Raw genomic sequence first — 71,080 nt, forward strand, 5'->3', positions numbered from 1 at the left:
TTATTTAGACTTTGATGCCCCTTCCTTGGAGGTGACTTTTCTGCAATCTCTCTGCAGCGTTTTCCTTCAAAATCCCCCTCCTGACAGCATTCCAGCAACAGGATCATCATTTCTTCACATCCCAATGAAGAACTTGCAGAGGTATGTTTACAAATGCCTTTTGCACACATGAAATGTTGTAACATCGGGGAAGCTCACATAAAAACAAACTACAGCACTCCTCTTCCCTTTGACTGGTCTTTGTCTTCAAACAACTGTAAAAGAGGGCAATCAATATAGCTTGCCAGGGTCCTTTTAATGCTTCCTAAACCATTATGGTCATAATGCTTCTTCAGGCTGCCATGTCAATACATTTGAGACACTGAACATGTCAAAACCACATAAAATCTTTATTAAGGTGAAATTAAATGAGCAAGCCCAAATCAGTAACTTAAATGGATATTATCCTTCAAGGATGCCAGACCTAAAAATAAGACAGAGCTGAAAAATCCAGGGCATTAAAAGTTAGGATTAAATTAATGAGAAACTCAAACTTTTGCCACAGAGCCTGGGCAGGAGGAATTTAGGAGGACGGGAATTGCTGCTATGGTGCTCTGGATACCTGCCCTTTGTTTTTTATTGCAGCATTGGCCTGAGCTAAAAAAGTGCAGTGAATCTGGGGCAGGCACAAGGAAAACAGTTACTGGCAAGAATGTTCAATCTCCCTCCACTCAACAAATTGATTGAACAAAAGAAAAAAATATTGATTTGCATATGGTCCGAGGTGACAGTGCATGGGGCTGCACTGGGTGGCATCAGGATGCATGGCCCCCCGCAGGGAGGGCATATGGGATTCGAAAGGAAGGGAATGGAGACCCTTTTTACCCTGCCCAGTTAAACACAGTCTGGCAGCCTCAATCCCTCCTGCCGTCCAGCCCAGTGCCTGCTGCAGCAGGGCTGTGCACACAAGCACATGGCGCGCTTGAGGAGGAAATCAGAGCAGTGCAGGTTAGGAGGCAAAGCATCCCACTGCTCCACTGCCAGTGGGACAGCATCTCCCTGCACCCTGCCCTGGCTTCCCTGCAGGCTTCTGCCTCCTGCACTGCCCCAGGGTTACTTTAGGAGGTGATGCTCTCAGGTATCCACAAAGCAGCAGCGGGTGTGGGGCTGGGGCTCGCCACAGCCATGCCAGAGCAGCCATGCCCCAGGACTGCAAGGGAGCCTGTGCCTTGGGAAGGACCAGGGTGTGAGCAGTAATTAAACCTCAGGAAAAAGGAGCCGAAGCTGGGCTGGGAGAGCAGCCTGTCCCCAGGCACCCTGCTCTTGGCATGTGGTTTGCAAAGTCTCTCACTGCAGAGAGCCGGCCGGCCTGCAGGGCCATCCTTGTCCTACATTGCCCTAGTGGGTGTCTTTCTTTTCCCGAACCCTCCCAAGCACTGTCAGACCTCACAAAGACACCAGTGCCGTTGCTCATGTGGAGAATCTGGCTGCAGGACTGCAGGGTGCTTTCACCTCGGTGCTGGACGCCAGCTACCCTCCTCTCAGCCTTGCACAGGGCAGCATCAGATATTTTCACCTACCAAAAGGAGACCATCAGAGGACAAGCAAGGTATGTGAGAGCTGCCAGGACCCCAGGAAAGAAAAGCTACAGCTCAAACCCCGCTTGCCTTCCTAGTGCCCTTGGCTGTGGAGCACGCCAGCACACAGGTCAAGGCAGCAGCAAGCTGCTCGTGCTGTTGCATGCTGGATGCGAGCTCCCAGCAGAGTAAAATATTTGGAAATTCAGCCCAAGGCAGCAAGAAGGGTGGAGGTACTGCAGGTATCAAGAAGCTGTTGGGACACAAGAGCTGGGTCCAGGTTCTTCTCACAGTGTCAGGCATGCAGCACCACAAAACCATTGCTGCCTCTTCATCCAAATGTTTGGCAGGGGCACCAGCCTGAAGAAAGGCTCAGAGAGGCTCAGGTTTTGCAACTCCAGAGGGTGCCATTGCTCTGGTGTCCCCTGCAAGCTATGGGGTGAACCTCCTCCAGGGGCTGTCTCCTGGTTTGGAAGGAGGCATTCCCCTCAGCACTGCCCAGCAGGTTGGTAACTGGTGGGACAGTACCAGTTAGGTCCTCAAAGAACCGCTGACCTCCCTCCACCAAGCGCACGGGCTCCCTTGTGCCTGTGGCCTGTTTTCAAATGGCAGGGGATGCTGCCCCTGTGGGTTTTCCTCTGGAGGGCTGGGAATTTGCATCCTTTCGTCTGCATTATTGTTGCGCTGCTTTCACTTCAGCAGGTGGGAGTCTACAGCTTGCCAGGAGGATTGTGCATTTCACAAAGGAGCTCTTTTGCCAACATACCTTCTCAGATGAAAGCTGAAAAATTGCTCAGTTCCAGCCTATTTAGTTTTAATTGTTTCCTTTAGTTCTCATTGCTTGTGGCAAAATATCACCTTCCCCTAACAAACAGGCAGGCTGGGAGCCATTCACCCTGTGCAACCACCTCCCTCCCTGCTGTCCCTCCTGCTGGTCCCACAGCTCCCCAGGGTCTTGTCTCTGCTGGGCAGGGCTGGATTTCAGCAGGGGCTTGATTTGCCCTCAGCAAGCACTGGGCGAGGAACAGTTGCAGTGCTCCTACTGCTGCACTGTCTCCATGTCTCCAAGGTCTTTGATGGTTGCCCTGGCTCTCCCCCCCTGCTCACAGATACCCACCATGACACCTTTCCCACCTACCCCTCCTCTCCCCCTGCTTCTCAGCCTTCTTCCTGCAGCTGCTGTGGAGGGGCTGGCTTGTAATGCTTGCTTCCAAGATGGCTTTGGAAAGAAAGGGTTGTGTTGCTGAGTAAGAAACATGATGCACACAGAGCCCCTGGGGGATACTGAACAGCAGAAGACAAGAAAAGCCTCTCCTTGTTCCCTTCACCAGAGAGTGGGCTTCAAGCACCAGCCAGCTCAGGTGCCTTTATGGGAATGATGCATCCCAGGGGAGCATTGCCTCCAGGACCTCTCCTCCCACCCCTGCTCCTAATGCAGGGGCTCAGGGTAGCCCTTCCCCAAGGACACCCCTCTCCACAAAGATGAGAATTCCATGTCAGCAGTGGAAAGCAGGGTCTTCCAGCCTCGGGAAAAGGTTGTGGGGACTCTAAGCCTGCTTGGAGGTTACAGCACCAGGAGGATAAAGCACTATTTCCAGACATCCCCCCAAGCAACCTTAGCAACAGATCAGGCTCAAGGGAATATTAACTTATTCTAATATCAAGCTGAGACAGAACAAAAATACACACAACAACCTGTCAGAGTTTCCCCTGGGTAATTTATTTTATCCCCCGGATAAAATACTGCTGCAGGTGCAGCCTGATACTGGGCACTGCCCCAGCCGGCATGTCTCAGCCGTGGGCTGCGCAGTGCCAGGCCACAGCCAGCAGCACCATGCTTCCAGCACCTGCAGGTTTTCCTCTGCTTAGTTCTGGGGAAGAGCTATAAAACGAAGTCTCATAAATTAATTACCTAAAAGAGTGGCAGAATGTTATTAGATACTTGGAGTTAATTGTAATGATGTAAATCGCATGTATTTTAATGACACCAGTAGAGATGTAATATGTAATTCCATAGGTATTCCAGAATAATTTAGCAATTTAATTAATTTCTGCTAATACCTTTTAAATCACCTGCCCTCTTCCCTTCATGTTCTCCAAGGGAAAGAGGAAGAAACTTTTCCAGTTGGCTAAATCCATTGCAAATCCACTTTCATTGGCAGCGGATTTATCCCTGGTAGAGAAACCCCCCAAAATCATCCCTGGGTGACAGGGTGGCCAAACAGAGCTGTGAATGCCTGGTCCTAAATTTGGAAGGCTGTATCAGGGCTGGATGAAATGTTTTGGACAGATCATGATGGACTGAAAAGATGGAGACTGAAATGATTTGTGGATTTAGGTCAAACTTGGTGAGCAGAGCCAGGAGAAAATGTGGAAATGTAAACAGCATCAGGCATTTTATTCTGTCTCCTCAAAATGAAATGTTTTGTTTAAAAAAGCAAAAATATCCCAATTTGGTGTGTTTGAGATGCGGCTGTTCTGCTTGTCTCCTCGTGCCTCCCCTGAGGTGCAGGCAGCTGAGAGGTGCCCAGCCTCTGGGGCAGCATTTCAGCTGGAAAAAATTATTTATTTGCTTTCTGTGCCCACCACTCACTGAGTGCAGGGCACAGCACCTTGGGACAGCACTTGGAGGTCCAGGGGAGGTGGATATAGGAGGAAACAAGTGTTTTGGGCCATTGGTGAGCTGCCCCCCTCCCTCCCCACACTGGCAGAAAAGAGACCACCAGAAGCCATTGCTCTCATGGGGCCTTTATTGTCCGGCTGGCCCTCGCCTCCCACCCCACTGCCCGTGGCTAGCTGAGACCCTTGCCGCTGCACACACCGGCAGAGGAGAGCCGTGCCCATCTCCAAGCCCAGCCACCTGCCTGGGGCAGCACATCCTTCCTGGCTCATTTTTGGGTTTGGTTTTTTTTTGAAATATTTTATTTAAAAAATATAGTAGCTGTGGAAAGCAGCCCTCTTTATAAACACTCGATGCTGGAGTGAAGTGCATCGTTGCCATCCTTATTACTATGCCCTCCTGGGTGCCTGAGCCTGCCTGCAGCAGTGCCAGCAGGGCCAGGGCAGCTGCACCGGCTGCTGCAGGCAGGGAGGCTTGCAACAGCAGGGAGAGAGACAGAGAGACCCTTCTAAAAATAGAAATATTGTGCTGAGTTGTTTGGAGTGAATGAAATACATAAAACACCAGCATTAGATCAGCTTTAACTTGTCAAATATTGCTCCCAGCAGAGTCGGCATAGTGCGCTGGTGGAGGTGCAGTTCCCCACATCCCGCGGCTAGGGAGCCATGCTGGCCCTCAGCCCCACGCCCCACCACAGGGCTTGATGCTCTTGCCTACCACCAACTGCAAAGGATACTGGCCCCCAGGGCAGCCTGGGAGCCCCTGGGAGTCATTATAAATAGGAAACTGTAAACACAACCATTGGAGATAAGAGACATCTACGATCACAGGGTTTACTGGTTCAAACGTCCCACCCTCCCCCCCAACCCATACACCTATGCCCCTGTCCTCGCTCCATAAAAAGGACTCTGGTAACAAAATCTTCGTTCCAAGCTTGGAGTAAAGGTGAGGTGCTTGAGAAGTAAAAAGGGACACTGCAACCTTAGTGGTCTTTGCTTGGGAGGGGAGAAGGTAGTGGGAGGGAGGGAGAGGGTTAGCTGGTTCAGGTCATTTGCAAGTTCATTTGGTTTGTCTGGAGGACTCCTAGGGTTATACCTGAGATGAAGACGTCTAGGGGACACTCCATAGCTCAATTAAAACATGGTTGGTGTTTTGTGCCTAGAAGAGCCCTTGCTGCTGGGATTTGTTCGTCGTGCTCACCCCGCGCAACAAGAGAGCAGCATCCCTCCTCTGCTTGGCATGGGGCTATCTGAACCAACACTCATCTGGGGATGATCCCTCATGTGTCGAGGATCTCGCTGGTGGGCGACGGCTCATGGGGGATGCCCTGTGCGCTGTGGATGGTCTGGTTGTGGGAGAGGGAGTTCTGCTGGAGCTCCAGGGCAATGGCGTTCTGGGGGAACTCCTTCACCTGCCGCTTGTACTCAAGGAAGGTGCACGCCTTCGTGGCGATTGCAATGATGTTTTTGCCAATAAAGATGGTGGAGACCCTGCTGTCCTGGAACAAGACCATGTTGATGGCCCGTATGAAAATGGTGACGATGTTAATAGTGACCAGGCTGAGGACGGGGTAGAGCATCATTTTTTGCGGGGCAATGTGCTCCCCTTGCATGCTGATCTCACTGAGGGACACACAAGGCAGGATCAGGAGGAGTATGTAGCAGTAGAAGAACATGAGCCCCTCCGCCCAGATGGGCAGGCCGGTCCTGTGTGGCTCCCACAGGTTGGCCTGGATGTCCAAGATATCCAGCAGGTCGAGGGCCACCCAGAAGAGGCGCCCCCGCAAGTCCTCCTTCTTCCGAAAGGTCCGTATGTACTCCATGCTGTCCAAGGCCACCAGCACCAGGTAGAGCCCTGGCACACAGATGGAGAGGAGCAGGGTCAGGGCTTTCCTGGCCACCGTCTCCAGGTTCTTTTTGTCTGCTTTGTAATTCTGAAAGATGAAGTACAGCTTGATCTCCAGCACAAAGATGTAGAGGAACCACAGGATCATGGCATAACCCCTCTTGGCTGTCTTCACCTCTGCCCCCACCCACACCGCCACGTAGCGCAGCACAATGAGGAAGCAGATGTCCCCCACCAGCACGATGATGCAGACGCCGATCTTTCGGGGCCCCTGGTTCTGCTCAACCAGGTAGGCATCCATGAAGGCCATGCTGGTCATGATGACAATAGTGGTCAGACAGACATGGCGCTTGTCAGGCGGCGGCAGCACCATTGTGAGACGAGTGGCCCTCCCTCTGTGCCGGCACTAGGGGAGCAGTCCTGCTGGTGGGGCACGGGGGTACATCTGTGGTGGCTCTGGGGACCAAGGGTTGCTCTGTCCCCCAACCCCAGGAAGAGGTCCCTGGAGAAGCAGTGGCTCAGCCCTGGGCAGACCCCGGGGCCCTGGGCAGTCTCTGTCCCCAGCTCTTCACCCTTCACTGGCTGTGCCCTGCAAGCACCTGCCTCTGCCACCAGCAGCCAGGGCTCACAGAGGTGCAGGGCCTCCACAAGGGATGTCCCTCCTCTGTGGTGGGTCCCCCATCACTGTCAGGGTCTCCAGTGATCCTATGACAATAATGCACCTCCAGGCTCCAAGCCCCAAATCCTGGTACAGATCTCTGGAAACGCAGTAGGTGACTGGGCAGCAGGGCAGACCTGGCTGGCAGGGAAAGAAGGGGAGCTCTCCTCTTCCCAGTGAGACCCCACACTCTTCTGGTGTCTGGCGGGGTCCCGCTGTGTCCTCACAGGGAACCACCTTCACACTTATCCCCACAGGGCTGTGCCGTGCTCCCGCTGCTCCCAGCTGTACGCGCATCCCTCCATCCCTGGAAAAGTTAGCAGAGAATGAGCGTTAGGGTCCCTCCACATGTTGGCCAAGGGATGGCAAGGATGACAACCTCCCTCAGCTCCCACCACACCACGGCATAGGCCAGGCTTCCACCAGGTACCATCCCACCGCTGGGACACCCACCACTGTGCCTTGTGTGCGGCTTAATGCAGAACAGCTTTTTATAGAGGACAAACACAGCCTAGGGTGTCCTGCATGAAAACATGGCATGCTGCCCTTACACAGGCACCCTCCATCCAAAACTCCTTGGCAAGATCAAATCCTGGGTGCTCCCACAGAGAAAGCAGGAGCAGAACCCAGGTGGAGACAGGCAGATCCATAAGTGCCCTGTAACACTGTGGAGTCCCACTGGGCCCACAGCACCCCCAGCTGCAGGTGACCCACCCTGGCTGTGTCCCAGCTCTGGAGAGGGCTCAGGGGTTTTTTCCTCACGTCTTGAGCCGCTGCCTGACAGGGTGTGAAGAGGTGCGCTATGTGGCAGGCTGCCAGACGCCTGCCCACGGCTGTAGCAGAGGAGTGGGTAAAGCAACTCGCAGAGTGTGAGGCACGTCCCTCCTCAAGTAGGGGTGAGGTTAGGGCTGGCATGCAGGGCTTGGGCTGTCCCTGGCATGGCAGGAGGTAGCAAAGTTGTCCCCAGGCCAGCATGAGGTCCCAGCAGCTTTCTGGACTCGCTCAGCTGCTCCTGGCCACAGCTCCTTCTCACCATACTGTGCTTGCATAATTCATTAATCTTTTCTGAGCAGGGACCACACTCCTGGGATGTGACTAGGTCCCAGTGCACTCAAGAGCACTATCAAACTGCTTACGCAGAGTGGACGAGATGGATAATGATCACAGTCAGATATGCCCATCACAAGCCATGTGGCACCTAGCCCTGCATGCATAGCAGATCCCTGGGAGGAAAGTGCTTGACCCCACAGACTCCCCTATAGATCACCCCATCTCATCCTGTGGAGCCTGGATGCCACAATCACGTCTGCCCACAGATCCTCATCTTTCATGCAACCCATGCTTTGCCAGCCCTTGGCACTGTGGGAATGATGGCCCTGGAGATAACATCTCTGGGGTGACACAGTCAGGCTGCTGGGTCTGTGAGCACTGCTTACCCAGCCCGCTGGGTTTAGGCTGAGCCTAAACTTGGATTTGAAGGCCTGCAAATGTGCTGAGCTGAACCCTGCACATGCATGGAGTCTGGCTGGCCATCCCGTGGGGCATCCCTGCTTTCAGGAGGGGAACCAGGACCTGGGGACAGCCCTGGGAGCTGTTGGAAGGACTCAGTGCCAGAGCTTACCCAGGACTTGGAGGCACTGCTTCTTCTCCCCACCACTTGGCTTAACAAGGACACAAGCAAACCTGGTCTTTCAGCTTCTAGGGAGAGAGGCAGAGGTGAAGGCTGAAGGGAAGAAGCCAAGCCTAAGGAATTGCAAGCCATTAAAAACCTGCCCTACTTTGCCCAGGGAAGTGTATTGCAGCTTCTTATGTTTATAGGGCCTCATTTAAATCAAAGCTGGATTCTCTTCTGCTTCAAGGAGAGAAAAAGAACAAAGAAGAAAAAGTGGGAAGCCAGATGAGTCAGAGTCAGCTCCAATGTGTGGCTGAGTAGGTGGACACCAGGGAGGCAGGTACCTGTGCCCTGATTCCCAAAGGATGTGGCAGACGAGGACGTGGTGCTCAGCGAACGTTTGCAGGGGACTTAAAAACTGGTTCCCCAGCCGGGACCCCCAAGTTGCTCTTCTGAGTCCATTGCTAGACTTGTGCACAGCAGGGAAAACTGGCATGTTAAAATAATTTCTCAAGCAGGAATTGCTCAAAAAGAAACCAAAAAGATGAGGAAGGATTCATAAGTAGCCCTAAATGGTGCTTCCTAGGCAAGGCACTCACCACAGCCCCGCTCTCACCAGAGCAGCACTCTGAGATGTCTTGTAGCTGCCGTTTAGGGCTTCAATTTGTTCTTTCTTGAGGTTTCAGATAAAAATATATAGTCATTGCTGTAACTGCTTTTAAACTCATGCCAAGTTTTACAGGGGATTTATATCCAAGGATGGATAATTCTGGATAAATTAGGTCTTTCAGGAGGGAATGGTGTTTTTCTTTCCCTCTTAAGTACTTATGCCTTCAAAAGACAGCGGTTATTTAAAGGGCAGTGGGTGCCTCGCAGCATGTTAAGGTTAGGAAGCAGCTTGCTTGTAAATCATGCCCCTCTGCCCCTGTGTATTACACGTGTGGTCTGGGAAGCCAGAGGAAGGCACACTCTCCCAGCCCAAGCTATCCTCATGCCTACATGAAAGCACACAGAAAAACTCTACCCTGTCTCTTGGTAAAAATCCAGGGCACCAGATAATATTAATTCACGGTGTTTACAACAGCAACAAACAAGTCTTTCACCACCAGTGCTGAGCAGATCATTTTCAGCAAAAGATATGCTCAAATACTGGATTCTTCCCTGCCGTCTACTCCTGAACAATTCGCAGCAGTTTGGGATGGGTTTGATAAACATGTTCATTTGTTAATGGTGGCCTTTCGGAGTGGAGGAAGGCGACTGCGGGGCTGAGCTGAATCACAGGGCTCAAGCACTGGTTTTGCTTGGGTTAAATCCTGTATTACCCAGGGTGAACACTTCCCTTGCTTTTTGCAAAGTTTCCAAGCATTCACTGTGGTGCAAGCTCTTCTTATTTTCCAGCTGTGTCACAGCTGGTATTTTCCCCACGTCCCAGGGCTATATGGAAATATGGAGGTCTCTGCCTATCTGAGCAGAGCTTGCCTGTATGAGTGAGGTGTGACCATCCTACCAGGGAAGGGACACATAAAACTCTCCTCGGAGGACTATTAAAAAGGCAGGTAGTTTTTAAACATCCATTACTGTAGGAAATTCTGATTCATAATTTTTAAATGACTGTATTTGACACTACATTCAGAAACCGCTTGAGAAACATGCTGGATAAACAAGAAAATGAGCATGTCAGATAGCCACAAGAGCATATCTGAGGCAAATATTTGTTTAGACAAGTATTCACAAAGTTTTTCTTCCTGCAGGAATTCTTGTAAATAAAGGGCAGCTCACCTGAATGTAATGAGCTCGGACTGTTATGGATGCCAGCGAGCCAGGCTGGCAGCTTCCTATGGGAAGGGATCTAGCAGCTTTTGCATCCCACTCAATGCCAGGGCTCCCACAAGCAGGTATTGCAGCAATCCTTTGGTCTTGGCAAATACAGGTCTCCTTGCTGTGACAAAATTCAATCCATTATCGCATATTCTCCTCTACCCCTCTCCTACACAAAGATCTCTGTTGCTTGCATTGGAGTGAGCAAACGAACTCGGTAACACCCACAGTGGCTTGTGATCTGCTGGTGAGACACAGCCCAAGGGCAGTGTCCAGCCACACCAGTGCAGACTGGCTGCACAACACAGGGACAGGCAGCAACAGCGTGTTCCCTCTCCATCTCCAGGGCTTGCTTGGGGACACGACATTTCACAGCCCAGCCTGCCCCTTCCCGGGGTCCCCACAGAGCAGGAGAGGTGTGGTGGGAATAGGGGAGCGGGGCAGGGGGGGGGGCTGTGATTTCCTAGAGAGATTTGGGGGTCCTGCAGGTGAGTCCAAACCCAAGTGAAGTGCAGGGTTTGCACTCTCATCTCTGCCCTGCTTCCCCTGGCACTGAGGGAAAATGAGCAGCAGAGGTGCAACCAGCCCCTGCCCTTATTAGTCTGGTGCCTCTGCTCTGGCTCATGAGTTATTTCTTGGTCTTGTAACTCTTTTTCCCAGTTCTCCTGGCTTTTATAAAGCACCCATGGTTATCCGAGGACATGTGCTCACAGCCTTGCTTCACCATCAGCCCAGGCAGTTTGGAAGAAAATTAAACAGTGCTTTCCACCATGACGCCAGTGGCTCATTGCAGCGTGATTAATTACCACTAGTTCTGCTGTTACCAGTGTCTGCAACCCGCAGTCACCCATCACCAGTGCCTTCCTGCACCTTCTCCCGCCCCTGCTTGCTGCCCATGCCTGGCATCATCTGGCATGGCACCAGGCACTGCATCTGAGAACTGAGCGGGTGTAGGGAGTTGCCAGCATCCCCATGTGCCCAAACAAACCCCATGTCCCAGGTCTGGGGAGCAAGTGGCCACAGACAAGCCTGGAGGACTTGTGCAGTCACTGTCAAAATACAGCCTCATTAATGTCAGCAGGCGCTTCCCGAACCCTGGTTCTACCTGGCAAATTAGTTTAAATTATTTAAGTGATTTGAATTCTGTCTATAAATAAAAGAGTGAACGAGTGAGGCAAAAGCATACACAACGTGCTTCCTAGGTAGTTAGGATGCTGCATTGCTTAAAGCTTCATTTGCACTTTAATTGCTTTGATTTATTCCAGCCTTCCTGAGTGTAAATCTGAAGCTCCCCTTCACTTAGTCCTTCAGCCCTCTGAAGAGCTGCTGCTCCACAAGGCCCTTCCCCCAGCTAGGAGTGCCCACTCTGCCGTGCCCTGGTCCACTGTCGCACACTTGCTGTGACCCACGGAATTATTTGTGAGCTCTGTGCACCATGTAAGGACAGGGTTTACAAGGACAGCAAATTCTCCTCTGACCGAGAAACGATAAATCATGTCATCCCCATGCCATTGCATTTTCCTGCCTCACCCTGCTGAAAATTGGTGCCGGTGGGTGTCTCACTCAGCCTCACTGACCTGCAGGCTGTGATTTCAGCTGCCCCCCAGGGCAGTCCCTGGGGACTGATGGACAGGCATGCTTGTACCCTGGGGAATGGAGAAAGTTGCTTCTGGGCAGTGGCTGCACCCTGCCTTCTCCCAGGCAGTACCGGCATCTCAAGTGCATCCTGTGAAGGAAATGAGATTGAGGAAGATTTTTCCGGACCCTGCCCACTAATTGTGTCTGAAGGAGGAAACAGCCCACTTGCTAATGATTGCAGATAATTTACCATATAGGCACATTGAGAAACAGGGAAAGAGCTGCAAACTGGTCCCAGAACCTGCCTAAAATAACCAATGCAACAAGGCTGTCAGACGCAACCAGCTCCTGCTTATACCAGAGAATGTGTCCACTGAGCTCTTATGCTGCAGACCCCCTCATTTCCCTCGGGGAGTTCATTTCACAGAATCACAGAATCGTCTTGGTTGAAAAAGAAACCCAAGTGGAAAGTTTTAGACCTGCTGCCTGAGTAGGAAAAAAAACCTCAAACGCACCCTCTTGATCACATCATTTTTGTGACAGGGTGGCAAAGTGCTGCTTGCCCAAAGCAGAGCCCTGTGTGGGATGGATGGCCTTTTGTGTTCACAGCCCTGTCCTCTGCAGCTGTCCTGGCCAGGGTTCTCCTGCCAATGCAGGCGGCTGGAGCTGCCAGGAACATCTTCTCATTCACAAACATGCTGAGTTTGATGATATTTGACAGACATGTCAAAAAAAAAAGGCTTTTCAGTTATTTCATGTGTTTAGACATAGTGTTTAGAGAAGGTAAATGATTCATTTTGACTTGTACATAAAATGTTAAGTTATAATACCATGTTTTGACACTACGAAAACATTTTACCATTTTCCTAGCAAAATGTGCTGTTTCTGTAGAGGAATTGCTCGGCATTTCCAAGTCGGGTGGATTTTCAAGACTTTGTTCTTATCTGGACCAAACCCCAGATTTTAAAGTGCCAAAATCCCTCATGGTTTGTTGGTTAGGGCTTGCAAAACAGGGCACGTTTGGCAAACATCTGGTTGCATGTGCTTTTGCCACGGTGGGAGACGCATGTGGAGCTCTGTGCCTGTGGCGTGCAGGTCCTGCTCTCAGAGGTGTCCCCATCCTCTTCTCCCTGCTGCAGTCTCCCTGCACCCGCTGCTCACTCTTGAGCAGATCTTTCCCCACTCGTCCTGGGGCTCCTCCTTCTTCTGCTACCTTGGGGGTCCTCCTGGGCCTGCCCCACCCATAGGGATCTGCTCCTCCTCTGCCAAAGTCCATCAGCATCTTCCCCATGCCTCTGACCTCCAAGGTCCCCTCCTGCTCCAGTGCTCCTGCAAACACTGTGCCCAGCATTGGCCTTCCAAGTGGTGATAAGACTTGCCCCTGCTAGGGGACTTTGACACTACTATACTCTTTTTTTGTTCTCCAGGCTGTTTCTCCACTTTTTCCAGATGCTGGACCTGTCTCCTACTTGGGAACCTATTTTGCTTTCAGCTGAAGGAGCTGTACCATCCTTGTGCTGGAGGCAAAGCACATCACACAGGTGAGAAGGCACTTGGTGCACAGGCACCCTCCTTCCTCAGGCGCAGCAGGGTTGACAGTGCACCTGTAACTTCCATTTGCACAAGTCATCTCACTAAAATACAGCAGTACACCACCAACTTTGACCTCTGCTGGTACCTTCCTGGATAGATAGGCCTAACCCAACCGGTCACCAAGTTTCACCTGCAAGCAAAGCCCAAAGCTTTGATTTTTCTCTGTGCTACAAAGAGGCATAAATGCAAACACCAGGACCAAGCCAGACCAGGAGCATAAAATTTGAATCTGATTTCAGTAGCTTGAGGCTGTACCTTTGTGTGTGAATCACTGCCAGGTCCTCAGATAACCTCACATTGTCAGTATTAGGGGAAAGGAAAAATACGGAACCAGCACACAGTCCTCACACAGATGCTTTCCCCCGCTGCCTGCTGGAAATTCCCACAGATGGAGGATGGAAAAGCTCCCTGCTCTTGATCATCCTTGTCTTTGCTCTCCTGGGTGCTGGCAGGGAGGCACAAATTTTCCCAGAAGTGCTACTCCCAGCACCCCCACCCAACACACCAGAGTGCTCTTAGCACTGCTCTGCCTGAGAGCCAAGCAGCTCTGGCTGCCCCTCACCTCATCTAAGCATGATTGAGAGAGAGTCAGCTAATTAAAAGAAAAAAGAAGCTGCTGTGTGAAGCTATAAATAGGACAGTGCTGGGAGTTTCCTAGTACTAAAAGTGTGCTTGCAGGGGATGGGGCTGTTGGGAGCTCTGGGGCAGAACTCCAGCAATCTCCCAGGGTAGATGCACCTGAGAGCCACAGGCATCTCCTACCTATGTGAGAGTGTTTAGGCAGGGATGACTGCAGTAGATGGCTGAAGGCATGAGGGGCTGGCTTGCAAGCTCTCTTCTAGAGACCTGGGCAGAGAGGCACCCGCTGGTTTCTCTGACCTGGGGCCAGACTGGCTGTCAGACTACAGGCAGTACGTGAGGGACCTATCCTCTTACCTTCTCCCTCACCCCCACAATGCAAGGAAAGGTTGTGGGCAGCAAGTGGCTGATGCACATAAACTAGGGCAAGCTCAAAGGGAAGAGCTGGGAGGACAGGAGGGTCTGACTCTCAAACTGCAATCCCAGAGACCCCTGGTACTTGAGGCTGAAGGTATTGAGCATTTTCTGCACTCAATGTTTTTTGGGAGCTCCTGTGCTAGCTCCCAGAGGAAACTCTGTGCTAGGGTTGAAGGACAGCAAGAATAACCATGTGTTCTGCTGTCACAAGAAATTTTCCCTCCTACTTGTCTCCCCAGGCGATCAGAAGGTGCAGGTGCTTGAGGAGAGCAGTTAGCTTCAGCATCGTGTAGGTGGGGAGGCACTCTAGAGGCTAACCAACTCACCTGCCAGCCCTGAGAGACCTGCTCCTACACAAAGCAAGGGGGCATCTCTGCCATCCCTGGGAACTGCCTCGGGGTTGTCCCTGCAGCTCAACAGCAACTGGAGAGAAACAATTATGCCACTGTTATTCCCTCTCTGCCCTGAGCATGAGGTTAGTAGAGGTGGGATGAGCCAGGTGGAATGTAGAGCTAGAGCTGGGCAGGCTGCTGCTGCTGCCATCAGTCTGGCCTTTGATTAAGAGTGATTGTTCTGCTCTTAATTAACACAAGGCAGCTGCTGGCCACTCTGGAGAAATGGAGAAGCAGAGCCCAGTGACTTATACAAAGAAAGCATGTCTGCTGGCTCCTGCTGAGCCTGGCAAGGCTACCCTCTCCTCAGCCATGCACTCGGGGTGCAATGCCCCCTCCAAACCTCACTGGGGAACCTGAACCCAGAGGGGGGACCTTTCCCCCTCCTGCAATGCTGCTGTATGAACTAACACCATAGATGAGGCGATCCATTACCCTCCAGTAATTTTGCTGCTTGTGTGTTCTCCCAAGCCACCTTGAGATGGTTCTGCTGGCAATGCCTGGCTGGCTCCCACAGGGTTTATTCCCCTATCTACTCCTCAGAGACCTTCTTGAGACAGAGGCTCTCCTGTGACAAGTCTCATCCTCTGGTGACACCTGTCATACTGCTGCTCACCCAAGCCTAAGGCAGCCATCTGCCCTGCCCTGCCCTGCACAGGGCAACAGGCTCTCCCATGAGCAGGCGTGGAGCTGCTCAGCCTGGTGCTTTTGCAGCTGAGCCAGTTCCCCTTCCCCATGAGACAAGAAGGCATCTCAGCTATTTTTGCTTCCCAGTGAAGTGACTTGTGAGCAAGCAGCAGGGCATGGGTGCATCCCTGTAAAAGCTTCACCAAGAACATCATGTCTTTTTTCTGAGTTCAAGTGCTGCAAAGCTCAACACAAACCTCGGTAACACAGGGACAGCAAGCAAGAAAACCGATGGGTGACTTGCAAAAATCAATTTGTCTTGCCATGCCCTTGGTGAATTTATTTTGGTAAGGCTGATGTTAACTACTGATGGCAATAGCTCACTGCCAGTTGTCATGAAATCTTAGCAGGATGAGAACTCCTGGTCCCTCCAGCAGACAACTATTAACTTGTCCGGTTTTAAATCACAGTTGAGTCGGGTAGGGGGTTGGTGGTGCCACAGAGCTGGAGATGGGCCTCAGTGGACTCTGCTCTACATTTATTCTCCATCATTTAACTCCATGCCATGAACAGATCCTTCTGGAACAGGTGCTCTGCAGGATGGTGTGCTGGTGGGTTGCTGTGCTTGTTAGGCTCAGGAGGACAGTAGGTAGATGTGGCTGGCCCTCCACATAGGCACCAAGCTCAGCATCACCCTCCCCATGCTGTGCGGGCCTCAGCTTCTGCGGTGGAGGCAACGCTGGCATCTGCTGCTCTGACATCGCTTGGGAGATAAACATTGCACCCAATTCGATGCAGTTCAGGAAAAACAATACCAGCCCAGAGGTCGCCAGGGAGACATTTCTCTTACTCTGGTTTCCAGCCTTCCTTCTACCGGTCATCTAATAAATCTAATAAAATCTGTCCTTCTGGTGTCTAATTTGATTCCAGCATCCAGAGACCAGGCTTCTTATATCACACACAGACCTAACCAGCTACATCCTTGGTGTACAAGCCAAGCCAAGGGGCTGCTGCAGGCAGCTCCAGGATAGAGCAATTACCTGGGATCAGAACTCACTCTCTGAATCAATTACACGTTTATAGGTTTTCCTTGGGTTGCACCTAATTGAATTATTTAGATGCTTGAGCACCATGGTCAGAAGCAGCTGATGACTTCTAGACTGAAGTCTGGGCACTAAATGAGGTTCCTTGCATTTCATCACGAGGACAACTCTCCACAACACCTTTTGTTTATACCTTCGTGCAGCACTCATCTGCAGTGTGTTCAGCCTACTGCCATCTCCAGCAAGCAGCTGGGCTTTGACTCCTGCTCTGAAGGTGAAGGACGTCCAAGGTCACACAGAGAGCTGTGACCAAACCCAGGTCCCAAAATTTCTCCAGCACCTGGAAGCACAAGGGCAGGGTGGTGGCTCAGCTCCATGGAGCATCTTCTGGTCCCTGGGCCCAGTGGCTGCAGGGTTCCATTTCAGCACAGCCTGGAGACTCACGGAGCCAGGGCTGCAAATGCCTTGATCTGAGCTTCCAGGAGCATCTGATGAAGGCTTGTGGTCTCATCATCTTCACAAGGAGGATCACCCATGCTGTGTCACGTGCTGCTAATGAACTACTGCACAGCTCCCAGTAGAAGGGATTTGTGTTTCCGCAGTGTTGCCCTACCAAAGGTCCTCCACGCACCTCCCAGGCAGCAACACAGCAATGGTCCCATCCACCCAGCAGCCAGACCCGAGAGGTGCTGGGGACTGCCGCAGCCCCTTGCATGGGTGCCAGCCCTAACACAACCAGGAAGGGGTCACAGTGGCTGGGGCAAGCATGTGACAGGGTATTTGAAATAACGACCTGTATATCTCAGCCAGGATCTCTGGTACCCTCTCCTTCACATCCGTCCTGCTGTTTCAGCTGGTCAGGGACACTTCCACATGCCTCAAGCAGCTCACACCACCAGTGGCCCAGCCAAAACACCCACGGGGTGCCCCTGCAGGGGTCTGAGCTATGGGTTAGGCAGCACCTCATCATGCTGGAGGTGTACGCCGCTTGTTTGGCTCTGGGGCCTGTTTCGATTGAGCTGTTAGCTTGCATGAGCTGTTGGTTTTTCAGGTTTTCTTTGCTAATGAAATTCTTTCCCTCCTGCAAAGAAACTCTTCAATAAAAGAAAGAAAAAAAATATCAAAATCATTGATCCTTGTTGAGGATTTGTGCTTGGAAGGAGCCATGTGTCACACCAGCCCGTGGAGTGGTGTGACTTGGGGAGGGCAAGTGAGCAAAGGCAGGAGCCCTGTCCCCGATGGTGGGGAAACTTGGGCTCCTCACTGTCAGATCCCAGGTGAGGAGGGTGCTCGGTGCAGAGGCTGCATGGAAATTGGGAGATGCTACGTCTTCCCCGTCTGACAGCATGAACCGGCATCCTCTCCCTTAGGAGAATGTGACAATTTGCTGTGCTGGAGCTCATTGCTAGGGAGATAAAATATTTATGGCAGCTCTCTCTTGCTTCCCATTTCAAGCCACGGTGACTTATTTGTTACAAATTTACATGCATGTTTAAAGACATTTTTACATCCCTTCTAAGTACAAAAGGTTTATTTCTCCATGTAGCGTTTTGCTAGTCAGAATCAGCCACCCCATCTACTCTGTGCCTGCATTTGTCCCCAGCTTCAGTGCTCATTTTCCGCTTGGTAATGATTATCATTATACTAAGAAAAATGGGTCATTTAGAGTGGTTTCTCCCCAAATGAAAGGCTGTGGGATACAGGATATCATTAAAATTCTAAACCTGACTTCCAACCTCAAAAGCAGACTTTTGCTACTCGGGTATCTGCGAAGGGAAGAAGGGAGAGAGGGCGCATGATCAATGCGCTTTGGCCACAAAATAACTGGCTGAGTCCGCGTGGCCTGTGTCACCAACATCTGCCCTGGCATTAAACGTCCCCGAGCTGAGGCCATCACCTGTGCTGCTGACACACGGATTTGTGGTCCCATGTGGTGGAGAGCAGAGGCTGCCTCCCATCCCTCCAAGGCTGCCTCACAGCCAGTGCATCCACAGGGCTCCAGTTGCACTCACTTCCCAGCCATGCTGTGTGTGGGACAGTGCAACTAGAGCAGGTGACAGAACTAATTCCTACCCTGAAAGGAGCAATTTAGTTCCTGCCAGGAGGGATGTGGCCCTAGATCCAGGCTCCCAGCACCAGCATCCCTGCCAGGCTCTGGGCTTACTCCCTTCCTCCTCATTTCTGATGATAGGAAAGGGTGCCCTGCCCAAGTTCAGTGCTAGCTTTGTCCATGACAGCAGATCTCCCACCCGGTGTTTTCTGCTCCCCCGTCTCCAGCATGCTGCTGCCCAGAGACTGGTTTCTCTGCCCTGGTATCCCCAGAAGGGGCTTCATGGGAAATGTTTTGCTTGGAAAGGCTATGCAGCTTCTGTCCAAGCCTGAAATTGTTGTGTACAGATCTGTAAGGCAAACCTAATCCGTTTTGCAGCTTAGCCAGCTGCTGAAAGATGCTATTTAGGAGTGGGGGAACTGCTAGCTGGTTTTCCTCTTGCTGTGGAATGGGAGGGACAAGGATATTCAGAGGATGAGAGATGGAGACTGACTCAAAATGGCTAATTTAGAAACATCTTTTTAAGAAGGGAGACTTGCCCCAAATTGTGAACTTTAGAAGTAATTTATTTCTAACTGTGCTCAGAACGGACTAATTTTTCATTCTCTTTTTTTACATTTTAAATCAAAATGTGTATGGAAAGCTCTTCTGCTGCTGATCACAGCCAAGCAGACACACAGCAGCTAACACCACATCTCACACACAGGACACAGGGACAACCGCATCAGTCCACTGTGGTGACTACATTAAACAGCTCCACATCACAACAGTGACCCGCACAGTCACAGACACGGAGTTATTGGTGTGCATCATTTCCAGGCTTGCTATGCCTGAGCGTGAGGCTCTCCCCATGCTATACAGCTCCCAAGCACCCAAAAGTTGTGGCAGGTGCAGAGCCAGGCACCCCACCAGGTAGGATGGGGGCAGGGGAGCATGGGTGGGATGTGGGGTAACCCCAGGGCAGAGCAGGACAGGGCAGGGAGAGCAGCTCTCCTCCTCGGGGCCACAGCTCCGTTAGGGATGTCTGAATGACAAGTTACTTTTGGCCTAGCAGAAAGACTGAAAATCCAATATAAATTATTTCTGTTTGACTGCCATTTAATTATTTTCACTTGGGTTTTTGAGAAAAATAAAAAACTGCAAAGAATGGTTAGCAGTCAACCTGAGATGCTTTGTTCAGCCCCAGAAAGATGATGTCCTTTATCTCTAGGGTTATTTTAGACTTCTTTCCCTCCTTCCCTCCCCTCTGCTGCTAACTTTGGATTGACTTTAAAGTAGCAAACTGTTTGGACTTTTCAGGAACAATAGATAAACACCACTTTGTGTAGTTTTCTAGAAAACATAGTTCCAGGTGAAGAGGAACTAAGAGAACTTCATTCCCAAGTAATGTCAGACAAAGGGAAGAGCAATAAAACGTCTTTCTATCCACTAGTGGCCACAGAGCCATCACTGGTGCCTCTCTTCCCTGGAAGGAGGAAAACTCATCCCTGGGGAAGTGGAAATAAAGTGTGGAACAGATCAGACATTTCCCAGTTTTTCAGAGAAAACATGTGAAATGTGGTAAATGTCTTTCTGGCAGGTGTTTCTCACTGAATTTTCAACTCTAAGAGGCATGGGAAAATTGCTGTTTGTAGAGCAACAGGCATCCCTCCCGTACAAACCAGGAGATGACAAAACCCTGCTAAGCAAGCAGGGAGACTAAGGGAGACTGGGGAGTTGCTGCAGCCTGGGTCACCACTGAGCCGCAGAGGCACAGTGAGCGCACTTGCAATCAGCTTTTAATTTAATTTGCATTCTGAAATCTGTTTCTGGAGGCTCTCCTGACCTCCCTAAGCACCACATGAGCACTTTGCACTGATTTCTGCACAACCATTTTCCCTCTCCCACCTTTGGTCTGCCTTACCCTTCACCACCCTCCAGCTGAGCACAGCACTACCTTCCCACAAGATCCCCCACAACCACAGTCCCCTCCCGCCTGATTTGTCTCATTAGGCAGCTGTTTCTCATTAGGATTCCTGGCAGCCCACCTCCCAGCATGGGGGGACTCAGAGGACCCTTTGCCACCTCAACTCCAGTGGTGCTTGTCAGCCCTGTGGACCCACGCAACAACATTTTCCTTATTTATATATTTGCATGAAACAAGACATCTTCTGCTCGGGGTAGTTAATTCCTGTGTAATCAGGTAGCTAACATCGGCCACAGCAGCACTGCAAAGCCTGTGCCTTGTATAATAGCTGCCACTGCGTTCAGCTCATGCCCACAGGGGTGTCCCCACATCCTGTGCAGCCACTGCTCCCCGGGCACAAGTAGCCCAGAGGGACTGGGTGTGGGCACAGAGGCCAAATATTGGACAGAAAATCACAAACTTCTGTTGTCTGAGAGATGCAGCAGGAGTGTGCTATTGAGAGGGGAGTCGTCACATCCCCTGGCCCTCACCTGGTGCCTGGCTGGCCCCTCTTGCCCCAGTGGAGCAAGCTTTGAGGCAGGGTGCAAGGGAACAAGGCAACAGGCACCAGGCAAAGACACACCACAAAACCATCTGCCAAGTGTTCCCACCATGAAAAGAAGAGGCACTAAGGACCTGGGTCTGTGCAGCTGGGGAATGGCTTTCAGACATAAAAGCCACCACAGCTGAGCACCTCCAGGGGAAACAGCAGCAGCTCCTCACTCTTCCCAGACACAGAGCATCCCTAGCACCCTGGGGGCTGATTTTGGTACAATTTCTGCTATTTCAGGCTTTGGTGAACCAAGTGAGTGCAAAATGCAAATGCTGCTGCAATCAGCCAGGCCTGAGCTGTGTTTGCTCCTGCTGCACAATGAGAGGGCACGCTGGTCTGGGGGTGACAGTGTTCTCTTTTGTGGTGCTGGGGGAGCCACCTTCCCTGCTGTGGCTGGAGCTTGGGTGCTCTGCTCAGGGCAGCTGTGCTTTTTGGAGGAAGCTGCCCAGCCCCCCAGCCAAGCAGCACCCACTACCAGTGCATTGCTGTTGGACACAGGGATAGTGGGATGCTCCTTTCACCTTGTGCCATGTCCTACAAAGCCCTGACACCCTTCTGATAAAAGCAGGGCTCAAGGCGTTCATCACTTAGCTCAACTTTCTGCTTACTCGACTGTGGGCTCCTGCCAAAGGAGGGACTGGCTTCCTGGGCTGCTCTTGGCTGACACCACAGCACTCGTTCTTCCTTCCCTGGGGACAGCCATTAGCGGCATTAGCTCCATCCTACTCTGCTGCTCTCCCTGATGAGTGCTGGTCCAGGGAGGGGCTCAGAGGAGCTCTTGGCCAGCAGGGATATATCCCTGCTTCTCTGAGATGTTCTTTGGCCTGTTTCCCCCACCTTTTTGCCTCAGCTCAATTTTTGGAGGTTTCTATCCACCTTGGGACTCCCACAGCACTTCCCTGATCTCCCTTCTTTCCAAACCCCTCTTTCCAGCCCCTTTTATGTGTCACAGCTATCATCCTACTATGTGACACACTGGGGCTGGTGGCTGGCCATCTTGCCTGTAGTGACAGTCAGGTGTTTCTAAACATATAGCTAAACCCTGATGTCCTGCTGCAGGAATGGAGTGAGATGTCCTGCTGCAGGCATGGAGTGAGCTGGCTCGGGCAGGACATGCTCCCCACCACCTGTACTTCTTTGCCCCCCTCTGAAATAAGGGTAGCTTCAGCTTGCAGTGGGGGCGGGGTGGGGGTGGGGGGGCAGTGTGTGTGTGTGTGTGTGTGTGTGCGCAATCCCCCCATGGTGCTCAGCCCTGCTTCCTGGCTGAGGTGATGGGTCCTCTGACCCTCCAAACCTCCCCTGGTCCTGGGACAGAGCTGGATGAGAAGCACACCGATTTGAGTGTTCTTACATGAATACTGAACAATCTATGGATGTGGGTGCATCTTTATGTTTCCTTCTTCCATTCAAAAGCCAATTTCTTTGTGCTGTACTCCAAAATAGCTCAAGTGTACTTGCAGGAGAGACTTGTGGACAGCTGGCTTTTCTTTCCTCCAAGCTGAAATACAAGTGTCATGCTACATGATGTTTGTGAGTGATGTCCTACAGGATACCCTAAAAGCCTCTGGCCCCTAGCAATGGCAGGATTGGGACAGCACAGCTAGATTCAGGCTTGCACTAATGTGACCTCAGGTCAACTTTAAACTGATCAGGGCACACCCAGTGCAAATCCTGACATAGTCCAGTTTATAGCTAAATAATAACTATTCACAGCTTTCCACTGAATTAATTACATGTGCATAAATATACCTCTTCTGCAAATTTAAACAAGGTCTTGAAACACAACTAACTGTTCATCACCATACAAATCTGCCACTGTCAGATTGCCGCTAATGCTGGGATCCCCTTCTCTGCAGAGCAAGGAGTCATCCCTCCAGTTCATACAGTTTGGCCTACAGCAGTCGGCTGAGCACCTTCAGTAAGAAAACAATGCAGATAAGGAGGAAGGAAAGAATGAACCTCTTACAACAAACACAGGGCACATCTGTCCCCCTTCTGCTAGCTGATAGACATGCTACACAAAACACCAGCTCCTAGGAAGTCATTACTTATCCCCATGTCTTCCTAGACAGATCCGCTGCAGGCAAGATTATAGATGGACTGTTAGAAGTGATAGTAGATGCTAAGATCCCATTACAGGCGTCATTTCTTCTGTCAACACATGGGGAGTTTATATCTGCAACTTCTGTTCGGTGATGGTGAGCTCTCAGAGACAAGGAGGCTCCTTGGTGTCAAGTGATACACATTTCTGTGGGCTGGGGATAACCCATAGCAGCAGTACATGTTTTGGGACTTTGCAACGAGAAACAGTGTTACTCATTTTGGGCACTGCTAACCAGGGAAAGTCCCCAGGAAAGTCTCCATGTTTTGGTACAAATGCTATATATCAGGAACATGGAGAAGATTCATGAAGTCTAAGCTGAGGAAGGCCACTCCACCTTCCCTTCCCCTACTGCACTGAAAGTAGTAGAAAACAGATTTGTTTTTTTCACTATTCATTTTGAAATTCATCCGGTTTGGAGAAAAAAAAATTAAAAACTGATTAACTAAACAATCCATGCTTGGGTCATGTTCAGATGTGAGCCCTGAACCTGAGCCTCGCACTCCATCCCCATTTTAACCAGAAATCAGCTCACCACCTGAGAGCTCCCAGCAGCCGATGGGGCTTTGCTGGCAGCTGCTGCCTTTGGCTCTTTATACCCCTGCATACTAATATGAAGGAAAATGGGATGGATAATTTAATCCTATCCTGCTAGAAGCAAAGCAACACACCAGCCTGCTCATCCTTTCCTCTAAGTTTAGCCCAACAGCGTACTGAAGAGCTGCTACTGGATTCTCGCCAGCCCCTACTTAGCTAAACTACCTGACTCTGCAAAATAGCAGAAAATTCTCCATTCTGTGTCATTTCTGATCCTTGGGAGAACAACCCACATCCGTCAGGAAACTTGACCCCCCCTAGGCCTGAAGGAAGCCAGGGTAATTTGGGATAATGACTAGAACGATGAAGGCTTTCTTGTGACATTGGGCATGTTTCCCATGGACATGCTGCTACGTGGAGCTGGGCTGCTGGAGTCTCAGCTCAGGGCTCCCTCCGTCCCTCTGTAAGCCTATGAACAGTAATGAATAAATCTGGCCCTGCTTGCTTATAAATAGTTTATAAAAGGTTCATAAATGATTTCTAGATGTTTTAATGAATAGTTAATCAATTGTTGCAGGGCCCAACAGGTCAGCAGATTGCTTATAGCCATCAATTACAATGTCTGCTGATGAGCTTATAAGTGTCAGTAGGACTCCACTGATGTCTGCAATGAGCTTGTGGCATCTATAAAGAGTTAATAAATAATTAATAAATGATGTGAGTGCTTTTAATTAAAAGCTGTAGAAGGCCATCAAAAAATGCATTCTTGGAAAGCTATGGGCAACACAGTAAGCAAGCATCTGTACCTGGGTTTGAATCCCTGCCTCTGAAGAGCAAAGCTGGCAGAGACGTGCCAGCCCTGCCCAGCAGGCGACCCAGCCGCCCAAAGAACAGCTCATTTCCTTTGCTCAATGCAATCTGGCTGATTCAAGAGATCTGGCTGATTCAAGAGAAACTCCGTGCCTGCCATGGCAGATCGCTCCTGATACCTCTTTGAGCCTGGCAGCAGAATGCCGCAGTGCCTGCACCGAGGAGCTCAGCCACCTTGTGCTCTGCAGCTGAAGCATCACCTGTGTGCTGGCTGTTGTGGGGAAGGTGCCAGGAAGCCAGGAAACATGAATGCTAGGGAAACTGGGAAAATTTCCCAATTCTGTGGGGCTCTGGCCTGTGTCTCTGGACACCAAAGTGCACTTCCCTCATGGCCAAATGGTGATTTGGGGTGAGCTGCTGCTACCCTGGCCCCAGCATCACCCTGTGCCGAGGGGGGAGTACAACACACAGAAATACAGTACCAAGGAGTTGTGCACTACAGCACTACGAGGCAATAATGTATATGGTGTTTGGCCTCCTTAGCAGAAGTGCTTTATTATCATTAAACACTGAATATTTCTGGATGATAAAAGCAATTAAGTGTAAAAAAAGGTAATGATCCATTCAATATTGCATCCAAAAGATATGAAAATCCCTCATAAAATTATCACCCCAGCACAGAATTGGACCTAAATATCTTTATAATGCAAGACAGAGAACTTTGCTTACAGTCGGAACATTTATACGGCATTCAATTAGCCACTGGAGGGTTTCTTAGTATTCCCCGATTCTCCACGAGCCCAGAGGCAATTACAGGAGATTCTAACTTTTTAAATTAAAGACAAAAGACAGGAGAATTTGGATAAAACCTGTACCCAGGTTCACCTTAGAACGTACATGTGGAGGAAATTTCATGCAGATCAAGCTTAATTTACTGCACAATTTAGCTCAGAGCCAGAGCAAGACACTTCCTGCACGTTTTCTAGAAGATCCTTCTGCATGGGAAGAGGACAGGTATGTGATGTACTGCTCTGTGAGCGGGTCCTGAGGATGCTCCTGCGAGGGGCTGGGGCAAGGTGCTGTCCCTTGTCCCCTTCCTGCTCTCTCCACAGACCCCTGCACCACCCTTTGGAGGGTTTCCATGTCCCTCACAGAGCGACTCTGGGGGTGTCCATCATGGGGACTCCCATCCCCCTTGCTCCAAGCCCGTTGGTGCTGGCAGTGGCTACACATGCGTGGCAGTGGGTATCCATGCCTGCAGCCTGTGCTGCCCCACTGCCACTCAGCCCCTGCATGCTCCTTCATGCATCATTGCGTGGTGTAGCCATGCCTAGGGACTAATTTAGGTTGGAAATAAGGTGTATATTTGTAACAGGCAGTTAATGGTGAGGGTAATTAATCACAGCAGCAGATTAGCGAGGGACATGATGGATTTCCTGATCCTGACATCTTTAAATCACAATCAGTTTCTCCTTCCAGACCTGCTAGGGCTGAGCCAGAAGTGATGGGCTCACCGATGCATCGCACAGTCAAACCTCCCCACAACCCGGTGCAGCAGTGGGAGCCCCCATCCACACCTACTCTGCTGCAGGGTACCAGGGCTCTCCTACCCAAGGAGAGGGCAGCAGGGGGGAGGAGAACCTCCTCCTGCACTGGGGGCTTTGAACACTTCCTCCTGATTTATATTTTGACATCATTTCAACTGATTAAGATGTCAGATGTGTAGCACTGCCAGGAAACACTGCTTTCTTTTAATAAACAAAGAACAGAAGGTCATTTAATCTCCTGTACATGCTTTGCCCCTCCAGAGGAGAGATGGGACTGCATCTTCCCAGGGCAGCAGCACCAATCTCTTCCTTTCAGGGTGGCTCTGGCAGACCTTTCCCTTCACTGGGAGAGCAGCACCTCCTCACAGCTTCGGGGGATCCGCCACACCCCTACATGTTTCCATGGGCGTTACCTTCTTCAGAGATGCTCCACACTGTGATGTGGCCTCATACAAGCACCAACAGCTGGTCCCAAGCATCTGGGCCTCCCATGACAGATTTTTCATGAGTAGCTTCACAGTCACGGCAATACCTTAAAAAGGAATCCGAAGCCATGTCTTTTGCTTTGCTTGCTGGCTCCTGAGCCTGCAAGACTCACTTGGCTCACGTGTAGAGCCTTGTTCTCCTGCCACCAGTGCTAGACGCTTCACACTGGCTTCCAAGGCAAGCCAAAAAACTCCTGCAGCCTCACGAGAGTTGGCTGCCTTCCCAGCCGTGAGGATTGCAGGGCTCTTAATACAACTGTAGGGGTCCCCAGCCCCACACCCCAGCTTTGCCGCTGGAGGAAGCTGGACATAGGGAAAAGTGTGCAGGGAAGGAAACGCCACTGAAAGGTGAAGTGAAAGTTAATATAGCTGCATAAATTAACTCAGACTCTCAGCACAGGGAGGATGCAGGAAAGCATAATGCTGAAAAGTACTTTTTTTTTTTTTTTTTTTTTTCTGAAAAGCAAAGCTCTCTGATACTTTTTTCAGAACACTTGATAACCTGAGTACATCCTGACTCCCTTGGGGCATTCCCTTGAAATCTCTGGCATTCCCCCGAACCTCTCTGTGGGTATCAGACAAAGGGCATGCAAACTGTTTAATCCCGTGCTACAGCACATTTCGAGGCTGCTGTTTTGCCAGATCTGAGATCACTACAGCTGCGTCAGGCGAGGGAGGCAGGGCTGCAGGCAGCATCTCCTGCCAGCATTCCCAGGGCCTGACGCCCGTCAGTGTTTCATTTTACTCAGGGCAGCGCGCTGATCCCAGCGATGCTGGAAGTCGGTGTTAAAGCCATGCTTTGGCATTTCCCAGCTGCTGCTGCCCAAAGAAATAACACCAACTGCATGTTAAGATGGCAGGGCCGGGTGCCCATGCTGCCTTCCCCATGCCCAGGCGAGGAAGAGAAGGATTGCTAGCATGCAGAATCCCCACTGAGAGAGCAAGTGCTGGCTCTTGGGGCACTAACATTCAGACAAAACAAATGAGGTAAAAAAGAGTGTGTTTACAAATACATATTTTTTTATATATATGTATATATGCTTATCTATATGTATGTCATTATGCTAAGTCATGGTGAGACAAAGTGGATCAGCTACAGTCTTGACATTCTAAAATTAGGTTTTATGTAAAATAAGTATTTGCTTCATGTAGGGCAGTTGGTATTAAGATTTATTTTCATCCTCACTTGTATTACTGCTTGATATGATTGTAAAGCCCAGGGCACATGCATATCGTTACCATTCATAACATACACATGGATTCATGACCTAGCTAGCAAGCTGAATTGCCTTGCAATCTTTTTTCCGCTGCAGAAATCTTAATAAGCATATAAGTCTTAGAGCAAAAAGAGACCCTACGCATTTGCTCTGCATGAAGAGCTCTTGAATGCAGTTGTAGGAGCCAGAGAAAGCATTGCACCAGCTGCCTAGCATTCATCACCCACGTGGACTCATTTCTAAGAGCAGCACCCATTGTGTCCGTGGGACTAACAGTAGGTGACAGGGCAGTAAATGTTACTGAAGCAGTTGTATAAACTTCAGGACAGCCTATGACTTCCCTTTCCCCAGAAAAAATTCCCAGTTTATTTACTGCAGCTCTTTAACCAAATGCCTTTGGCAAAGGCACTTACTGTTATTAAGAAAGCATAAATTGAACACTTACAAACATACACGTGTGAACCCCCATGCTCCTGCAGGAACAGAATTATGGTTAGCATCAACAGGCAGAAATAGTGACTTTAACAATTACTTTTATGTCCCCTGGGGCTTTCCTGACAGTGAGGAATGCAGCTCAGGCGCAGGGCTGGGAGCAGTTACTAGAGCCTGCAGGTGGCTGTTCTGGGGAATGGCATTTATTTCATGGAAACAAAAGGTCCATCACCAGTGGGAGCCAGGGAGCCAAGGCTGCCCATGGAGAGCAAGGAGAGGAGACATAAACACAAGGGGAAGAAGCACCCACTTATCCCCATGTGAGGGGAAAATGAGCACGGTTTGATTTCTGCTGCAGAGAAGCAAGGATGACAGGAAAGGCACTGCATGAACCACAGAAGCTGCTGAGGAACAGCCCTCTTCAAGAGACCCCTGCTAGTCCTTAGAAAAAATCTCCTGACAAAAGATGGAAAAGCCACAGCTAGCTAAGGAGAAGAAAGATTTGGGTTTATAGAGAGAGTTTCTCACAATGAGAGAGATATCCATGAAGGACTGGCTAAGAATTCCTGGGTCTCTAGGGTCAAGGCTGAGCTGTGACACCCCAAGAGAAAGAAACAACCTCATGCAAGCAGGAAGATGGAGATGTATCCATTGAGAGAAAGAGCCTGACCAGGTATATGGAGGAATTAGGATCACTGGTGTCAGCTGAGAGACCAGGTAGTTTTGGAATAAAAGGACCACACTGAGGGTTTGCTATACATCTCCCTGGGAGTAATTCTGGAGCAATGCTGCTGGAGACAGCAATACTGCTGGGACTGATACTGCTTTGCAAGAGGTTGCTTTCCAGGCAGAGACTGAGGCATAGATGCTCAAAACCGTTCTGCTTGGATGTGGCTAGAGCAGGCTTTTTACTTGCCAATTACAGAACTGACATGAGGAGATGCTGCTTTTGTTTGTTTTTTAAGTAGAAAAAACATTATAAAAAAAGCCAGCTGTAGAAAATAAGCTTGGAGTGAGCAACCACCACTGGCTTCAGTATAATTAAACAGAAAGGTATGAAAAAACAGGTTGGTAAATGAGGGTATCATCCTGAAGAGGAGAAACTGGATGAAGGGATCTACAGCCTCCTCCATGTGGGTACTTTTGGGCCCTGTGGCCTCAACTTCAGCAGGGGCTGTTGGCAGCCCCATCCAGCCCAGGAATGCACTTGGCTGGGGTTGCTGAGGCACTGTGTGTGGTTGCTGAGCCACGCTGTGTCATGCCACACTGTGTCATGCCATGCTTCATGGGCTGCACGCCCTGCACAAACGCTGCTCACCAGCCTGGCAAGGCAGGATCAGCACTGCAAAACGCAGCAGGGCCATAAGCCAAAGGACAGTGCTGTCACAAGAACAAATGAGGATAGCTGGCAATGAATAAACTCAGGCTGAAAGAAGGAAGGATGGAGCTTTGGGCCAGCCCCAGCGCAGAGGGCACAGAGAATGGGAGTTGGGTTTTATTCCCAGCTTTTCCAAGGAGATGGCAGGACACAGCACCCAGGGCACCAGGGCTGTGGGTTCTACAACACCAGATGCCCTCAGCCCACAGACCCACTATCACCTGCCATGTCCCCTTCCCCACCCATCCTGCTGTTGTGGGGCTGGGGGCTCTGTGCAGAACATGGCACCCTTGCCTCTCATCTCCACCAGAATGTTTAAGTCCTGCTTTATTTCATACACGTGGCTTTTTTAAAACATATGTGGCATTTCCTTACAACTGTCAGCATCGACCTTCATAGCTGCCATGGTGATGAGCACCACAGAGAAGCCTATAAATAACATGAATGTGCCACATGCTGGCCCTTTTATGGGCCCCACTCTTTTTGATTTACTTATATGCAAGATATTTTACAGGACAACCCAATTAAGCTTGACAGCTGGCTGACAATGAATTCCTGCTCAGCGACGGGTTGCAGACACTTTATATTAAACCAGGTAATGTGATACAGAACACCAGTAGAAGCTACTGGTGGGATTTTGCATTTGTATAGGCTGTTCGGAAATTAATTTCCGTTTTGTAATGTGATTTTCATTGTATATGTTTCAGGAATAGTACCTTCTCGACTGGCGTACTGTTATATATTTTTGAAAAGCTCATGTTATGAACTTTCACACTGTATAATTAAATTATAATATAAACTGTGTTTTTGATAAATTTTGGAGGTTTGAAGTTCAGATGTCAAAACAGCAATTTTGACAGATCTACTTCTACAAGTTCAAACTTGGACGTAATGCAGCGCAAGCTGCTCGAAACATCAATGAGGTATATGGCCAGGGAAGTGTTAATGAACAGACAGTGCGACTTTGGTTCCAAAAATTTCAACATGGCAATTTTGACCTTGAAGATCAAGAAGGTAGCGGACATCCTTCCGCTATTGATGACAATGAACTGAAGGCTCTGGTGGAAGCAGATACAGGCACAACTGTTCGAGAACTTGCAAAAGAATTTGGGATAAGCATATCAACTGTTTCTGAGCATCTGAAGAAGATTGGAAAGTCGAAGAAGCTCAACAAATGGGTGCCACACGAATTGAATGAGAATCACAGAAATCACCATTTTGAAGTGTCGTTGGCGCTTCTTTTTCACAACCAGAACAACCCATTTCTCGACCGTATTGTGACGTGTGACGAGAAATGGATGCTCTATGATAACCGGCGACTATTGGCTCAGTGGTTGGACCGCGATGAAGCTCCGCAGCACTTCCCAAAGCTGAATCTGCACCAAAAGAAGGTCATGCTGACTGTCTGGTGGTCTACTGCTGGTTTAATCCATCACAGCTTCCTGAATCCAGGTGAAACGATCATGGCAGAGAAGTACGTCCAGCAAATCAATGAAATGCACCAGAAACTTCAACAGCTGTGCCCAGCACTGGTCAACAGAAAGGGTCCAATCCTTCTATACGATAACACGCAGCCACACGTTCTTCTGACGCTGCAACGGTTGAACGAGCTGGGCTATGAAACTCTGCCTCATCCACCGTACTCACCGGACCTCTCGCCCACCGACTATCACTTCTTCAAGCATCTCGACAGCTTCCTGTGTGGGAGACGCTTCAGAAACCAAGGGGAAGCTGAAACTGCCTTCAATGACTTCATTGCCTCCAGAAGTCCAGAATTTTATGCAACCGGAATAAATATGCTTGTTTCTCGTTGGCAAAAATGTGTTGATTCTAATGGGTTTTATTTTGATTAATAAATTTTATTCTGATCTGAGATATGCCACTTCAAACACACAGGTTGAAACGGCAATTAATTTCCGAACAGCCCATGCTTGCTGATACAACTGAAGGGTCCCCTATGATCTTTTCAGCAACAGCCACCAAAGGACCCACATGCCACTGGAGACAGGCAGAGCTCGCCCCCTTCAAGCGTTGAGCAGCAGCACAAGACCAGGCTGCAAGTTTTAGGAGGGGTCCTTAACTCCCCACAGTGTGCACATCGGACAAGCATTCATTGACGGGGTCCCACCAAGTTTCCAGGAGGCTACAAGAACATCGCATGCCTGACTGCATACATTTTGGCTACAACTCAATCTGAGCAGGTCACTCTGCTGTGAATGTAATGTAAAAGCGTGGTCAGCCACCCTGCGCTGCACAGCGGCTACAGATTTTGTAGGAGGCCACTGCAGAACCAAAAGCCCTTGCTCAGGGGTGCCTTGGTGGCATCAGCACCTGATCCAAACTCAGTCACTCTGCCTGCAGGCGGGTTGCTCTCCCAGGCTTCTACCGCATCTTCCAAGATGGGTAGTCCTCACACGGCATCCACCATATCACTCAGCAGTTTTCATCTGATACCTCTGTCATTCCAGCAGTAATTTCTGTGTTCCAGAGGGACAAAGCAGAAATAAAACAGCAGACCTGGGACTTGCATGGCGTGTCTCTTTCAGCCCCTGCTAAGTCATAGCTATTCTGGGAAAGCCTCATTCACTCTCTGGACCCACTTCCACTTTTTCTCCCAACCAAAGAAACAGCCGTGATGGACAACCCTCATTGCCGAGCTGCTCAAGCTAGACATCCTTCCCAGCTCAGTGGTGTCTTTCTTACTCTCCCTGCACACTCCTGTCCTGCCATGACAGGGGAGAGCATCCCCAGCAGAGATAGCTGAAAAATGCAGTGATGCACTGTGGAAATAATCAAAGTTGTTTTCTATGTTGCTCTCCAGGCAAGGAAGTGCCTGGATCCTGCCCCACCTCTTTGCGGAGGCAGGGGGAAGAAAGCCCCTGTAGCACATGCAGAAAAATAGACTCCTCACTTACAAATAAATGCAACAGCATTTTTATCAGCTCTTTTTGGCTGGCGCCCAGTACTGGATTTCAGGCCCAAATATCTGTTTTCAGATTTTTGATCTTGAATGATTTAACAGTATTGCAAAAGGCAGGTGCCTCATAAAATCACATTCAGTCACCTGAAAACCCAATTTTCCAGCAATTTTTCAAACAGATGAAGTTTTGATCGGCTGTGGTTTGATGTTGAGCTGACACCTGAACCCGGGTGGCTGGAAGGTTAATGAAGAACAATGAGTCCCAATAATGTAACCTAAAGTACCCAAGCGCTGTGATTATTTGACTTCATGTTTATAAATTCTCCCCAAATTCACATTACGGATGTCAGTTCTCCCCTCTCATTCAGCATTTTCTCCTTTGATGTCTGCTGCATTTTCCTTTAGTCTTTCTTCCCTCTTCCCTGGATGGTTTTATTTTGCTTTTGCAAGGAAATCGAGCACAATGCAACTCTGCAAAGTTCTGCAACTGTAAATTTCCTATACTCCCCCTGCTAGACTTGGGTGTGAAGAGGGAGTTCAAAGCAACTCTCCTCTCTTCCAGTGAATTTGAGGCAAGATCTGCATAGGACTGCGAGGCTTCACTGCCAAAGACGGGTTACACAGGAGGACAGATTTAATTAAGAGGTGATTAAGCCCCACCATGACCTCCATCCTGAGCTAGGGAGGCACAAGGACTGCCTGAAGTCTAAGGGCACATGATGCTATGTGAGGCAAAAAATTGTGCTGGCTGTTAGGTGGGATGAGTTGTGTAACTTCAGAAAACATGGGAATATCACAAAAGCTAAGAAATCAAAGGAGAAACCAAAGAAAACATGAGATTGATTTCTATCAGGGAAATAAGAACTGAACGAACCAGTGATTCTATCACTGTAACTGCCAAAGGGATGGGGAGGAGCGGAACGAAGAGGCTCCCCATGCCGAGGAGCCCTAGGTGGCTTACTGCTGTGTTGCACACTGAAAACCATCAGTCATGCTCAGCAAAATTTAAGATAATCAGGGGAATTCAAACAAGAGCAAATCAAAAGCTGGGTATTTTGCAAAGGGATTAAAAGAAAGCTTTAAAATAGAAGCCAATGGCTCCGCAGGTGAATTAATTATGTGGAAGCTGCCCAGGAAAAGGACATGTAATAGCAGTGAAAGCTTCATTAGCACCAGTGTGTGCAGTACCAGCAGATTGGGAAGAAGTGTAGGCACGCAGTCTGCACGGGGCAAGAGGAGGTGTTGATTGGCAGAACCACAATGCAGCAGGTTCTCCTGGAAATGCAGAAAACCAGGGAAGCTGTTGCCAGCCAGGATCTTGCTCACAGAGGTTAACTGCAGCAGGAGCTTCAAATCCAGCTCTGGAAGAGAATCGCAAGGTTACAGCCCACAGCAGGGAGCAGTTGCTTGGATGCAGAACTTGCCCAGCCTTAGCAGGAGGAAATAGCTTACGTGCTGCCAGCAGACCTACAGGAATTTCTCGTGCTTTTTAAATGCAGGCATACAGGTCCACAGGGGTCAACCCAGACTGTCCTGACTTTGATAAGGCAAGAACTCAGGATCTTTAATAATAAAGTTTCTACCAGACTACCCTTTAACCTTGCAATGTAAATGATGTAGAAAGACAGGGGTGGCTATAGAAAGGCTAACCTAAATCGGCCGGCTCTGCTGCTGTTGCAGAAATGAACCCGCAGGGAATAGAAAAGCTATACCAGGGCAGCGGCAACTGGCAGCCCGAGCTATCTGCTAATTGCTAAGGACAACCAGGGACCTGCAATTTGTTTGCTATCTTGCTCGGTCTCATGTGTGGGAAGGGCAAGGGCATGCTCGCACACTGCGTGGTTTGCAAACAGCACGGGGTGGAAAAGTTCAGCTGAAATGCTTGAGTTGGGAAAAAGCAGCCACACACAAGGATTAATAATAGCAGCTTTCTTCTTAACCAGAGTTACTAGCAAAACCCCAGAGATGCACTTGCCTAAGCAGGTAATTCTAAAAACTATTTAACGGGGCCCACCCAAAAGCAACCCCCCAGAGCTCATAACACGCTGGGTAGTGCAGCAGCTTTCTACTACCCGCCTGAGCAAGGCCACAGTGCCTTCAGGCACACACACAGCCCCTATGCCCAGCTATTTCAATAGACAAGATTTAAACGCTAGAAGTGCAGCACATCCTGCAAATGCACATCTACCTGTGCAACAGCTGTTGCAGTGGTAGGAAATGGAGAGACTTTTCATTTTGGGGGGCACAGGGTTTCTCTGACCCTCCCAGACCTGAGACTGTGGGAGGTTTGGAGAGAGCATGTTTCCAAGGTGCTGGGCTGATTGTTCCCTCCGGTCTCACACCTTGCGGAAGAAACACTTGGCCCCAGGGTAACTGAGGACTTGTCCCCTCCATGGGTGCAGGGACCTGGATCTGCTTCCAGATGCTTCCTCTGGGAGAAGGGAAAGGTGTGAGGGGCTCGTGGGAAGAGATGAAGATTTCCTTATGTATCCTGAGCATCGAACGTGCATTCAAAGCAGGCTCTCTGTGGATGCTCTGCACAGCTGGGCTCTCACACGGTTTATCTGCAGAGCTGTCACAGTCCGAGCCTCTGCTTTGCTGCCAGATTTTTATATTCTGTGCTGATTTCCCAAGGGTCTTCATTTGGGCTCATCATCCCCACAGGGATCAATAGGATTGCAGCTGCCATCCTAGCATCTGCAGCCAGCTTTGCTGAGCAGCAGTGTGGTCTGCTGGATAAAGCAGGGGCTAGGAGCCAGGAACACTGGAAGTCCACCCAGCTCCTGCCAGGAGTCTCCGCCGAGGGCTCAGTCAAGCTCATCAGGGTCTTCAGAGACATCTAAGGCACGTCCCAGCCAGGAATTAACACCAGTGACCTCATGTCCGCCTGATGCTCAGGGAAAGCACTGAGAAGCCCTGTGGCTCCTGGAGGCAGAGGGGACCAGGTGGTGGTCCACTCCCTCTGCATCCCACCCCAGCCCTTCCCTTAGCAGATGGCTCTGACCTGTGAAGCTGAGCGCTGAAAGACCACAGCATCCATGACCGGGATCAAGTGAGAGGAACAAAATTAAAATAGCCAGTGTAGTCCTACATCGTGGTAGTGGGAAGGTGGCTGGAGACATCTCTGCCTCAGCCCTACTCTTTGGGTAACGCCAAGGGAGAAGCCCTTCCGCGGAGAAGCCTGGTGTGTGCAGCTGGCTGCAGAGCCAAACGCTGCTCTCTAACAGAGCCTTTCTAATCTCTCTGAGTGCTTCTGACCCTTGCCAACCTCGTTTTTCTAAAAACCCTGTGAAATGACAGGTCCAACAGCAGGCTGTAACAGACATATCAGAGACCAGTAGCCATCTAAGATGATGTAGAAAATATACCCATAACTGTGGGCTAAAATCCTATATGGGACCAGCTGCATTCTCTTTCGTGGGGATCTATCTTGTTATCTACAACTGATACACACTTTGTGTTTCGACACTGTCTCCCAGATGTCTGTATTAATGGCAGGTATAACCTACCTTCCTTCACTCTTTGCTCCATGGTCACTGTGCTTGGATGTGCAACGCAGGCATTGCCCAGCACAGGGATTCAAGCCTGATTATCAGCAGTAAAAGCTCTGCTAATACAACCATATAGCGATGCCATCGCAGCCCCTCTGATCTGGAGGAGCTAGACCCACAGGGAAACATGCTTGTCCCCCAGGTCACTGCACAGAGCCATGTGCTCAACAGTATCACCTTTGGCTGCTGCCAGAGCCAGGCCTGACCCACCAGCACATCTTCCTGCTACGTGCTCCTTCAGCTGTAATAAAGCTCCAGGGGAAAAATTAAGCCTGCAGTTTGTCAGGTGTCTTTGTATGCAGTGATGGGTTCTGCATCTAGTTATTAACCTCTTGCAAAAGCTCAGTGTTATCTTGTATGGAAGTAATATTAGGTTAAACAGCTGTTGATAACTTATCTCCCATTATCAGTGACTTCATTCAAGGCCAATATTTACTCACATCCAAGGAGTGTTGCTGTATTCCCAATGGTTTTCTTTATGGAGTCAAATGAGAAGAGCAGCTTTTAATAGATCTTAGGTACTTATGAGGCCCATATTGCCCAAGGGCCTCCTAATCTTGAATGCATGGCATAAGAAAACTCCTGGGGGGGGGGGGGACAAAGCCTGGACACAGCACACAATCTAGGCAGGAAACCTAACTTGGGGAGCACCTTCTGCAGACACCAAGGTGCTGACCCAGCTTGCCCACTTGCTGCCTCCTGCACCAACTGCTCACATGGCGGCTCCTCCCCATTCCTCCTCCCTCAGAAGGCAGGTCAGCCATAGGCTAGCAGGTGCCAACAGGTCCCTACCATCAGGTGACCCTTCCCACCCCCATTTTCATCCTCTAATGACAGTCCTTCAACCAAGAGCTCAGAAGAGACATCCCCTGGCACTACGCTCCATCATTCAGACCTTTTTCTTAGCTGAAAAAATAAGGGGTTTGTGCTCTTGCTGTCAAGAGCATGTCAGTGCTTTGCTTCATGGTATTTTTCCAGGGAGTCCACCCTCTTTTTTATTACTTTTGCTGATGCTATAACAGTATTGCAAAGCCTTAGGCAGAGACTGAGACCCTGCTGTGCTGGACACCATAGAAGCAGAGATCAGAGAAAAGAATTTGCATCCAAAAAAATGAGATCCCTACAGTCTAACTTCTCCCACCACTATTTACTAGGCATGATCTTGCAAGTCAGGTCTGGGATGGGTTTCTGGGTTCAGATCCCAGGTGCTTCCCATCTGCACAGGTGCTTGAAGGCCCCCGCCACACTACCATACACATACACATGGCACCGCTTGGAGCGGTCAGTGGTGGCACAGGCTGCCCACACATGTGCTCCTGCTTTCCCTGCCTGAAAGCTGGTGTGAAGGAAGAGCTTCCCAACGAGCTACATAGTCTGGGCTCTGCTCGTGGCCTCTCCTCTCCGCCACACCCACGCTGGGCCACACTGCAATAAGAAATTATACCTTGGCGATCACTGGGCTGTTTTATTAGGCCACTGCAGTTGGTGGAGTCATTTGAACTGAACCCATGATCTGTAAGCAAGTGGCAGCCCTAGGAATGGCCAAGGGCTGGCGAGAGACCTTAGTTAATGCTTAGTCTAAGCTGCAGGTGGCAGGTACACTCTAAGTGTGTCCCCTGACTCAGTAACCAACTGCGGTGAGTTTACAGCCTCCGATATTGTTACATTAATCATAAGGAATCTCCCAGTTCCTTGGAAATACAGTGACAAGCTCTCCAGGGCTGGTTTCAGTAGTTTTATTCCTAGGTAATAGCCCTCTCCCTCATTTATAGCTATGTCTAGACACAAAGCGAGGAAGGTGCTATAAACACTTGATGTAAAAACCCTGTCTACCTCCTAATTCCTGCATTTCACATCCCAACCGTGCACTGAGTACATGAGCATAAAGTCTGTACTTACGTACCTTCCCATGCCACGAGCCCAGCATGACTGCAGTTTGCTGTCCCCAGCGCCAGAGCGTGGCGGGTCCCCAGGAGCAGCCCAGAGGGTACCCAGGTGTGGGAGGCTGTTTGCTCAAGTCCTAAAATCTGCCTCAAGAAAATGGCCAAGGGGGAAGGAAAGAGGCAAGGTGCGCTGAAAATCTTACGAATATACAGCAGGAGCAGCTCTGCTCCTGATGGCATTTCTCAGCACTGACCTTCCAGTTACCCTCTGACTACACAGGACAGTGTGAAGAGGAAGAAATCAAATTTACCCATAAATGAGAGGAAAGAAAGGAGCTATTAAATCCTTTTGGAGGGGTTGCTACTTCATTATTGATCAAAACCAACAAAATCAACAAAATGGGATGAAATCCTAAAATGTTCAAGGCCTCAATGGATGTCAAAAAAGTATTTACTAAGTTTAAATACTGTGTTTAATGCACCCATAGCTCCAGTGATACCACGCCAATTATACCTCATACAGAGGGAGCCTCTCTACCTATTTCAGGGCACCTGAAATAACTAAAGCCTCTGAGGCAGACAGAGGAGGGTGAGCATGGTCAGGGAGGATATATGCTGAAGCCTGGGGATGACCCAATATCACTAAGACTGGCACATCACAGAGAAGGAGAATTAAATCATGACCCTATGGGAGATGATGGTGATGCTGCCTGGGACCAACCACATGAGGGAAGAGGCTGATTATCACCATCACACCTCAGCCATGCCAGGCTAGCTCAGGACCACATGTCCTCATGTAAGTGTCACACAAGCACAGCACCTAAAACTTTGGCCTGGGGTCTTGCAGAATAGCTCGGCTGCACCAGTTCACACCATCAGTGACAAATCCCTCAAGCAGAGCAAGCAGAGGGGCAGTCAGGGACTGATGGCAAGTGAGCCGCTGACCTGCCTGTGGTGAATCTGCCACCAGCAAAGGTGGTGACTCCATCTCATGATGCTGGTTGTTGTCAATTATTTTCCAGCTCTTCATGCACTGCACAGCACTTTGGAGCCTCCAAGATGAAAGGTACTTTCACCAGCACTTCAGTGGCTTGTTTCCTATTATAGGTCTGGTTTTGACACTCCCCCACCCTCTTATCTAACTTTCTGTACAAAGCTCTTCTCACTTTTTCATCTTTCTTCTGTGGTCCCTAGCCAGGAGAAAAAAAAAAAAAAAAAAGAAAAAACATATTTATTTCCTTTTTGGAAAGCTTGAGATTAATCAGCCACAGTGGTCTGGGGATAGGAGACTTTCACAAAGGTGATTCCTTAACAAAGAAGTCTGCATACTTTTCTGTAATGTCGGCTCTTCAAAATGGCTTGGTGCTTAAGGAGAAAAGGCCTTTGTTTTTTTGCTTTTAACAAGCGGAGTGGATGTTTTAATTAAGTTGGATAGGAATTTTCAGAGTTACTTGATGTGAAAATGTGAGCCTATAAGAGCCGTCTTTGATGCTTGAGTTCTGTTTTAAACACTTGATGAGTCCTGCAGAGCTGTTAATCCTTTTAGCATAGCTAATAGCTATTGCTAGAGTGATCATGAAATCCTGTTTTGTTTGTGTCTCTGCTGAGCTGGAGGCTTCCCCTGAAATGGCAGCAGTCCACCCGGGAGCTGTTTGCAGCCCCCAGCCCCAGCAGCCCTCAGCACCACTGGATTGGGGGGAGGAGAGGACCGCAGGGCACCCCAGGGCAGGTGGCTGTTAGATGTCAGCCACAGGGGTGTCCCAGCACTTCTAAAGAGGGTGATGCTGGACCACTCTGAGCACCCGCTCACAGGAGCACGTCCTGGTGTCTTTCTGCAGTTCTGTCAAGGGGCGGTCAGAGGCATGCATGAGCCCTGCCGTCCCCCTCCCGGATGGGTCACCTGCATGTGGTGGCCTGGAAGGAGCCCCGGAATGCTCCCCCTCCCTGCGCTCAATAGTGGGGCACACCACCGTCTGCCTGTGCAATCCTCTGCCCTGTCCAGAGTTGCTGCCCTAAAATAAGAGCTTTCCTTCGTAAATATTTTGGGTTCACCTCCCCCCCAGTCTGGAAGCCACTCCTCACCTTGTGAAGAGGCTTTCCTCTGCTTTATAGCTCTGGATTTGCTTGAGGGACAGATAGGGAGGAACTGACTTTGGGGAAATGCAAATGTCTTCCACAAAGGATGCTGCAGGGAGAGATGAAAGCCAGCTCCATTTGCATCAGTTCCGTAACTCTGGATGTTTTCCCTCTCCCTTTTAGACTGGAGTTCACACACACATACACACACATTTTTACCACAGAGCTATTCTGTTGCCAGCTGCTCCTCCCAGAAGTTCTGAAGAAATCCCCATTTACACACGAAGCTACTTCTCACAGCACCAGCAGCAACCTGTGAAGGCAGAGGGTGCACTCAGGTAGCTGTGATTCAGCAGAGCCCTGCCGTGGTTCTCTGGGCCAGTGCAAGCTTGTTCTGTACCCTGTGAACAAATGGAGACACCCTGAGCCTGCAGCAGGGCCTGCACCCGCCTCCTGCCACCACCCCTGGGCAGCATTATGGTCTGAGTAGCTGTAAGAAAACCAGCAAGATGATGAGCTCCACCACAGTGCACGGGATGTGCTTTTAGATGGCCCATAGCAAAATATCAGCAGTAATCTATCAATTTGTTAAAGCAGTAAAACAGGCATAGGAAAACACTCTCTCTCTGGATCTATGTGCTAAATAACTGAATAAGCCGGGCTGTCTCCCAGGTTGGTATGTGTACACGGTGCTCCTGGGGGATATCCCGCTGCTGCCGCCGCTTTTTCACACACTGCAAGGCGGCTGAAGAGCAAGGGCCCAGATGCTCCCCTGGGTTTCCTTTGAAGAGCTCCTCAGCGTGCCTGCAGCGCATTGCAGGGCACCCGAAGCTGGATGGGGACACGGGGACACCGTGTCGGGGACTCGGCTCCAGACTAGAGCTCCAACCCACAACGCTGTGCCAAGCCACACTCTCTTCCTCAGCTCACTGCTCTGAAACCCTCTTCTGGTATCTGCATGGTGTTTTGTATTTATTTCCCTTATTTTTTTTTAAAGGGAGCAGGGGGATACCTCCCTGGCAGCAACCCTGGCTCTGCCAGGTCCAGGGGAGTTTCAGAACAGTTACGCTCAGGCAGTCTTCAAAGTCATGGAGGTAAACGGGACGGGTCCGGAGATCCTAGTACTGCTAGTGTCTTAACCAGAGGCAGTTTTCTGTAAAACTGGCTTAAACAGGCAGCCAAACATCTGTTTTCATTCTGACGGCAAAAGCTTTGCATTGGGAAACAGAGAAAAAAACATTTTATATTCAGCCCGTTCTACTGTTCGTTGCAGCAAAACCTGTAGAGAGCCCTAAAACTGCAGGATCTGCGCTTATTTCATCTTATGCTGGTGACGCTCAGGAGAAAGGGATTTCTGGAGGAGGCTTTTGCACGCAGTGACCAGACTCCTGCACTCACATCCATTCTTGCAGATGAACCCAGGGCACCCTCTGCACCCAGCAGGCACCCAGGGGAGAAGGCAAGGGCCACCTGTGATGTGCAGCCACGGAGAGGACATCCTGCAGCCCGAATGCACCCTGGCACAGCATCAGCACTGGCAGATCAAAGAACTACCCAGGACTCAGGCTCAGCAAGCCTGGGAGACATGGAGGGGATGGTACTGGGACTGGGCATTACAGCAGACCCAGGTGAAGGCAGCTCACAGCTAAAGAGGCATCCAGAATTCCTGGCATAAACCACCATGGGACACCTAAACCCGTGTGCCAGCTACTCTGCTGCCCAACGAGAAGTATGACAGTAGCATGTCTGGAGTGAGGACTCCAGATCTGACCCCCCTCTGGCTCAGGAGCATCGGATCAGGCTCCCCAGGGTGATGTGCCAAGCTGAGCAAAAACTTCCCCACGGGCTCTGGTGGAGCTACGGATCGATACCCCACACCCACGGGAAGTCACGGCTCAGCTGCACAGCCTGTCTGCCCAACGGATGGTGACAGTCTGCCACCGTGCAGGAAAACGGGGGAAAAGGCTGCAAACGGGGATCTTCCAGGCACAGGAAAGTCGCACCGAGTAAAATCCCCACTTGACAGTGCCAGCGAGGCTGGACCCCAGCAGTACCCACGTTCTCCCATGCACATCAGGTCTGCGGGGGAGCAGCGCTAGCGGTGTAGGAGAGGGGAAGGTCCCACTCAGGACCCGTTCAGCATCCCCAGGGGAGGGCCGACCCCCTCCCCGTGCCCCGGGGTGTGCAGTGACAGCCGGGTTCTGCCACCTCTCCCGCGGGCTCTGCCACCTCTCCCACAGGCAATACCGCCTCTCCCACGCTCGCTTTCTGAGGTTGGCTGCGAAGGCGAAGGGTGTCCAACGCGGAGACCGGGAGCACCCCAGCCCGCGAGGCGAGCCCCCCGACCCTCGGCCCCGCTGCGAGGAGGGCTGGAGGGGGCTTTCCCCGTGGAGGACAGAGACCACAGGGCAGTTCTCATCCTCCGGCTGAGGCCTAGCCGGAGAGCATCCCTGAGACCGGGATGGCCACCGGCCGAGGGGAGGTACCCGTCACCTCGAGCAGCAGGAGGCTCAGGGCATGCCCTTCGGGGACACCTCCGTCCCACGGGTCCCACCCCGGGGCTGCGGGGCTGAGAGCAGGTTTCCCGCAGCCAAGTTTGGTCCAAAAGCAACAGAGGCTTCTCCCGCATCAGCCCCAGCAGCCGGCTCCGCTCCCCCTGCCGCGACCTGGCCGCCCACCCTCCTTCTGGGGGGCGCGTTGGCCGCAGCCCCCTGGCACCCCCCGCCACTGCGGCCAGCCGGTGCGCGGCGCTGTCCGGGAGGGACCCCGGCCCCCGCCGCTCCCCCGCCGGGGGGGCGCAGGGGGGAGCGGAGGAGAGGGCGAGCGGCTGGCGGGGGGGGGGGGTTGGGGCGCAGACCGGGGCAGCCCCATCCCTGCAGCAACCGATAGGGGAGCGGCGGAGGGGGGTTGTGGAGGGAGCCGGTGCCCGGTGGGACCGCAACGGGGGAAACTTGTGCCGCGTCCGGAGCCCGGCGAGGCGCGAACGCAGGGGGGGGATGCTCGGAGCCGCGCCGCGCCGCGGGGGCTGCGGGGACCCCCGGTGCTGCCGCCGGTGCCTTACCTGCGGGGGCCGCTCCAGAGGCTGCAGTCCGCGCCGTAAATCCGTGTGCCGGGTGCGGCGCCGGGAGGGCGGGCGGGCGGCTGCTCCCCGCTCCCCGGGGCCGCGGAGCCCCGGCCGCCCGCCGCTCAGCCCCGCGGCGCCCGCCGCCCCCGCCGCACCGCCCGCCGCCCCGCCTGGCCGCCCGCCGCCCCGCCTCGCCGCATCGCCGCCGCTGCCGTCGGGGGCTGCGGGCCGCCCCGCCGCCGCTCGCCGCCCGCCGCCGGCCCCGCGGCCCCGCGCCGCGCTCCGCCGTCCGCGGGAGGCGCGCAGGGGGCGGGCGGCGGGGCGGTGCGCCGGTGCGGCGGGAGGTTGGGGGCGTCCTCACCGCCCCCTCGGCGCCGCGGCGGGGGGGACCGGCCGCCGCCCGGCTGGGGCTGGGGCCGCCCCCCCCCCGGGGCCCGCCACTCTGCCCGCTGGACCCCGGCACAGCCCCGTCCGCCGGGACACCTCCGTTGCCGGGAGCTGGGTTTTCCTCCACCGCCATCCTGCGGCCGGGGACCCCCGTCTCCGTTCCCGGCACCCGAGAGCAACCCGTCCTCCAGGATCGCGTCCCCGTGTGGCTGGGGGCTGGGACGGGTCCCAGACCTCGGGACACCCGTCCCCATCCCTGGTACCCGAAGGCGACATCAGAGCCCGGAAGCCCTGCCTGCAGCCCCCCTGTCTCCTTCCCCATCCCCGGGGGCTGCCGTCAGTCCTAGAGCCCCGGAGCCCTCAGCCCCAACCTCTGGAGCTGATCTCAGTGCCAGAGCCAGAGCCCAGGACTCCCCGTCACCATCCTGGGGAGCTGTGATCAGCGCCAGCACCCAAGACTCCGTCTGCTGGAAAACGGGGAGGGGGCTGCCCAGTCCTTTCCCCCACCCTGTAGCCTGGCCCCCCATAGCAGAGGTCCCGCACCATCCCATGGGAAGCCCAGGCCAGGCACATGCCCTGTCTTAGGATCAGTTTTCCAGTCCCCACTCCCACCCCTGCTATGCCTTCCTACCTCTCCCAGCCCTGCCCAGCCACAGGTACGATGCTGTGGCAGCTCTGACCCCAGCGGCACCGAGGTCACCCTGCCATAGGTGGGCTTTGTGTGCAAGTGACAGGGGTGGGAACTGACTCCACTAGAAATATCAACTCCACAGACCTTGGCTTTTGACAGCAACGGCTGAAATGTGGTGGAGTCCTGTCCTAGACATCTAGCCTCAGTTTGAGTGTTTCCAGGGGGGCAGGACCAGTGATCCAGGAGAACTGGCTCCTTGTCTTCATCACCCAGGACATGCAGCACTGAAAGGTGAAGGGCAGAGGGATGCAAGCCTGCAGCTCTGCTCACACCCCTCCTACCTGCAGGCTCACAGCACTTTGCAAAGAGGGAACTGTTGCACCTTCACTCTTTGCAAAGGAAATCACTGTCCCTTTGTGGCGTGAATGGGGGACTCTTGTGAGATGCAGAAATGGCTGTCCCAGAGTCTCCCACTGCCTCTTAAACAGCAGTTACCCCTGACACAGCTGACCAGCTCAGCTCCCTGGTGTGGCTACAGCTCCTCTGCACTAGGATGCTAACTACAGGAAAACTATCAAACCTAGAGCCGGGTAAAGGCTGGAGGCTGCTCTGCCCCAGGTCACCACACCGGGCTGGGCACGCATCCCCAGGGGGGGGCTGTGAGCGCCAGCTGAGGGGGTGCATTCACAGCCTCCTGACTATAGCCAAAGCTGCTCCAAGTGAACAAACCCTCTACAGTTCTGGATGGGACTGTGTGGGAAGGGGGCCCTCTCAGGCAGCTGAATGAAAGCAGATTAAGGCAGCAAGTGTGTTTATATGAATATAAACTTAATCCACTAACCCGATCAATCAAAGCTGCAAGTGATGCTTTTCCCCTTGGAGTGCCTTGCTATTCCTGCGCCTGTTTCTACATCGCTGTAGGAAAAGAAGCTTTGCCTGGCATATACAGCAGTGCCCTCCTACGTCTGGACCCACTTTATCTATGCGGGCCAGCCACCACCTTAATTTCTAACCCTACTAACAAGCAGTACTTGCGATTGCTAAGAGGGAGCTGTGGCCATGCCAGGTATGGCAGGAAGGCGTCACTTCTGAGTTGGAGCACCAATATAGTTGGGACATGAAGTCTTGCAAAGCAGAACAATTTAGAGATCTCTCTGTGCAGTCCTGGTCGCTTACCACACTTATGCTGAATTATGCTTCACTTACACAACCTCTAACACTGCTACTCCAGTGAGGCAAAGCCTGCTTTTATGCTAATTTTGTTGTTTGTTAGTCTAATAACTCTTACTTGCATTTACTGTGCAGCTTAATATTGTCAACACTCCTTAACTTTGGTGTGAGAGTGCTTTTACAGTGACTTGTAACAGTAGAGGTTAATTTGCAGAAAACCAACTTTACGACAGGCCCATATCATGCAGTTTATAGCTAGAGAGATTTGTACGTCATCACCCTGACCTCATGTGCAACACAAGCTGCTGATCCACTTACTGCCACATCAGGTCTTGTATTTGACTTGGCCATATCTACCCCTTTCTTCATCGTGGAGCACATCTGTGTTTCCAGACCACCTGTGAGCCCTGCTGAACCTCCCGAGACCATGTCTTTCCGTGTCCTGTGCCCACAGGTTCATGCTGCCTTACCTTGCAGGAGACATTACAGAGCAGGCAGCAGTCAGCATACAGGACATGAGTCTGGAGAGTTTAACGGTGTTGGGTCATTTGAGCCAGTTCAGGACAAGGTTTGAGGATTTTAAGGGTCCCTGTTTGGAAATATATGTTAGTTGGTTGACTGTGACATAAATCTCTCCATTTATCCTGCTGGAGCTGGATGAATAATTGAAGAGAGGTTTGTGGCTAATTGATTTGCTGATCAGTGGAAAGAAATCATGAATAATTTATCTGACAAATGTTATTCAACCATCCTTAAAGCTGGTCAGTTACTGAAAATAATTAGTTGCAAACACTCAGTATTTCAGACAATGGCTTTGCCCATTCGCAAAGCACCTCACACTTGTCGCTCTCCTGGGTGGATCCCTGTGGATTTCTCCTGGGCTCAGTGCAGAGGCTGCTCTTCAAAACGGCCTGAGCACTTCACCATGGCTCTTCTGCTTCATCCATTACTTCATGTGCCACTGGCCAGAGCTCTTTTCTACTTCACCCTCACATTGCAAAGCTTCTCCTCTCTCCCCATAACCTTGCAAGTACAGGCTCTCTGGGTTGCACCAAGCTTTCAAATAAGGACTCAGCAAACATCCTTCATGCTGGATCAAGGCGTTTAGCAGCTTTGCTGATGGAAAGGGAAAATGCAAGCGTGTATGTGCATGACACCACCTGCTCCTGACTCTTTAAGTGGCAGTTTTGTTATGTCAGTTTAGTCCCATAAAGGTACCTGTGCAGCCAACCTTCAGGGCGGAGATGCTGCCCCTTGCCTGCAGAGCTGGTCCGGCCAAGAGACGGAGCAGAGGGTTGGAACAAGCACAGTGGAGGAGAAATATCCCACACCAGCTTCTAGACATGCCAGGGCAGAACCAGACTCCAATTCTGGTTTTCAGTTTAAACCTTTAAGCAGGCCACATAAGCCTGTGATTTTTCCTGCATCTGTATGACTCCTGGTCCTCCCTCTGCAGGCATTCCTTGCAGCACCTGGTGTGGTAAGGAGGCAAGACCTGCATAGCCACCTCTTCTTAGTTCCAAAAAAAGAGGAAAAAAGATACTTTTGTGGTTCACTAGGACTGATACTTATTTTCCAGTTCTTGCAAGTTAAGATTTCTGAGAAAACAAACAATCTCTGGAGGCTGGTTGATGTTATTTGCCTTCTAGCAGAAATCCTATCAGATTCTCCAGAGGTTCCCAGATCTGGCGGGAGCAGCTCTTGTCCTTCTTCCTTTTCCACCCCCAAGCAACACACAGGCACGCTCCCCATTGAATTAACATCATCTTTCCCCTGTAGCATCCCCTGAGTGACTTCCTGGGCTCACAAGGAGACACAAACTCATTCTCTCTGTGGCTGGGGATACCAAGCACCAGGATCCAGAAGCTGCCTGGCACGTGTGTGGTCCTGTGCCAGGCTGCTCTCATTTGGATATGAGAATATTCTCTTCCAGTTGAACCTGGGGTGATACAGAAACCCCTACAGAAGTCCTGCTATGTTTAAGTTTGATGGAAATAGAAACACGTGTCTGAGCACACGAGCTTGCTGTCCCCATTCAGGTGCAGAAAGCTCCCTCCCTGTAGGAAACCCATGAGTTTGTGCTGGCAGCCACAAGCCTTGAGCAGTTTGGGGAAGTGATTTTGTGGAGAGCTCAAAGGATGCCCAGCCTCGAGCAGGGCCTGGTGAACGCCCCTGAACCTGAGCTGCCGCTGCTGCTGTACCCTCAGAGGGATGCTGCTGGAGTCTGCGCCCATCTGCTCTGCAGTAAGCTCACAGCCTGGGACTGGGGGGCTCATTTCATTATGCAGTGTTTGCAGCCAGAGTCAGGAGTTTCATTATGTCTTTCCTTTTCTTGTTGGCTCTCAACAAAGCCATGTCTGCTCTGTGCTGTGTGATGCTCGGCCATGCCCACAAAAAAGTGATCTTGTTACACAGCAGGGAGGTGGGGGAATGGAGGCTAAAGATCTAAGGGCTTGCAGTTGAAGTCCCTGCTTTGGGTGCTTACCTCCAGCCACCGGTCACTGATGCCAGGCTGGGAATTTGCACGTGATCCTTACAGCCCGGAGAGAGGGGATGTGCACAGTACTCTGGATCTGGGACCCCAGCTCCCCTGGTCCCTCCAAGCATCCTCCCACGCTGGGCTGCAGAAGCTCTGTTGCTGTGTGCAACCCACAAGGGTTGGTGTGCAGCCCGGGACGGCAGCTCTTCCAGACCACTCACAACTGGTGCCGAGAGACCAGCCAGCATCCCTTCTTCTTCCCTCTCTTTCAGGGCTGTCCTCTCCCAGGATTCTGCATGCTTCCAGGGACGGCTAACCCTGGCTGCTGGGGAACTGGGTCTGTCAGGGCTGCTCTGCCATCTGAATTTATGGTGCTTTAATGTATTCCTCCCTTCCCCTTGCAGCAGATGCTCCATGTAAATCAGTGCCACAGATGAGCTGTGCTGCTCTACACTAGCTGGGACTTTTGGCCCCGGAAGACTTTGTTGTGGCCTCCAGTAAATACCACAGGGCATTAACCCAAGCTGAGCTGCCTTCCAGACCACCCCACGCACCCAGAGAGGCTCCTTCAGCCTGCACTGGGGCCAGGTAAACTGAGATAGTTCTGAGAACAATGGAGAGGAGATGTCTATGCCGGAGGAGGGAAGGGGAATGAGAGAGGTGTCCTGGCTACCCACCCTACCTTGATGCCTTTATCTTTGTAACCAGCTTTGGAGAGAGCCTGCCTGGAAGCAACAGCAGTGATGCACAGATATTTTTCACCTTCAGATTTGCTGCTGAGCTTGTTTAGGTGGAGGATGGGCTTAATGGTCCAGGCTTAGCAGAAAGAAAGGAGAAAGTCTGCTCAAGACAACCTAATTGATCTTAATGAGACAGGAAGGGCTTTGTGCTGCAAACACCAGTGTTTGTTTTGTGGGTTTAATGCAATTTCTGGCTAGGTTTGATTACTCTGGGGAAGTCCTCTGGCCTGATAAAGAGAGCCATAGGGAATTAGCACTGATAATTTCAGCTGCTGCTCTCAACCCAAAACAGAACAGCCTTCCAGGGTGGAAAGGGGGGGGTGGGGCGGGGTGGGGGGGGTGGGGTGTGGACAGGGAAGGTAATCGCCAGTGGGTTCAGTTAGCTTCCAGTTACCAGTTTGGGATGCTCTGGTGGATGGACAGCAGCCAGGGCTGAGTGTCCAGGGAGACAGCACACGGGGTGGTGTCCTCGACTGGGGTGACACCGAGCACACTTGGGCACCGAATGGTGGCTGATGCTCCCAAAGAGCCACGAAATTGTCTGTGGAAAACCTTGTGGTTTTTTTTCCCCCAGTTGATAATGATGAAAGCAGCTGTTTCCAGGGGGGAAAGTTCTTTTTCAAAATCTGGGTATTTGGATTGTGACTTTCCTAGAAAACGGTGCACTTCCTACTTCCCTCTAAACTGAAAAATGGAACCACAATGTGGTTTTGTGCTTGTTCTTTATTGGTGTGTCCTTAAATGGAAGGGGAAAAATGACTTTGAATCTCGCATGTGCTGCTGAAAAAGTGGTTCTCCAGAGAGCAATGTTTCACTGAGAGGTTTCTTTGTGTCTGTTAGCAACTGCCTGTCTCTGTGGGCTCTCTGAGGTGCATCCGCGTCCAAACCTGTCCCAAGCAAGGGCTGGGGCAAGGAGGTGGCTGAGCTCATGCCAGTGATGCACCTTGCTCCTGCAGCCGTGGCCTCAGACATGCCCCCGAGATGTCAAGACCTGGCATGCCTTGGGAAAACAAGTGTGAGGACGTCGCCCAGCTCCTCCTGCAGTTCTCGGCACCTCTTGCTGCACCCTCACCAGGCACCTCCCTGCTTGTCCCCCAGGCAACCCTCGGGCACGGTGCCTCCTGCAGCTGTTGGTGCCAGGGAAAGGCAAGCACTGCTCTCAGAGTGATGCCAACCATTTGAGTCAAGTGATGCTTTCTTACGGCAAGGGGAGGAGTTGGTGAAAACACAGCAGTTTCTTAGCGCTTTCCTTCTAGACAAGCAAAATGTGGAGAAAAATTACCATAAGCTCTCCTTGCTTCCATCAGTAGAAGGGAAAAGAAAATGCTCATTTGTCTTTTTTTTTTTTCCCCTTTCTTTTTTCTTTTTTTCCACTTCACAAACAAAGCTCACTAAAAAGAGTGTCCCTCCCTGACATTCCTGCCCCCTGCTCCAAATCCATCCCTGTGGGTATGGCACATGGCTGGTACACTGCTCTGCACAGCTGTAGAGAGAGGACAAAGCCATGACCCCATCGTCCCCGGCATGTCCTTGCTGCTCGGCCACCCCCCAGAGACATGCCAGCACCCCAGGGACAGGCAGAGTCACAGTGGCACAGGCTGAGCAGTGCTGAGGGGCTGAGTCACGGGGAAGCCATGTTTCTGCATCCCAGGGAACGTCATGGGAAGAACGGAGAGGGAGATAAAGATTATTTATAGCTGCAAGAGCAATTATACGGAGCTGGTGTAGAGGAGCTGGCAGGCTGCTGGCTGTGCAGGAATGGTCACCCCTGGGAGGCAATGGGACGGGGGGCTGGGAGCTCATGGGGGACTGTGGAGGCAAGGCTGTTTCTGCTGGGGCAGGGGCATTCCCAAGCATCGGACTGGCAGCGCTCCATAGGAAAACCAGGAATAGCTACTGTCCACCTCTGACTTTTCTACATCAGGATAACTCTGGGTTATGGTCCCTAGCTCCCCATCGCTCGGCTTCCTTCAGAGCTTGAAAAATCCCCTTTGCTGTTTTCTTGTCCCTTTGGACCAGGGATTTGTTCTGCTCATTGCTTTTGTTTCCCAGATCAATTTGCTGAATTTCCTATTGACTGCTGTCTATTTTCCTACTCTGGCTGTTGGTGGATTTTGGTTTTTATTGCTAATTACTCATCTTGCTCCTCTGCTGGGGGAAATACTCCCCAGTTCATTTTCAGCTGATGTTGAGGATGTTAAACAATATTTACTAGAGATAAATATTTTTAAATCAGTGTCTCTGAACAGGCTTCTGGTGGCTGCTTTGGCTTCCATCTCTTGCCAGAGGCTGGTAATACCCTGAAATACTCTCTTGTACCCAAACCTGTCAGGGCTGAGATGAGGCCACAGTCTCACTGTGCAATTTATGGTTGGAGACCAAATGACTCTATAGGGAATGCACAGCTGGAGACCATGCAGGGGAGACAACAGCTCCCCACAGAAGCCCAGGCAGCTTTGAAGTCAGGTTATATTGAATTTCAAATGCCTGGAAGGTTTCTGTTTGATTTCTGAGAGGTAGTAGGGGTACAGTTGAGGACATCTAAGACTCTTTGCAAATAATGTACAGGCACTTGCTGGGCTTTTCAGGAGAAGCTGGGGTGGTGCTCAATTCTTTACTCAGGAGGAGAGGTTCCAGGTGTGAGGAAAGCCAGGGAAAGGAGAGATTGCACAGCCTGTAATGACTCCAGCATCACACACATCACAGGCAGGGCAATGGGCAGGCAGACTTCAGGCAGCAGCATGGCCCCAGGAGGATGAACCACCCAAAAATGGCTTTGGAGGCAACTGATGATCTTTCAATGCATTTTAGAGAGACATAAATGATTCAGGCCCAGAGCTGCAGAGGAGCAATTTGGATAACAAGAATTTCTGTCTGATGAGAGAGATCTGTCAGTGGAAGTTTATTAGTCCAAAACCCCAGCTGAAGCTGTCAAGTCAATCAGGGACTGGAGCTGCTGGCCTTGCTCCTTGCCCTGCATGTCAGCTAGCTTGGTGAAGGCATAGCAAGGACCTGTGCATCATCTCTCCTTTCCCTTGTGGGTTTTTTTTTCAGCCATTAGAAAACTTTAAAAAAAGAGGTTGGGAAATCTTACCAAATTCTCCATTAAAAGGCTGCAAGCTCAAGCTTCAGAAATTAGGCAAGGCTAGTTTTATGGTTGTCAGTTTGACCTTCATTCTGCCCCCATTTACATTACGATGCAGTGTTTAGTTAAATGATCACTTAATCCTTTCTCCTGGGGCCTTTCTCTCATTCCAGTGCACATGGAGTAAAATTAAAGTTGCACAGGAACCACAAATCTGGCCTTTCCCAACATTTGAGTACTTAACTTGCCACCTGAGCAATGTTTTTTTAATAGAGCTTTTTGTCCATAGTATCTTAAATATTTTGATATCTGTTCCATTCCCATGGTATTCATCAGATAATTAGCTCTTGGTTATAAGTGAGCAGCATATAGCATTGTTACCTCGCCTTCCTTAATGCGAGGCTTTGTGTGTCACCATGGTATGGGTTTTCTGTTAAAGCAGACTGGTTGGTAAATGCCCCAAGAGGTTCTCTTGATTCACATGCTGCCAACCAGGCTTCTATATTAAAACCCCATTTAAAGTTCCCCAGCAAAATGTGTGAATTACAAAAGTTAAATTGTATTAATTTTTTCTTAAATGTCCCAAGGATAAACAAGGCCAGGATGATGCTCTCTGTTCCCATACACTGCTTCGTGCTAATGCACGCTAATTTTCCTGGGCAGCTGGAGATATTGCTGTTGAGTGGTGCTCTTACAAATAGGTTACTGGAGCTTTGTACAGGGAAAATGGGTATATCTTCTGCAGAGTGGATGATGACTTTGTATCTTAATGAATACGTTTTCCTTGAAGAAATATTCCATTGTAAGAGTAATAAATTCTTCTCACGGGTAAACTGCTCCAGCAACCTCACCTGTGGGATGTGTGTCCCCAACTCTCACAGCCTCATCGTGAAGGTGCTGGCAGGAAAACCCTGGCCTGGAAAAAGGCTGCTATTAAAAGGCAAGGAGTGAAGACAAGCCATCCATGCTCTGTGGGCTGGGTTCCTTGAACGAGTAGATGGGCTGGAGATGACTGGTATGATGGGCAAAGCTACCTGACATCTACCTAAGTCAAAAATGCCACAGCAGCTGGAGCTGAGGAGGAGGGTCATGAATCGTAGCTGCATGGGAAGACATGGCTCAGGAAAAGAGCAGATAATCACGGTGGTGATGAACTACGTGAATCATTTAGAGGGATGTAATCTTGTGCCATATGTTATGTGTGAGTACGTGGAGAACATGTCACATCCATAATAATTGTACAGTTCATCTTCTTTTTTGGCAACGCCCCCCCCAAACTGTTCTCTAGACTAAGCAGCACTTGCAGGGCAGAGAGGCTGCATGCCTGGGGCAGAGAGACTGGGTACCAAGGGCAGGCACCCGGGGACGGGTCACGCTGTGTTGAAGGAGGGGGAAGGAAAAACTGCTTCAGTAGTCCAGGAGAGTAAATAAAACATGAGCTTTTGTGTGGGCATCTGCAAGGAGGTCAGGATGGATGCCAGGCCCTGGGTGTAGGAAAGCCAAAGGCTTTTGCATGCTCATATTTTCCTCATTTCCAGACAGAAATACTCTGGCCTCTGAGTGTTGTTAAGCCTTTCCTGTGAGATTGAAAGCTCGCCTGCTGCTGGAGATGCCCTCCTTGCTAGGGATTTGCAGCTGCCATCGGTGCCCCTGCCCTTCTGCAGCTCCCTGCAGGGTTGTGCCAGAGAGCCTGGTGGAGCAGGACAGGTGGCACAGCGCACGGGGCGAGCGGCTGCCACCCCTGAGGGACCCCACAGGTGCAGGGCAGTGCGGGGGCCGGTGGCCGCGCAGACAGCAGCAACCCCGTGGGCAGCATGTGCAGAAGGGGTGGACATGCCTGCAGCCAAACCTCCCTCCCAAGGTGCGCTGGGTGCTGCTTCTCCGGCCAGGAATTAGTTTTCATTAGCAGTTTTCCAGGCTTTTAGGCAGCCAAGCAGCCATGCCTGAAAGACTCTGTGGTGAGCTGTCATTATTGCACAAAGGTAGCTAAGCTCCCAAATCCTATTAGTGGAGAAGGAAGACATGCTGCGAATGGCCTGAGGCAAAACAGCATCCAGCTCTGACAGCCAGAGAAGGGCAGCATCACCTTCCCACACACCTCACCTTAGCCCACACCTCGCCTTACCCCACACCCTGTCTTTTACCCCATACCAGCAATGCGGCTGAAGGCTGATGGGTTTTTTTCTTCCCCAGGCCAGCTGACCCGGTGCAGCCTGCATACTTCCAAAACTACCTGACCTCTGTGGCAACCATCATCCCACTGGGCACTGCCCATACCACCCACCTCCTGCCACCATAACCCCCAGGCTCCTCTGCCTGCTCCTCCCTCTGTGAGTGCCTTTATACATGGAGGAGCTAAAATCCAGCCCCCTGGCTCCCCCATCGAGCAAAGCTGTGGTTCTCCTGCCAACTTACATTGGCTTGGCAGGTAAAGGTTACTGTGCAAATTAACTATATTTAGCCTTCCAGCTTTTTATAAGACACTTGATTCAAGCATTACATGACATTTCGATTTTAAAAAATAGTGCTGCCTAACATCAATAAAGCGTAAATCAAGAGGCAGAAAAATTGGCCAAGCTGGAAATTGCCATCAGCAGGGAGTCATCATCTACAGCTGCCACTGCCAACCTGAGGAGGCTTCGGACTGTCCCACATGACGGGCAGGGCGTGATGCCAAGATGTCCTGTGGGCATGCACAGGCCCTTTTACACATACACATGGATGTTCGAAGGGACAGGGCCATATTTTCACTCCAGAGGACTGAAGGAGAGCTCTTGTGCACAGCCTCTCCTGTCTTGTACTGCCTGTGTTGTGCTACCTGTCCTGCCTCAGGAGCCTTCTGCTCGTCTTTGTGTAAGTCCTGCTAACAGTGAGTGCTTGCCGAGGTACTTCCAATTTCATGATTTATCTTCCCTGCTCCTCCTCCTCTCCAGTGGCATAAGTTCATAAGGCTTTTAAAAGCACAGAGGCACTGAGAGACCTTCAAAGAGACACATCCCCTGCAGCAAGTGGGCACTGGCACCTCTTCTTTCCAAAAATCATGGCAGTGAGAGATGCTAAATCCCTCCTGAAATCAGAAGCCCCATGGGGCAGAGCTGTGCATGGGTGATGCCAGCCAGCCCTGGGTAGCAGGATGGGTTTGGTTGGGGTACTACAGCCCCAAAGGTGGTCTGCTGTCCCCAAGGCCAGGACCACCTGGGGGGAGACAGCATCGCCCTGAGCCAGGGGTGCCTCTGCTCAGCTCACATGTCTTCATCCTCCACACTCCAGCACTGATTGTTTCGTCCAAAGGGCTGAAATAATCACACCAGGGAATGGTGGGCTGAATTTCTTTCCAAGCAATTTTTATCTTTCTCTGATTTTCTGGAGTGTCCCTTGGATATTCCACTGATAAACTGGGGAAAAAAAAAAAAAAAAAAAAAAAAGCTAGCAGTGTTTTTCATTTCTGTATCCGTCTTAATGGCAGAGCACTGAAAGGGACTTAACAAGCCACCCCCATGTGACACGGGGGAGCAGTCCAGCTCCCAAACTTGGGGGACTGGGAAATTTTTAATTCACCAGAAATTCCAGCAGAAATTTTAAGAAGAAAATGCTGTTACCTAGAGGGAACATGGCTGTGGCTGGAGCTATAGAGCGAAGACCAGCTGGGTGTTGTCAAGGAAATATACACTTGCCAGAGATATGTGGGTCTCCCTTTCAGGTCCAGGTCCCACATCAGGATTTTGGGGAGCACACACCAACCTCACACCACCCAGAGCCCTTTCAATTTGCATTTCCCACCCTGATGGTGCAGTCAGGGCAGAGACCCGCCAGCTCCAGTAAGCTTTCTGAGATTTTCCATGTGTTATACTCTCCAGCAAGTGATTTTCACCCCCCAGCAAGTTTGAGGAAATGTGGTGCGTGGCAAAAAATTACAATAAAATTGAATTATTCTGGCCTGAGAAATTTTTCTCCCTGCCATTTGTCAAGCTTTCTGCATCTCATTCCAAAGCAAAGAAAAATCACCTAGTGATCCATCAAAAAGGGGAATAACTATAAAACCTCCGCAGCAGGTGTGTTGAATGGCACAGCATCTGAGCAGCCCCCCAGTGTGGTCGGGCTGTCTGCTGGACTGCTGAACCCTCCCAGCCCATCCCCTTGGTGTCATGCCCTGCCGACCCCAGGGCCGAGTGATATCCAACAAAATAATCTGCAGCAAAATAGCTGCTGCTGCTGAGGCAGAACAGTCCCACGTGAGGCTGTTTCCAGGAAAAGTTTTCCTTTGCCCCTATGGGGACTGGAAGTAGGGTGGTATTGCAGAGGTTGAGCTCTCCTGAGCCCCACACCTCATACAGCGTGCTGGGGAAGGCTCACCTGCAAAGGTGGATTTCATATTGATTTCTATAGCTAGATGCCTAGTCTAATGCAATTCTTTAATAGGGAGCTGACCAGCACATAGTGACAGAAACTGCAAGGAGGGCTTGAAGTGCAGAAAGGTTTTCTGAAAATCCAGGAGAAACTCATTTTGGCAGGGATCTGATAGAAAAAACTTGGATATTTTTAGCAATATAGAGAAATAAAGACAAAATGGCTGCCCTCTCTTCCTCTGCCTGCCCCCCTCCCTTCCCCCCCCCCCCCCCCCCCCGATTTTGAATCGGTCAAACTTTGTGAAATTGGAATGAAATGGAATTTATCTTGCATTTTTTACTTTTTTTTTTTCCCCCAGAAAAGTCTTGGGAAAAAATGAGTTTAAGTTTTGCTAAAGTACACTGAAGATTCATTTCATTCAGAAAGCAGAAATCTAAATTTTGACTCTAGATATTTGACTGCCTGATGCTATCCCCAGGCCTGCTCCATCAAACCGAAGTAGACAGCATTCAAATGAAAGACATCTCCGAATGCCATCCCTCTCTCTTGCTTTTGCCATCTGTGCTGCTGGGCTGTGTCCTACCTACACTCAGGCCCTGAAAAAACAATTTTAGCCTTAGGGAAGTCCAGATCCCACTGTGTATCCTCCCTCTGTGCCATCACATCCAAAAATGAAGGAGACAAGAAACTGGGGTGTGTGCCCAGTGCCTCTCTCCTGCTCAGGAAATTTGGGGACTGTGGAGAGCCCGTGGGTGCTCTGGGGTATGGTGGGGAGATGCTCTGGACCCCAGACCTTGGTCTGTGCCTGAGCCCTCTCTGGAGTCTCCTGCCCTGTTTTGTCCTGCTGCTTCACAGGTCATCATCAGGGCAGCGCCCTGTGAGCACCCCAGGCAGCGGGTTCCCCCACTCTTCCTCCAGTCCCCACCAGTTTGCACACTGCATAATGGGTTATTTACTTGTACTGGTTTGTTAAAGTATAAAGGAAAACTCACCAAGAGGGAGGAAAATACTCTTTCATAAAAGAGACAAACGGGGAGATGGGGGCCTTCATAGGGTACGTGTTTCTTCTTTCTTCTGAAGTGAGATTATACCCAAAGTCACATCTTTCTCCTGAAGATTTTGGTGAAATAGCATTTTATTAATGAAATTACTGTGTCAAAAGGTGTCCAGCCAACTCTATTCAGCTTTACCACATCTGTTTTATCTGTGAATACTACTTCTCTCAGCAGACCCAGGACTTTCTTTCTAGTTTCTTTTTTTTTTTTGGCCTAGAAAAGGTCAAACTCGTAGAGCTTGTTTGAACTTTGTAGAAGAAGCTGTATTGAACTTGGCATATGTCATCGGGATGGAGGAAGCAGCAAGATGTGGCTCAGTGGCTAGATGGCTGGAAGAGCTGGGGAACGGCGCAATTCAGCCCATGAAGCAGCTCAGAGCAGAGCACTGAGTGGGGACTGAGGTGACTCAAGCAGCGCTGGGTCCCCTCACCATCCCCTCCTGTCATGTGGTTCAGACAGGATCTTTGGTCTGCCCCCACTCATCAGACACCCTCATTAGTGCTGCTGATTATGGCTGCTGGCCCCAGCAGGGCGTTTGTAGGGGCAGATAACAGCCACACACTCGCTCAGTCCCATCAGTCCCGGTCCTCAAAGGCTTCCACAAATGCTGGGGAGCAGCCACAAGCTCTGGGTTTGCCCCGGCTCTGTGGGAGGTAAGGTGCTGCTCCCCGGCCGAGGAGAGACTGAGCCCCACAGACCTCCTACCCGCCAGCCCCCTGGTGCCCCCAGCCAGGTGGCTCCACGGTGGCTCATGGCACATGGCAGGGGCTCCTGTTGCAGACCTAGCACCCCACCAGTTAGCTAAGGGCAGCCCCCTGAAACACAGGCAGAAGGAGCAGAATACCAGCAACACCAGAAATCTCAATCCTTGCCCTGCAAAGGATTGACTTTGAGTCTTAAGGGTTTCTTCCCTGTCCTTCGAGCTCCCAGTACAGCCACAGTACTGTTCATCTCTCTGACGACGAGGCTGCCTGCATGATGCCAGCTGGCAGGACTTCCCTCTGACAGCCCGAATCTGTCAGCAGCCAAATACATTGAACTCCAGAAGGTATCACTGTAGATATTAAAGAAAAAAAAGGAGGGGGGGGGGGGTGTCCTATTAAAAAAAAAAAAAAAAGTTTAAAAGTCAGTGATTTTTGCTTTGTTGTGTATAATGTTGTTCTTAAAAACTGCTTTTCAGAGAGGTGCTTTGCCCCTGCCAAGAGATTTATGCAGGGCCAGGGTCTGCCTCAGCACCACCCTGGTTTTCCAGGTGCAGAGCTGGACAAGTCAACAAATCTCTGGTCTTTTGCTCCTCTGACAATTTTGCAGAGTAGGAGTGACTTATCATGGTTATTCTGTGACAGTGTCAACACAACGCAGTACTTCAGATTTTTTGGTGGATTGGAAATAGCAAATAAATTAATAAGGTAATTTACCATTATGCAAGAAACCATTTCCTTGAATCACAAATGGGAGAGGCTTTCAAATGTGGCTGGCTTGTCACTATACTTCACATTTTCCTTTGAACAGAACCAATAATTCTGTTGTTTCAAATTAAAAAAAAAAAAAAAAGAAAAAAATTTATTACATATGGGGTTTTTTTTGCAACTGAACACTTAATAATTTTTTCTCTTGTTTTGGGTGGGAAGAGGCAAATCCAACTTTACAAATTCACCTCCAAGACATACGACTGAAGGTTTCCCTTGGCCCTGGGCAGTGATACATGGGAACTCCTGTCTGGAACCATGATGTTGGGAGCTTCACCACTTCCGTCCCTGACAGCCAGTGCCGCCTCTCCATCCTCTCCATCCCCTCCACGGCATGTCCCAGCCAGCCCTGTGGAAACACTGCTGTTTCTTGGAAGTCACAGGCACACACGCCATAGGAACTTCTGTACCTACAAACCTGCTCTCAAATAAGCAAGAAATACACATTAATCTAATTACCAGTGTCTTGTAAGAGCAAATATTTAGCTGGTGAAATCAAGGTAAGGAAAATACAGCTTGTATAAAATAGAGCCAAGCAGGCTTTATACAAATGACATCCTTCCCAAAGGCAATGTTGTCTCCTGAGCTCATGAAGATGTCATGTCCCCAGCACAACACCTCTTCCTGGCCACGTACCTCAGCCAGACGGAGACCAAACACAAGGGACATCAATGCAACTCTGAGCACCAAACCTGTCGATCACAGCAGAAAAGCGGTTTGCATCGCTCCCTTCTGCAGACACCACTGCCCAGGCAGAGGCAGCCCTGGGGAGTGCGCTGATCCCCACCCTGCCTCAGGGCAGCTGCAGGTCTGGCTTGCATGGATGCTCAGCTCCCGGCAGTGCTGAGTGCTCTTGCTCTGGTCTCCCCAGCCGTGGTTCAGATGGCTCCTTGCTGGCACTCTCCTTGCATTGGCTCCTGCCCATGCTCCATGTTGCCCTTCATCCTCCAGGGCTCATTTCTCCCTCTCCATGGATACATGTAGAACCAGCATAGGACCCTCAACAGGTGTTACTAGTGAGAACTGTCTGGAACATCTTTATTGGGAAGTGTACATGCTCACAGAGCAGGACCAAGCAGAACCACATGCCAGAGGTGATGCTTGGGAGGCATGAGTCTTCCCAAGGCTGCCAGAGCCAGAGTGCACCAGTTCCAAGCAGCCACGGGCAGGGGCAGAACAGGGTCTGTTCTGGCATTCAGTCCCCATGCAACACTCAGAGGTGCCAGCATCTCCCATGGGGTTATTGCTGTTGGGCTGTGCTGGCTCGACTCATTAAGCTTGATGCTTTCTCTGTGCTTTTCAGGTCTCCCTGAAGCCCCAAATCACAACTCTCTGAGGGATAAAAGAGCCGTTGCTCTGCTGCAGGACCAGATCCCCACATCCCTGATGGACCCCAGGCAATGAATGCAAGGGACTGTCCAGAGGGAAAGCAAGAGCAGAGCCTTTCCTACAGAACTGGTCTTAACTACACACTAAATTTGGGTTAATTATGAACACATGCTCCAAGATAAAACTTGGAGGAAGAGCTGAGCATCAAATACACAATGAATCTAATTAACGTGAACACAGCTAATTAGATTTGAATCTGCTCACAATATTGCATGTGTGCTTGAAACTGCTGGCTTTATGGGAGTAATTAAAATAAGTTAAGTAGGGTTGGATTCACAAATTAAGCAGCCCCAATGATTTCCTTTTAAGCATGTGGTCTTTCCATATTTTGTTGTTTTATTTGGTTTCTTGAAGAAACTGTTAGCTGTGGACCATTTATTCCTCCAGAAGCTGACAGATTTCAGTTCCCAGAGATGCCACTGCTCTTGCACGGGGACATGTGGATTTGCAGGACGAGCCATTTGGCGCAACCCTTAATGGGGAAAATGTCTCCTTCCTGGAAAATCACCTGCAGAGCAGCAAGGGCAGGAGCCCAGCGGCCATTTGGTCAGTCAGGTTGGGGTTGTCAGATCCAAACTTCTCTGAGACCTACCCAGAGACTTCTCATGGTTGGGAACAAAAAAGCTCAAGGCAGGTCCTGCCCATGCAAGCTGTTCTTCTGCAGTAATCCTGCCCCCCACACCTCCTGAGGCTGCCCCATGGCTGCTGAACACACCTAGGTGGCACCAGGAGGCTTCCCAGAGCCAGCCCAGGTGATGGGAATTGGCCAAGGGCAGGGGTGCTGAGGGATAAAAGGCAGATCCAGGCTCATGGAAAGGTTTGGGGGATGGGAGAAGGGCTGGAGATAGGACACAGACACTCAGAAGCAAGTAGAAGATGATGTCATATCCTCACACCAGCTATGGGATGCTGTAGGGAGAGAACATGATGAATTTATGGCTGAGAAAAGTGGTTTGTTTCTTCCTATGACATCTAGAAATGGTGAGTACCTGTGGGTTAAGCAGCCTGCTGGGACAGCCCCCTTTCTGGGAGGGAGCAACCAAAGGATGAAGCCTCTTGGAGCTCTGTTGTGGTGAGGCTGGAGGTGAGTATGCTGGTGAAGGGCTGTGTGGGACAGCCAGCAAATCCTGCTGGTACCCCCAAAACACAGTGCAGTCTGCTGTCTAGTGATGGAGGAGGCCTCTATACAGTGTAAGTATAATAAGATGTATCTAAATAAGATGTATCACTAAATAAGATGTATCACACGTGTTAGAAAGGCGTAGCCATTAATGAAATTGGACTACCTCGAGCCCTCTAAAGCTGTTGCTTTGGCAATTTATTTTTCTTCAGTTGTAAAGGAGGAGGGATTTGTGCTCTTGGTCTGTGTTTCATGCTTCTAACTCCGACTGTTTCTCACTGTCACATAAAGATGTGGGCTCCCGACAGCCTCTTTGTAGCTGGAAATCCACTGTGGCTGAGGTTGTTGGTTAATGATTGCCCTTGAGTTCCCATCCTCTGGTCAGTGGGATGGGGGGGTCCAGCCTGGACCAAAGCCCTGCATATACTCTGCAGTGTGCACAGCCCCTAATGTGTATTTCATACCTGATTCCATCTGCCTTGGGAGCCTTCTGCCTGTTTTTAAGGCCTGGTTTTGTTCTGTTGTACCTGGGAAAAAAATGGCTTTTTGTTCAAACTAGCTGTTTATAAAGCAGAGGAAATGAACTGCAGAGTGGGGAAATGCAATGGAAACTTGCCTGGGAATTTTGGATACTAGCACATCCAGCAGAGGCAGTTGGCTTTACTTAATTAAAATGATCATCATGCTGAAATATCTAATTAGACTCAGGCACCTGTAGCCAGACAACCACAGTATTACGCATTAGCTATCATGGCAGAGATGCTGCTGCTGCTCTCATCAGCTCTCACCTGGTGCTGTGTCAGATGGCTGCCCTTATTCATCAGGCTGCCTCGTGCTGCGTCCCCTTCTCAGGGACAGCCTCTTGTCCCTGTGGGCCCATCCTGGAGAGATGGGAGAAAGTGTTGCACCCCTTGGTCATGGTGCAGGAGGCTGCTATGTGCTTCCACGGCTCGGATATGTCACCTCTGCCTGCTCCATTGTGCTGAGTTCTGTTCTCTGTGTTCCCCCTGCCCCAGCAATTTCTGCCCTTCAGACAAACTACTTCTCAGGCTGAAACTTGTCACCCAGGTGGCACGTTGTGTCACTTCCCAGGGCATGTGCCTGCCTTGGTGCACCAGGTCCAGGTGACATGCCCTGCAGAGCAATTTTCCAACATGAAAAAAAATGAACTTGACCCTTTGCATGCACCTTTCTCCCAGCCAAAGTGCCTGAAGGTTTAGCTGTTGAAACATCTTCTGCCACCATCCTGGTAGAAAACACTCAGTGGGCACTGAGACAGGCCATAGCAACAGCCATAAGGAAAGTTGGGCTTTTAAAACTCCTAGCCACAAGATCAGAGGCTGGAAAAGTTGGATGGGATACATGCCTCATTGGAAATGTTCAGCTTATGCAAACATCTCCAGGGTTGTAAGGAGCTGGAGCAAGCAGTGGTGTGCATGCTGGGCCACAGTCATGCAAGCTGCATGCATGGTCCTGGAGATGGAGGGTCGTCTTTGCTTGTGCTGAAGTGACCATGACACATGGCTACATGCAGACCTGTGGGTTTGTGTCACTGCCTGCTGCTATGATGCAGAGTTTCCTTCCAGGTTTGGCAGCAGATCCCAGGACCTGCCACTTGCAAGCTGCAATGGTGGCTGCCTGTGCAATGCTGGCACAGCACACAGACCATTGCAGCACCCTGTGTCAGACCCTGCAGAGCCTCCAGACCTCCCACAAGCTGGGAGAGGGTCTCCTGGGCACGGCTTGAGTGGCTGAGTTCAGCCAGGTCTGTCAGGCCATCTGCGTGGGAGCTTGCTGGTCAGGACCAGGAGAGTACCGAGTGCTGATGTGCAGCTTTATTGTACCATCGATCCAGTGATGGAGGGAGCTGGGAGTTAATGAAGCCAGCCATGGAGTTAGAGAAGTGAGGATTGCTTGTGTTCCCTAATGGGGATGAATCACCAGCGATACCTTCACATTCCTTACTGTCAGAGTGAGATGGATGGGCTCCCCCGCAGCCCCCAGCTTTGCTCAGGAGATGCTGTAGGGGCATGATGCAGCAGGGTGCCTGGCCCAGAAGCTGCAAGAGGGACAGCCACATTTCCTGGGGAGATGGGACACTGCAGCCAGGCCATAATTTTGGGTGCTGGGAGGGAGAGTTAAACCCCTGATCTGCCGGAGCAATTTAATGAGTCACCGAGTCCTGAATTTCACTCCAACCCACCCATCTGTCATGACTTGGCTGCAAGACAGAGTCATGAATGAGTGATCTTCCCACACAGAGCAGAAACAGACGGGAATACGCCCTGTATTTTCAAAGTGGAGGTTTTGATTACCACAGAGCACAATAACTGACAAGTGCCTTGTGGAGTAATTATTGTTGTGAAAGTAAAACCACCACTGCTTGCCATTGAATGTGCTGTGAAGCACTGCTTTGGCGGCACATGATGCAGCACCAAAAAGGGATGCCTACTTGCAGCGTGCAATGAATGTGCCTGAAGAGGAGGAAAATGGGGTCTAATGGGGAGAGGGTGAAATGCAGCCACAGAGTGTTGAAGTCTTTGCCTCTGTCAGGCATGCAAGCTCCTCTGGGATCCCAGCCAGGATGTGGCAAGGCTCCAGCAAAAGATCCTGTAGATCACTGTAATGTGACTGTGTCTTACAACTGCACAGTGTGTGCAAGAAAGGGATGTTGAGATCAGCTGAGCTTTGTCCTTTTAGAAATAGTGAGCTGATCTATTTCCTTATTTGAAGACCTCTGACAGCTCAGTGATGCTCACAAGCTCCTGTACCAGCAGCAGTGGATGGGGAGGCTGGAGGAGATGGGTGTATGGTCAGCTCCTCGTGCTGAGCCCTCACCCTCCCCTCAGCTGCGCAAATTGGAGTTATTGCCACAGCATTTCCCAGTCTTCTTGGATCCAAAAGCACATCAGTACTTATTTTGTTTAATTTACACTCAGTATCCGGCAAGGAGCTTCTTATAGTTCTATCCCTGAAAATATGTGCTGAGGAAAAGGTCAGCTCTTCAGGGCCCAGCACTTTATAAAGCCGGTAGTGAGGGGATATAATATTGCAACTAGAGAAGGATAGGGTTCTCTGTTACTGAAACCCCCTCGGGTTGCTGGTGTGTTTGCCAGGCTCTGAGTAATTCATTTCTCTCCATTTCAGCTATTTCCCGGAGCACTTCCCATGGGGTGCTCGGCACCCACACCACCCAGCTTAGAGCTGCGGGGTGCAGAAAGCTTTGCTGTCAGGAGGACTCCTAAGCCTGGTGGTAGGATATAACTGGGTTTGGAAATGACATTTTGCCCTCCTTGCTCACAAAGCCTTTGTTAGTGGCAAAGTCATACTTCTATGGGGAAAAAAAAACGCCTCTTCATTTCTGGGTGAACAGCTCACTCGTTCAGCTTTTACTGCTTGGGTAGCACCAGACAATTTTGGAGTCAGTCCCTGTCCAAAGTCCATTTCATTTTGGAGCAAATCAAACTCTGGTTGTTTTCTTCCAATTGTGTTTCTGGCTTGTGAGGAGCTGAGGCAGTTCCAAACAATGCTCTTTCTCTTGAATGCTAATGAATACTGGGTTTTATGGAGCCATCAGAGATCTTCCCAGCAGACTCATGTATTGGGCTTTCTTAAAGGCTTGGGGGTGAGGAGGGGTTTCCTCTCCTAGCTTTGGTATCCTTTTCAAACTGGTGCCGGTTTGGATGGCTCCCACCTCCCTGCACATAGTGCTGAGACCCCTGGAGACATCTTTCCTCTCCCGGAGGAAAAGCCAGTCCATCCTTCAGTGGGCTGTGTGACTGGGTGTCAGGCTGGGTCCTGTCTCCTGAGAGGCTGCATAAAGCCTTGAACTCATATTCAGGGAAGCATCCAAACATGCATATGTTGTCAGCCAAGTTACCTCCCTAAACTCATTTGCAGAGATGAATTTTGAGAAACACTCTGCAAAAAAAATGATTTCTCTTACTGGTTCAGCCACCAGAGTTTTTATTTTTAAAAAATCTTTATTTCATGTTGAATGAAGCACTCAATTCAACTCAAAAGAAAATACTTTGGTTTTGTTCTGCAGTACTTACCATTCTCATTTAAATTTAACTTGATTTCTAAATGAAACATTTCTAATGGATCACTGGAGCCTTTCAGGATTGTTTTTATTTAACATTATGACTTAGAAACCATAATATTTTGGGGAAGGAAAAGCACTGCCAAATGTACAATCATTTAGGTGAGTCTGAAACTCTGAACAGCCTCTAAACAGATGATCATATTTCCTGAGCCTTGTTTAGGGTCCACTGACACTGAGGCTGCCAGGCTGAGCTGGTGTCTTAGATGTTCCTTCCAGGCATAGAGAAGCCCCAGGTCTTTCACTTCAGCCTTGTAAGGCTGGATGCTGTTCTGGTATGATGTGCAGGCAGGGGACCCGTGATGATAGGTTTCCTGCTGGAAGGAGGTGGCTGGTTTTGGTTGGGGACACCCCGGCCCCATCCTGACTCTTTGGGGGCCAGGCTCTGTGCCCCAAGTCATGGGCTGGGTAGGGGGCTTTAAAGCCTCTTCCCCATTTCTCCCCCTGCCTCCCACACCCCTGAATTATTCACTTCATTGCAGAGATCTCATGAATTATTGATCCCAAGTTTGGTGTCTCCTAGCAACCTGTTTACTTATTCCATCGCCATCCTTGTCCAGTCTCTTGGACGCATGGACTGTCTCCGGCCCAGAGCCAGGTGTCACGGCATAGCTGAGCCATTACCTCTAGCTCTGCTGGGGGAGACAGCAAGGGTTTGCCTGAAGCTCTGAAATGGAATTCTCCTCTAAGAGCAAAGCCTGTGGGCTTGATGCCATCTCAGGAAGAGTCAGTGCTACCCGTGGATGCTCCTGTCTACCCTGAGCTGGATCAACTTCTCCAAAGCTGCTTGTTGCTTCCAGAGACCAGATCACTGAGTGAATCTGGGAGTCACCTCTGGGAGGTTTCCTGCCTCTGCAAAAGCAGGGAAAGGAGGATGAAGGAAAGTGAGCCATCAGGGATTAACTTTTCCAAATAGTGTAGCTGGGAGGGGAAAAAACATCCCAGATACCTCCGTCTTGTAGCAAACTCACTTGTTTGGTTATTTCCCTGGAAGAGCAGATGAGCAAGTGGCAGATGAGAGAGAGCTTTGCAGCACCTCCCAGCTGTGATCTTCCCCTGTATCTCCACCTCTGTCCCATCCCTGCAGACTGCATGGCAATTACTGGAGACCACCCTGCAGCTGGATGGGTGTGCAGATGGGCAGCAGCTGGATCCGTCTCTGACAGCTGCTGGGAGCTGACCTCTCCATCCAGCTGTGCAGGCACCATAGTGAGCAGGGTCCCAGTGGAGCCAGGGTGAGCAGTGATGGATGGAACTGAGCTAGCACTGCTTCAAGGGATGCTCCTTAGGCTGCTCCTTGGCATACTTTTCTGCCTGGAGGCATCATGCTCATCTGAGTGGGATCCAAGTGCCATATTTCTCAGGACTACCCCTGCCCTGCACAGGGCCAGTGGCCACTGGTCAAGAGGAAACTTGAGCCGGTGTGTTCCAATCCAAAGTGATCCTTTATAGCTCCCCTCTAAGCTGAGCTTTGGGACTGGGCTGGCATGGGTTCAGAGGGTAGAACTGCAGCAAACCTTTCATTCCAGCTCCTGCTGGAGTGGTCTCGTGCTCAGTGCAGGTGCCTGATTGAATCCCCAGTGCCTGTGTTACAAAGGGGCTGATGCAGCCCCGTGCTACAATTTCCTATAAAATGCCACCTTCTCTCCCTATGTTTCATGCATAATTCAGAGGATTCTCTAAAAATAAAGTTCCCCAGGCAGCCTCTGAAGCCTGAGTAATTTGCCGCCAGGATCATGGGAGAGGTGAAGAGCTCCGATCTCTCTTGGGGCTGCTCGTTAGCAGAGAGGTTGAGGTCTGGCCCCGGTCTCAGCGGGACACTTGCTGCTGGTACAGCTCAAGGAGCAGAAACCTATCTGGTACAGTGCAACATCACCATCTCTGTTGTGCGAGGGAGCGCAGCCTGGGCTCTGCTTTTCTCTTGCTGCAGTGCTGGCCCATGAAAAATCACTGATTTTTTTTATTTTTTTTTTTTTTTTTCCCCTTGTAATGTCTTACCAGTGACTTGCAGTGACAGTGTAATGCTGTGGGGCTTTCGGAGAACCATGCCATACAGAGCAAGAATAGCATAAGTTGTTTGTTAACAAGGCAATAGCAAGGAGATGACTATAGCTGTTACATGTTGACTTACATGAGTATACACAAATTGTCTGCTATCAAATTGAGAGCCTCGTAAGGTAAAATACAGTACATCTGCCCATGGGAATGTGTTTTGAGTATGCTACATCAGCTCCAACCCAAGGTTTAATACCCCTAGGTCAGACTTTTTACAAAAAAACCCAAAACCTCATCCTTCCCTCCAATGTCCACCACTCTTCTGAGATACCTTGATGATGTTCTGCTTTACTGATACAGGTTTTATGCACTTGGGTCCTACTAGCCAGCTAATGCTCATTTTTATCCATATTTAGTGACACTCAGTGTAACATCTAAAAAAATAAAAAGGGCAAAGCTGGAAAAGTCTGTTCCTTCCTGTTTTTATCATGCTGGCAACCCACAGATTATCTGCTATAAATTCTTTTCTGATCAATGAACTGATAAACCAAAGACCTTCCCTATGCTATTAATTATAACAATTAATTGTTTCCCTCTGCCTAGCAGAAGATCCCTGCCAGTTTGCCTGCAAATCTGCAACAACAGCAAGCATTTCCACGGGTGGGAGTGACAGGGGGGCAGCATAGTGGATCCCAGTTCTTCCTTTGGTTAATGGCCTTGGTAGAAAATCCCAGGAAAAGTAGAGTGTGATCAAAGCAGCCCAATAACTCTACATTTGCTGTTCAGCCTTGGGTGTTTCCAGGGCTCATTAAGGCTCACCTGTGCCTGAAGACACCCTGAGCAGCCAGGAGTGGATGGTTTGGTCAGGAATAAGAATATGATAGGCAGTAGATGAGTCCCTTTGTATTTTCTTCTGGTCCATTAGTCCTGTTTTGATTTCCCAGAACAACCAAATAAATAGTTCTTTTGTACTGGTATGACAATAATAAATGTTTCGAGAGCAGCTCTGTGCCCTGCTTGGGCAGGGATGTAATTCTGAGCTCCTCTACATAAAGCATCCTACTGCATGTGCCAGTATGACTCCAAGTGCCAGCCCAGGGTGTCTGTGCCGGTGAGGTCTGGAAGACCAGGATAAATCTCTGTATACTGGACCTTCTTACTCCTTTCCACATAGCAGGTACTTAAATGGTGGCACTCAGCATCAAAGGGTATGGTGGGTAATAAGCATCTGCATGGCTTTGGAAAGTTCCTAAGTAATTAACAGCAAATAAATCCATCATGGACAGTTATACGGCTGGTTTTGCTCTTGGATGGCCCCACTCTGTCATGTCTCATGCTTTGCCCATGACTCTGCTATGCAGCTGATTGTATTCACCAGCTGCACAAGCATCTCTGCGCAAGTTTGGCTGCTGCCCTACAGCAAGCTGCCTGCATATAGGCCTGAGGTTGCTTAGGTATGCATTTAAAAGAGATTTCTCCAAAGCAATGATATTTGCAGTGTTTCCAGTACTCTGACAGGCAGGTGTGTGGTGATGCTTGTTACAGACAGAGATGAGGGGACTGTAGATGAGAAAGCAGCTGGGGACTTTGCTAGACAATAGCTCTTAATTGAAAATAATGTTTTCAGGCTGTTGTTGTTGGTATGGGACTTCTGCTTCTGATGCTTTTGAAACAGACTTAATATCATTTTTTTTCTGTTTTACTCTGATCTAAGCTCTCTGGAAGGTGATGGGGTGACTCCAGGTCTTGCTGATGGACAAGGCTCTCCTTGCCCCTGCCAGTCTGAGAGCACAGCTCCAGCCCCACAGCTGTGACTTCAGCGAGGCTGGGAAATGGCTGAGATATATCTTATTGGACAAGAAATCAATATCTAGTTTTAAGATACTTTTCTATTGCTGTTGATTGCTTTATATTATATTAAGAGGCAGTATATTCACTTGGCTCGCTACCGCATTATTTTAGAGCTTTGGAGTTCATGGCAATGTTGGATATATATTTTTTGCTCTTCCATCAAAGATGGGAATGCTTCCCCATTGCCTGACCTTCTGTGTTGGCAAAAATAATGCTTCGTTCTTTGCAACTAATGGTTTCAGAATGGAAAATGTGTAATTGAATTGGAGACAGCTGCTAGGATTTGCAGAGAGCCTGAAATAGTTGCAGATACAAACTGCTTTGTGCGTTTCACTGTGCTCCTACTCATAGTGCAGGAGGCATTTTCATTACATGCTTATCAGTGTGTCCTAGGAAAAAAAGATCAGATAGTAGAGCTGTAATACAGGAAAATGAAGGAGGGAGAAGATGAGATGTGCAAATTCAGCTGTACCATCTGGTAGCAGCTCCTGAAGGAATATCCCCAGGTCCTTGATATTGCAGGAGCATCCAGCACTCAAAGTTTCTCCCTTCCTGAGGTCAGAAAGCACTAACTTTTGTTGAGGTCCAGCATGGACTGAAGTGGCTGGAAATCAGAGAACTTCCCAGTCATTCCTGGGGCAGTTAACTAGGCAAACCCCTTGGCTGCAGAAGACACCACTTCTTCTGCACCTGAAAGCTGCTGTCCCTGGAGTGGCTGGGACATGAGGCAGCTGTGTTTTTCTTTTTAACCTAAACAAGTCAGGCATCTGGAGGGGATGGTGTCGCGCAAGTGCCTTGCTCAGATGCTGGGGGAAGTGTGCAAGCATGAAGACTGAGGGACCCTTGAGGAACCCTTCATCTCATTACCCATCCATGGGAATGGCAGGATTCACCTTTTGTCAAACTACCAAGCACTGCTGTCCGAAGCTCCGGTCACAGCGCTGGCAGAACTGCTCTCACAGGCAGCATGGGGGTCAACAGATCTCTTCGCTCTTTTGAAAGGATGGGCAGCAAGGGCTAAATGTGAGAGCACAGCTGAGCTGACATATGAGGGAAGACACAGCCCATGTGGGCTCAGATCTCTGCATGCCATGGGCTCCCCGCAGGCAGGAGAGGGCAAGCCATGGCTCACACAAGCTCCAGGCTGGGTCTGCCCTCTTCCCAGTGAGATGTACCGTGGGCCAGGCCAGCGCTAATGTCTGATACTGGTTCAAATGTTTTATTTCCCATGGAAGCTGACAGCTGAGACTAACACTGTGGAATAGTTCAGAGATAAAAGGAAATTTTGGGAACACGGACAGCCCCTCCCCACTGTCTGCATTTGGTGAAAACGAGGTCATGTCTGCAAGCCCAGTTCCCTGTAAATTGTTTCCAGCAGTGTTGATAAGAAGTTCTCTCTTTTGCCAGGAGACTCCTTTGGGCCTTTTTTGAGATGCAGACAAAGACATCTCCTGTCTTACAGAGCATCTCTCAGCTACAGCGGAAACGTGCAGAGCATCGAAACAACCTGCCCCCTGCTGCCACATACCTCCACTGTGGTGTCCTTGCAAAATGAGCACCAAACATGTGATGTCCTCCCTGCCCCCATGCCCCTTCAGCCCTGGCCATGCCTCTCAACCCAGTGTTGGGTAGGTGGCACCTGCATTCCTGGAAGTGCCATGCCAGACCCCAGCTGACTGGCAACTAAACAGGCTCATTTGGCCTCCACTTAGGACCTCTGGGGAACAGCATCTTCTCATCCTGAGCAGTGATTCCTTGCTTGGGGCATCTCTGAGGACAGGCTGTTGCTGTTCCTCTGCTGTTTCAGCTGCTCTCCTGGCAGAGGGGCCCACAGTCCCTCCAAGCCTACTGACTGGTGCCACCTTGGTGCATTCTCTCCATAGCTGATTTAGCCCAGAGGTGTGATGAAAATCTGCGCCCATCACTACAAGAAACACAGATTAAGTGTCTAGAAACAAAGTCTGGGGCAGGTGATGGTGCATCAGCAGTAAACCTGCCCTGCAACCAAGCTGTCCTCTGTCCAGCAGCAGTGGGCAGCTGCCTGAGAAAATCAGATGCTTGCTCCTCTGCACCTAGCAGGGTAACATGTGCTCTGAGAGCTAAGCACAGCTTTCTGCTCCCTAATCCTAAAGTGCTGAGGACAGACACTTTCTGTATGTTACATCATTCATTTCCAGTCCTGGGGGAAGGCTCTGCATCACTGCTCTGTACTGCCCACAGGCAGCTCAGCCCACTCCTGCTTCTGCCATTTGTTGCTGTCAGACCCCTTCAACCTGCCCCTTGGGTTGCTGTAAGTGGCTGTGACCACCCTGTCCCTTGCTGGTGCACTTGTCTTTAATGGGAATCTCTATTTGTACAAAAGGAGCCTCAGCC

The 71,080-nt window shown here is 50.4% G+C and overlaps 1 protein-coding gene across 5 annotated transcripts; it reads right to left on the minus strand.

Moving 5' to 3' along the window:
* Positions 1-368: 368 nt before the first annotated feature.
* Positions 369-43,017, minus strand: TMEM121 (transmembrane protein 121). 5 transcript variants are annotated; one of them, XM_074906804.1, is made up of 4 exons: positions 42,885-43,015; positions 40,043-40,224; positions 10,071-10,230; positions 369-6,986 (listed from the first exon to the last, which is right to left on the minus strand). In XM_074906804.1, the coding sequence occupies exon 4, from the start codon at positions 6,392-6,394 to the stop codon at positions 5,456-5,458; it is 939 nt and encodes a 312-aa protein (XP_074762905.1). In that variant the 5' UTR covers positions 6,395-6,986; positions 10,071-10,230; positions 40,043-40,224; positions 42,885-43,015; the 3' UTR covers positions 369-5,455. The 5 variants fall into 5 exon arrangements, with proteins under 5 accessions (XP_074762905.1, XP_074762904.1, XP_074762907.1 ...); XM_074906803.1 differs by lacking the exon at positions 10,071-10,230; XM_074906806.1 differs by lacking the exon at positions 10,071-10,230 and having other exon boundaries at positions 40,043-40,136; positions 42,885-43,010.
* Positions 43,018-71,080: the final 28,063 nt, after the last annotated feature.

The sequence above is a fragment of the Athene noctua genome, chromosome 5 (genome assembly GCF_965140245.1).
Source record: "Athene noctua chromosome 5, bAthNoc1.hap1.1, whole genome shotgun sequence".
In the NCBI taxonomy this organism is placed as follows: domain Eukaryota; kingdom Metazoa; phylum Chordata; class Aves; order Strigiformes; family Strigidae; genus Athene; species Athene noctua.

What these genes read in the sequence shown, in the direction of transcription:
- TMEM121 (XM_074906802.1), bottom strand. Translation starts at nt 6,394, where the DNA reads ATGGTGCTGCCGCCGCCTGACAAGCGCCATGTCTGTCTGACCACTATT.